Consider the following 72,089-nt stretch of genomic DNA (forward strand, 5'->3'; position numbering starts at 1 on the left):
GCGGGTGGCGGGGGTTGGTGGGCCAGTCCGACGGCCAAATGGCCTCACGGGCCACGGCCTGCATGCAGCTTCTCCCAGGATCATTTTCAACGCCAAGCTGATCACAAACATCTTCTGTTTGTAAGGTTGCAGCTCCACCACTCATCTGAACGGCCAGAATGGTCTGCCCCGTCCGAGCCATTCTTCTCTCTCATACCCATTCTTCATCTTCTCCCTTCCATGCTTGCTACTCTCCTCCTCCTCTCTCATAACTCATTCTTCATCTTCTCCCTTCCCTGCTGCCCTTACCAAGCCTTTCCTTCAAGAATAAACTAAGCTACCGAAAGCTACATGCAATTCAAAGCCCCCCTGCTTCCAGAAGTCCCGCTTAAAAATCCCACGGAGTGCATGCAAAATAGAGACTGATAAATTAGATTTTTTTTATTATTTTCTTTTTCTGAAGTCTGTTCCTAAGGTTGTACCATCTCGTCAATCTATCTCAAACCTAGATTTTCAACCCAAAATCATTTAATCTCTCGTACTCTATCTATCCTACCCTATCTCACACTCATTTCGAGTCCCACTCCTCCTAGTCTATTTTGCAGTCCACACCCCTCTTCCATTTCGGAGTAGTGGTTTTATTTTGATGCATGGTAAAGATAATTTTTGCTTTCACAGATGATTCCATTGTGTCCTGACATAGCAAAATAAAAATGGAGCTTCGCAAGCTCGATCGTCAAAATTGACAAAACGTGTATTGCTTCGGGCACTTCATTCACCTTGGTAATGGCTACCTCTCACATAACCGATACATTCCCCACACTCATCAATCTACCCATTCTTCTCCCAAACCACATGGAAGTAAGAATGAACGAATCAATGAGGTGTAGTAAAGTCACCACCTTACCTTCTCTTTAATGCCACAAAGCGAAGGCTCAATGGTGGCTCCACAATTCATACGGTGGTACTCGATCCACCTTTTCTACTCCACACCTTCCAAACCGATTTGCAAGCACCAAATCTATGAGAGGAAATATGAAGACGAAGAAGAAGAGAAGCAATCCAACCTCTCCTCTAATCCATCTGTCACTTAAGTTGAAGAAGAGAAAAACTTGTGTAAGGAAAAAGCCTCACCTCTCAAGTCCCCCACTTTCACACTCTCACTCTCGAGATGAAGCACAAGTAGATATAATAAAAGTAAGAAGAAGAAGCATACTCTCAAGTTTGTATACCACAATAATGAGCTTATCTAACACTTTCTAGCTTTTATACATGGGGTTTTGAGTTTGGGCTTCATCAACTCAAGTTGGGCGTCCATCTCTCTTATTTGTCTCTTGCGCTTTCCCAAATTATGCATACATATTTAGATTACTCGAACCATCACAAAAGTCGTCAAAAGCTAATGCATGCACCATTTTTGAGTTTTGAGTTTTTCTTCTCGACATATATTTTCTTACACGGTGCTACCCTCAACTCTCAAAATAATATTACAATTAGTTGTATGACTATAGATATGGACTAAAAATTATTGTATACCTTGCACATTTCACTTGATTTGCACTTCTCTTTGCTTTTGCTACCTTTATTTGCCTTTGCTAATTTACTTTGTTGTTCTGTTGACTTTCTATTTTACCATTAACAATAAAATATAATGAATGTTAAGGTATAAGTTGCCAATTTCTTGTCCCTATCTATAAGTATAAAATTTCCTCCATTTGCCATGTGTCTGTTGTGATAATCCTAGTAGTGGTGGTGATAGCTCCTCTATGGAGCCTTATAAAATGGATTTTTATTGTATTCCTACTTAAAGATGTAAAATGTAATGAATGTGAGTGTTTCTCCTCATCTAGAAGATATAAGTATTAAACTTCCTCGATTTGCTATCAAAATGTTGCAATAGTCCTAGTAATGGTAGTGGTAACTTATGTGGAGCCTCATGAAATGGAATTGTTACTACTAGGATACATGACTAAGAATATACAAAGCTAAAGCTAATAGAGAGATCCAACCAAGAAAATAGGCTTGTCTCTACTATGCTCTCGATTGTGCCAAGAGAAACTACATCTTATGAGGCAAACAATATACAAACCTACTATCTAAGTGACCGAGACCATATGTACAAAGAATGGCACTAGACAGCAAACATGTATCACAAATATTAGTGTAAACATAAGACTTCAATATATCTATGATTTGAGATTAAAATGGATAGTGCATGATAGAGCCTATTCCTTAGAGACTTGGCCCATCATATGAAGGGAAATGGAACATGGACTTTATATCAACCAAAATTGTACTGCAATTATGACAAATTTAAGCCTCAATGTCCTCATAATAGTGAGGTTGCAATGTTTGCAAAGCTATCCTCTTCATTTTTCATCTTTTGACTTCTCTTTATTTTTGTATTCCTTGGCATCCCTTATCTTCAATCTTTTTTGCATTTCGGTCCATGTTATCCCCAAGTTGTGCATACTAAACTCCACTTCCTTATCTTCACCATTGTCGCTCCATGTTATCCCCAAGTCTTGCATACTAAACTCCACTTTCCTTATCTTCATGTTCTATCAAAGAATAGGTTAATCGATAATCTAATTGGTAGCAGACTAATACTCTCTCTTTTAAAATCTTATTTTCCCAATGTTATCATCACTTGACTCAACTCAATGAGAATACTGCAAGGACGCTTTTCATCATTAGATTTGGTAACATTGAAAGCTTGTCAAGATATCTTTGATGGTTGCATTGTGTTTGTAAATAAGCATATGCTTAAACAACTTAACACCCATTTCATCCTTATTAGAAAATCATTATCATTACTATTGCTACTATTGTGGTGAATTTTGAGTTTTGTAACTCCTTAATATGTTCTTGTAAAAACATTTTTGTGATGTTGCACCATCATAAGGTCAAGGTGTGTATGTTGATATTATTTGAATTTAAGACCATAGTTGTCAATTATGAATATTTGCATTAATTAGAGGTAAGGCGTGAGACATGGTGTCAAGAAGGATTGGCAATATGCATGACCAAAATAGCAAATAAAAACATCAAAGATACAACTGAATTGATTAATGTTGATACAATAAAGTTTCTCATGATCAATTTCTTACTAGGTTAGTAAGAGATAATTGAATGCCAAGTGGGAATGGGAAATCTCTAGTACAAACCAATTATGTAGAGTTGAATGGCAATCGGGCAAAACATGGATCCACAATAATCGTTGATCAATTTCTTAAATTGACCCATCTTCAAGGTTTTTAGAAAAAAGCTCATAAATTCACATTGATACTTGTATGAAGGGAAATGGAACATGGACTCTATGTCAACAAAAAATATATTGCAATTATGATAAATCTAAACCTCAATGTCCTAATAATGAGGTTGTAATATTTGTAGAGCTATCCTCTTCATTGTTCATCCTTTGGATTCTCTTTATTTTTGTCTTCCTTGGAGGCCATTATCTTTAATCGTGTTTATGATTTTCTCCATGTTATCCCAAAGTCTCGCATACTACACTTCACTTTCCTTATCTTCACCACTGTCCTCTTCATGGCAAATGATAGGATCCCACTTGTTTTCCAAATTTCTCCCTCATAGCATGCGACACTTAAGAAGCTAATACTTAAATAAAAACGATGTATTATCTTCTTTGCCAAGACTGGTTTCTATGAGCTCTTATGTTTCAGGTTCTATCAAAGACTATAACAATTGATAATATAATTGGTAGCACACTAATCCTCTCTCTTTTAAAAACTTATTTTCCCAACGTTATCATCACTTGAACTCAACTCAGCGAAAATATTGCAATGATGTTTTTCATCATTAGATTTGGTAACATTAAAATCTTGTTAAGAGATGTTTGATGGTTGCATTGTGTTTATAAATAAGCATACACTTGAACAACTTAACACTCATTTTATCTTTATCAAAAAATCATTATTGTTACTATTGCTACTATAACAATGAAGCTTGAGTTTTGTAACTTAATATTTTCTTGTAAAAACACTTATATGATGCCCCACCATTATAAAATTAAGGTGTATCATAAGGCGTGAGACATGGTGTCAAGAAGGATTGTCGATATGCATGACCAAGAATGTGAATAAAAACATTAAACATACAACCAAATTGCTTGATATTGATATGCTAGAGTTTTTTAATGATCAATTTCTTACTAGGTTGGTAACAAATAATTGAATGCCAAGTGGCAAACAGGAAATCTCTAGTACCAACTAATTATGTAGGGTGGAATGGCAATTGGGCAAAACATAGATCCAGAATAATCATGGATGAATTTCCCTAGTTGACCCATCTTCAAGGTTTTTAGACAAAAGCTCATAAATTCACATTGATTCAACTTGTAATCCATTTTGGTTAATCAATCTAAATAACTCAACGAGTCTTCTTGTGACCATAACATCAAAAGTGGTTGGAGCTAATGCTATATTAAGCAACCATTGTTCCTCCTTTCGCAAATATTTGGGATTATAGAATTGCTAAGATTGTAAAGCAATTCCTCATTTTAGCATGTAAAATATACCCAATCCCCACATTACAAACACTTAATTAGTACATTGGAAGTATGGATTGATTGTGGCCTTAATACTCTACTATAATCCATCGATAGTATTAAAGTAAACTTTAGCAATTTTTCATCAATCAAATAAATACCCAACTCAATTAGAAACACAGATTAGCTTGTAATTAATAAGGAGCTTGCAAAATCCCCAAGTACATTGAAAGGAGCCATGCTTCAAATGCATTCTATCATATGCCCTTTTATAATGGTTGGATATTATGTGAAAATATATTCTAAAGGAGCTAACAAAGAGTTGATTGGATTCATTTGTATGAAAAAAAGTGATATTTAGTTAATTTTCAATTATGTATGCATTTGTAATATGATAAGATTTTATAGAGAAGTATACGTGTGAGGAAACTTTGGTGGCAAGCAACTCAAGTGTTAACCCTCACTCTAGGATGCACAAAATTTGCCAATGAATTTTGATTAATTATTTCATTCTTTGTAATACTTTTGTGGCTTAATTCCTATTTGATACGTTCAATCTAGCCTGCGGATCTTTTATGAAACTTCGATGGGGCTTTATCAATGTTGTTAGTCAGTAGATCAAAGGTTTGGAACAAGTTTCAAGCAAAAATTTCTTATCTACGAATACTACATTTCCAAAAGTGCATGAAAATCGATCAAAGAAACTATTAACAATGTTATATAGAGCTATTTCCAAAGTTGGTAACATTTTTAATGCAAATGCAAGATGTATATCTCAAAGAACTTTTCATGAAGGTTTCAACTTGATCAATAAAACCTTTCAGATGGTTTTGAATAGAATCATCAAGTTCTCATTCTTTGAAAAAAATGATCTCAAAGATAGCCATGAAACTCAATACATTCCAATTGATTTTGATCCCTTATAATTTTTCCAACTACTAGCTTCTGTTGTGGTGATCTTTTCTACAATGTCTCCTAAATCTTTATTGTTCAAGAGAAGATAAATTTGTTGTGGAGGGTCCAATTATCCACAAAAGTGGATTTTCTCCTACATGATTAATGTTTATCCACAAAGTACAATTATGTTAAATCCTACATGCAAAGAACAAGGCCAAAAGTCGAGTACTATACTCATAAAAAAGGGCCAAAAGGCTAAGTGCAAGGATGAAAACCTATTGAAACCACAAATAGTAAGTTTAGAACTTATTTGTGCTATCCTATGGAGCTCATTTTTGTATTTTCTCTCTTCTCTATCTTCTATAGCTCGTGCTTGGGTAACACTAAGGTTATATGCTTCTATGAGACCCTCCTTCAACTTGAGAGTGTGAGTGAAGTTCCTTATGTCTTTGTAAGAACTCTCTCCTCTTGATTACCTGTCAATTTCTACTTATTTGTGGACACAAGGCTACACCATTGCATGAAATGTTGTAAATTGGAAGTGCTAATGTGGTCATGATGTGCTATGATCATCAAACTCTTATCATTTTGCCAAGATGCTCTAAGGTTACTAACTAGTAGCAGGCTTCTCCAAGGTATATCCAATCATACCTTGATATTATAAACTTGATATTTTAGGTTTATTTTTTCCCACTTGAAATTATGATTTTTCTCAAAACAAATAAGTTTCTTCTGAAGTAACACCTTTTAAAAAAGCATTCATGAGGTAAGAATACGAGGACAAAGTAAAACGTGTATAGGACTCACAATGCATTAAAAAATGTAGTCTAATAGAAGGGCTAAGTAGGATAGCTTGTGAACTAAAGCACGTCCTTTTTCTTTAACTTGACACAATGTCAACAAGCCACTTGAGGGGTCAAGAAGGTGAGCAAGGTAGCTTGTGAACTATGAACTAGGAGCACACCCAATTGTGGCATGATTCCTTGATTCAAAGTTTTAGATCTTCATTTTATAATCGTGACTCCGCTAAGATGTCGCTCATATAATCTCATGTTTGTATGCCACCTATATCTATGTATACAAAATTCCCATTCACATACACACACACGTGCATGCGTCCACAAACATATACATATGTTGTGTGTGTGTGTGTGTGTGTGTGTGTGTGTGTGTGTGTGTGTGTGTGTGTGTGTGCGCGCGCGCGCACGCGTGTGCGTGTGCGTGTTATACATGTGGTCAATATTTCTTGTTACCATATTATATCTTCTAAATTTAGATTATCAACATTCATCATCTTTATTTACTTCAATTATGATATGAGCTTATCATGGTTAAATGCTCATGTGCTCTAGATATTATATGTAACTATATGAACATAGATATGTACAAGTCTAAGTTGTACGTCCAGAGATATCCTTACTTTCCTATGCAATATGAAATTTTGTAGTGTGTTACATTACAATTGTATTTATGCGTCCATCTAGAGTACATATCTCCCATTCATTCACTCACTTTGTGTGTGTGTGTACACGTGTGTGTGTGTGTGTGTGTGTGCGCGCGCGCGCGCGCACGCACACAAGCACACACACCCATGTACACATACAAGGACCCACACATCTTTGCATACACTAGTAAGGGAAACCCAAACTTTAGAGGGAGGACTCTCAATTTGATTATTGCTTGTAGGGAAAAAAAATTCTATGCAATTATTCACTACTTGAAATGACTTGCATGTTCAAAACTAACTTTCACGCCCATATACAAATTCAAACCTAATTTCCAAAACGATCTCTATTTACAAATTCAAAGACTAACTTTCGAGATGATGCCTACAATGGGTGCAAAGTTCAATCCATTTTCATAATGCTGCACAAAGCATGACTTAGACATGAAGCACCTACATAGGGTGCAAAGTTCACTCCATTTTCATAATCTTCCATGAAGCACAACCTAGACACGAAGCGCCTAATAATATCTTAAGCTAAGGCTTAGAAAAAGAGGAACTAAAGGTAGTTTCTTGGTAGCTTCTTTCAACATGTATTTGTACTAGTGCCACAATCTTGTTTCAATTTTTCTAGAACCATATCATTTGCGAGCACATTTGAAACATTTTCTTTATCACTTGGAATTTCTCTCAATTTCCCTTTTATTAAGAACCCTTGTTTGTGCTAAGTAAAAGTCTAGACATTTGGCAATTTTTCTAAGAAATCTATATTTCATAAGCCCCTTTATAATTAATGTTTAGTACCATTTCTTGAAAAAAGTATGACATAAGTCACCTTAGGAGTGGAATGTACAGATTTGGGTATTATCCCTACCGACTCAATTTTAGATTGTCATTAAAATAAGCATCTTGATGTTGTCCATAATGTTGAATATAGGAGAGAATTGACCAAATGCCACGTAGCAACAAGATCCCAACAAAAATAAAGCTACCCATGGTGCATGCAAGCTGTAGAGAAAATATTAGTCTCTCTCTCTCTCTCTCTCTCTCTCTCTCTCTCTCTCTCTCTCTCTCTCTCTCTCTCTCTCTCTCTCTCTATATATATATATATATATATATATATATATATATATATATATATATATATATATATATATATATACATATATATATAGCTTAATAAAATAAATAAAATTATTTACATCATGCCTTCTGTCAAGCCATAAAAATCCTAACAATCACAAGTCAATCCAAAAGGCTACCAAAACCTAGCGCACAAATATCATGCAAGTGTCACAATAGGAGTAGAGCGAACAATATCGAGCCCCTTAGTAAGGAAACCCCGACACCTTGGCACATCAATAAGCATAAGGTCATTAAATTTGGCAAGCAATAACCAAGTTTTCAAGGACAAGGAACTAAGCACAATTCACTCATAAGGACACCTTTAGTACTTTGAGAATGTGGGATAGAGGCAAAAGTAAATGAACCAACACTTCCGATAAGAGCTTGCATATAACCACGAACTACGGCTGCCACATGACTAGACTAAACCCTACTCGAGCCTACTTACACAACCTCCTTACATAGAGCATAGACAATCATATTGCCTTTTGAGTCAACCTACAATTACCTCGTCCCACAATAGTGTAAGAAGACTTATTGGCCAAACTAGGGTGAAGACTAGTGACCTAAATGATTGCTCGAAATAAGTTGTACCCTCAAGGATTGTGGCTACAAGGATCCTACTTGCCTTCAACCACTAACAATAACAAAAGTCTCCATCAATCGCAACAATCCTAGGGCTCCACATCAATGACTTTGCATCAAGGCAAGTTCAAAGTTTCCCTACTGCACTCACAAGACGCATAGAACACCAAAAGATCCCTAGTACTGCACACATTTTCAAGAGCTATAAAGATGCTTCTAGGCCTAGCAAGAGACATAGAAAGATCATGTTAGCAAACGAACTTCTGTTTGTACGAAGTACTTGAAACTCCTCATTGATCACTCAACTGCATAGTGCATTAGAAGCATGGAACTATGAAGATATGCTAGGGTTTGCGCTGAGAAAACACATGTACGACCAAGACTGAAACACAGACTCGAACAGAGACAAGTAAAACTCAAACCTTAAATGCAAAATGCAAAACAAAAACATAGAGAGAAGAAACTTTGAAGTGAATGAATGTTGTTAATGAATGTAAGAGCGTACAGAATGCCTGAGGGCAAAACAATGCAATGTTGAAGAGTGACATCCACCAAAGACGGATCCCAAGTGCACTACTCACAAGTCAAAGATAATACAGTGCTAAATAATGAGGGACAGTAGGCTGGTTGCCAAAACACAACAATTCAGATACTAAAATCTAGTAAACACAACAGCACCAAGGAAGGCTAAAAACTGATTACGGCAGAAGAAAAATGGTGGTGTAATTTGTCGATGGAAATAACTTAGGATTCGTTTAGTGTTGCTCTGCACAATGGTATGAATAGTATGCTATATGCTAAAGAATGCTCATGCAACAAATACCATTTGAGCAGTGTCCTTCATGGGAAAATTGTTTACTTGCCCAAGTGCTTTAGTACAAAGATGGTGAAATCATGCAACGCATAGGGAAAGGTACAATAAGGGGGAAAGGTTGATGTCAAAGAAAAGTGCTGAAACCTGTAGAATACCAAGAAGGGTAGGAACCCCCTCACAACCTGGATGTTGATATCAAAGAAGGAAGAGGAGCCTGAATATGTCGGTCTTCGTATGGTGTCGAGAATCATGTGAATGAACACGATGAAGCATCCATACTAGAAGAGCAAGGATAGAAGTCACCGCCATGATAGCATCAAGAGAGAGATTGCATGATCCGCCGTGGGAGGGAAAGCCTCCATGTTGGTAAAAGAGAAAAACTCCAAGCAAATGGAACCATGAAAGAAACGACACGCATCTCTTATCACCAGCTTAGGAAGGGCTAGTCCAAGCCTGTATGTTAGCCCCACACGAAAATACAAAGCCCTGCAAAAGACATCAATAACTGCAAGCACAGAGGTGAGTAGTGAGATGCTTCAAAAACAAAAGCTAAGGGCAATGCAATCAGTATGTAACTATACAGCAAAATTCTAAAAAAGGAAAGGCTAAGTGCGTGGCCACCATCACATACGGCAAGGTGGGGAAGTGGTCCTAGAAGTTGCAATGGATGCCCTAGGAATGGATGCATAAAGTGCAATAGATGAGTCACTAGTAGACCAATCAATCAATCCTTCAAGAGTAGTGAAGGATACAGGCTAATGAAGCAGTCCACAAGCCACATGTCCAATAGCCATTGGAACAGATGAAGCATATAGTGTAGCAACAGGAGACGTAGCCTCACTGGACTGTCAAGTCGAAATGGAGGCAATTGTAACAATATGTTGTGGTTTTCTAGGAGGTAAGACCCTAGGCCTTGGTACGACACTCCTTGTCCACATAGCCCCCGACCTCAAACATTGTGTGCAAACCCTATTTTTCTTAGGAATTTGTTGCCAAAGGGATTGTGTTTCTTTGGTTCCATTGGAGGAAGCGATGTTACGCTTGGTTTGGCTTGCCTTCATATCTTGCATGTTCTTGCCACTAGTAGTTATCCCTTCATTTGGCTTGCCTTCGCATCTTGCGAGTTCTTGCCACTGGTGGTTTTCCCTTCCAAAGAAGAGGCAACACACCCTCACCCATCTCAATTGATGGGTGTGGAGGACTTCTTGTGGACTTAATTGTGTAGCCTCGCATAACACAAGAACTAGCACTCTAACTCGTAGAAGGTTGGCAATCTAGGGAGTGAGATAATGTGCTAGATAAAATGAAAGTATTAGGCAACTAATTCAAGAAGAATGTGAAATGATTGTCATCTAACTTCGAGGAGCCAGTAGTGGCAAACTCAGTGAGTAACCGCCAATATTTAGCCAACTTGACTTTCAAATCATATCCCCTTCCTTAATAGAAAACTCTTGAAGCTCAAAATCAAGATTGATACGTTGAGTGCGATCTCGAGCTGCATAGCAGTCAATGAGATGACTCCAACACTCAAACGTGAGGGAAAAATGTTGTAATTGAGAGTGGAACTCAAGAAGCAACCCCTGCATGAACTCAACATTGGCTATAGCACTGCGAACTCTCCATTGACCGATGTGGTTAGATTGAGCTAATCGAGGGTCCCCGGCATAGACACAATACCAACGATGATGAAGTTTGATCAAGTGGTGAAATTTGACCCGTTCAAACGAGTATTATCTGTAAAAGCATTTTTGGCCATTGCAATAGGAGTGGTAGTACTAGAAGATGGAAAGGGGAAATAGGGGGAATAGAAAGGTAGAGTGGAGTACACTTGGGAAGGAATCCTAGAGTGCCCACCAAGTATACGGAAAGTGTACACAATGGATTCAAATGTGGGCATACACGAACTGGGGATCCAAATGTGGACATGGTAGCCACCTGAGGAGCCCATGGTCAAGGGATAGGGACATGGGGAGCAAAGGATGGAAATTTCTTCGTAGGAGTGATCCAAGGCATGTGTGACAAGAGTCCATAAGCAAAGGATGAATATCCTTGCGTCTAAAAGGTCGTGTAGAGGGTTTGTGAGTGTCTAGGGGTAATGAGGGGAACGCCCATCACAACCATCCCAGAGTGAAAGGATGTGGTAAAGTGGGGGTAGGTGGAAGGTACAGTGTTAAAAGGGTGGCATTTCCTCTAAAGATGCACCAGGAGGTGTAGTAAATGGAGAATAGAAGGTGGTGGGATGGAGAAAGAGAAAGTGCTAGGTTAGGAGATGGAAGATCCAACCCCTAGTGTGCTTTGAGCGGAAGTGGAATATAATCCAAGATTTTGGAATGAGAATGTGAGTAGATCAAAATGTGAAGAAGATAGTGGTGGGATGGGAGGGAGTTGAGAAGTGTGGTTTACTCGCTTGAATAAAACAGATGGTAGAGATATGCCTGATGAAGGGTATCTGCTTCGAGAACCTCCTCTATTAAAGTTAGCATACTGAAAAATCATCCGGTCTTATACAACAAAAGAAGAAACACGAGAGGGTTTTGGCTCATACGAGTCAAAAGGGTTATACGAACTTAACATAAGGCCTAGCTATGATGAAGGAGATGGATTGCCAAACGCACCAAATGTCGTGGTCCATCCAAGACCCGAGAGGTGGCCAATCTTGCCAATCGGTCCAAACGAAGGCCTAGCTGTGATGAAGAAGATGGATTGCTAGATACGCCGAATGTCATGGTCCATCTAAGATCGAGGAGGTGACCAATCTCACCAGTCGGTCCAAACAGAGTAGTAGCACTCGTTGGAGAAATGTAAACTAAATTGTAAGTAATGTGCAAGTACTCCTCAAATCCTTCATTTGTAAGATGGATGGTAAAGGTAAAGGTGTATCTAGCTCCTCCTCAAGACCATAATTCCTTCTCCAAGCCTCCAATGATAGAGAAGCTTGATAGGGCGTCATAGGATTAGAAGAAGGTACCTAAGACATTATGAGTCAAAAAAGAGTCATGTGTGAGTCTCGCACAAAGACTAGCCTCCACAATCACTATAGGATACTCTTTAGAAGAGCACCAGCTCTGATACCATGTGAAGATATGATAGGGTTTACACTGAGGAAACATAGCATGTACGACCAAGACTAAAACACAAAGACTCTAACAAAGACAAAAGCAAAACTCAAACCCTACACGCAAAATGAAAAAACTCAAACACAGACACAAATCCAGAGGGAAGAAACTCTGAAGTGAATGAATGTTGTAAATGAATGTAAGAGTATACAAAATGCCCAAGGGTAGAGCAATGCAATGTCGAAGAGTGACATCCACCAAAGACGGATCCCAAGTGTACTACCCACAAGTCAGAGATAAGAGAGTGCTAAATAATGAAGGGCAATAGGTTGGTCACTAAAACACAAAATCTAGTAAATGCAGCAGTGTACCACTAGAGGAAGGCTGAAAACCGATCACCCGAGGCAGAGAATTGCCAAGCAACAATAGGAGAGATGTTTGCTGATGTAGACGGAGATGTTCGAAGATCAAGATTGAGCTCATCCTCCCTCTTTTCAAACTCTATTTTTTCTAAAATCGGTTCTTCTTCTAGTTAGGTTAGTAATATTTTTCAACAGAAATATTACATTCTCTCCCCCTTGGAGGAATTGAGATGTCCTCATCTCGAGATAATCTGGGAATATTGATGGTTGAGAGTGCAAGGGTGATGGCTGAAAACAGGCCACCTACGACTGGATAGTGATGGGCTGTGGTTGATGATGGCTACACAGTAGATGGTAGGTGGCTCATGGCTGAAATCTACATGGTAGAGTGAGAAACCTACACAAAAGGATAAGACTGAATGGTGGGCAGCCCCTCTATTTATAGATGCTGAAGGGTGCTCCAAAAAATTAGGGTTTTAGGGAACGACTGAAACCCTCTCAAACCATGCACCAAATTTGTGTTTTTCATTAATTGAGTGTCTATTGGGGCTATTTAAAAATGCTAATCAGCTGTAAATCATGTTTTAGCTTAACACGGATCCATCAACCTTACCCAAGATTGTGAGAATCCCAATCGAAGGCAACTTGCACAATCGCCTTGCATTCGTCTCTAGTATTGCCAAATTAGCTCAAGATACGATTAGCTTGTCATGCAAACTAATACTCCAGCTAACCAGCACTTAGGACCCTCCTCGTTAACTTGCTACACCTCTAAGCTATGTAAAGTCCAAATCTTGCCACAACCCATAAGGAAGCAACCGCTTGGCTTATTAGAATTAGGATATCACTTGTCTCAAGTCACAACAAAGTGATATCTAAGATTGACAAAATATGCATGACCCCCTCAACTATCCAGGATCGACAAAATTCCTAAGAGAATCATAGCTTTGGGTGAAATTTGCCTCAAGCTTCTTAGATGAGTAATTAGAAAAAGAACACATGACTCCCTCTTGATGCACAAGACTTGAACTCCACAAGAAACTCACCCACAACTTCCGATACTCTCATTAGAGAGAAATCCTAGCTAAGTGAAAGAGAAACACATCAATATATCAAGCAATTGCATGCTCTAACTTAGAGCCCTGGGATTCTGTGTCACATGCCAACGAGACCATAAGTTGCAACTCCTACCTTCTAGGAACAACTACAAAGGCAACCATAACAAGTCCGTAAGTTGCAAGTCCTACCTTCTAGGAAGGCCAACTGCAAAGGCAACCACAACAAGAAGCTCACTCATATTGAACCCCTTTTGAAGCAAGCTAATTGCAAGTTCTTTCCACATCCGAGGAGGTTGATATTTGTGAATTCTGTTAGCAAGAAACTAACCCCTTGGCTCTAGGTCCATAGATAGAATTGCTTGGCTACTATTAAGGGCAACCCAACACATATTCTAAGGAGCAAAATTGTGATGATAACTTGAAGCCATTCTTGTGGTCAACCTCAAGACATTCCTTGTGAATGCCTTGAGTTGTCATACTAGCTCACACTAACTGCTATACTCTTGGGGTTCCATAGTACGACTAGATTGTCAAGGAAACAAGTAATTACTCTAATTGCACACATAATCACATTGAAGAATCCACTAGCTCTAGAAGCTGGCAACCTTGACCCAATTGACCCAAGTTAACTCCTAAGGAGTGGCCAAACCATAAGAGAAGAGTGTCTGGACTATCATCAGAAGCAAAAGTTCAATGAATGAGTATGAAAATTGTGATCAAATAAGATAACTTGATTGCACACCTCACAAAAATTTTGGAAAGAAAACAGCTTGTTTGAGCATCAGGAGCACAAAGAAAATTGCAAAGCATTGAGACGCATTGATTGTGGAAAAGGAAAGCCTGAGTGTGCATGTCTCACTTGCATCAGTTGCACAATTTGATTAATAAGAAGACTAGTTGCACCCATAAAAAAGAAAACACACACACATACATAAAGGGATAAATAATAAGAAAGAATGAAAGAGATCTCAAATTTCAACACATGCTGTTCAGTCACACTAAACTGAATTGAGCAATTAGGATAGACATCACCATGATAGATATTGAGAAGACATGGTTCTCACTAGCACCACTGTCTCACTTGCATCAGTTGCACAATTTGATTAATAAGAAGACTAGTTGCACCCATAAAAAAGAAAACACACACACACACACACAAAGGGATAAATAATAAGAATGAATGAAAGAAATCTCAAATATCAACACATGCTGTTCAGTCACACTAAACTGAATTGAGCAATTAGGATAGACATCACCATGATAGATATTGAGAAGACATAGTTCTCACTAGCACCACTTGGCACAAAGATTGCCATTTCCAAGGACACTCTTCTCGAACTCTCTGAGGACAGATTTGTTACAAGATCAGAGTACACAGACATCCAAATATCATCAGTTGGGATTAGATGTGCCATTTTGCCAAACAGATTTTGCCAAACAGATACCTCTCGCATTAGCTCTGTGTTGAGACAAGGAGAGATTCAGAAAAGCATAGCAAGACCATAAGTTAGAGGTGCTAAATGTAGGAGATGGACATGAGAAGCAGTACATATGCAGATGCCCTACCTGCTACTTATACAAGGCTGCTATTACTGATATTCAAAGATGTTCGGTCTCATATAACAAAAATAATGGCATTCTATGGATAAAGATCTGTTAAGCTCCACATTTTGGAGACTAGTAGATACTGAGACTCACTAATGCAACCTCAAGAAGGGGGCAGCCATGGGATTGGGTGTGCAAGACATAAGACAAATAGACACTCATAGACATCTTAGGGTCATAAAATCAATATCAAAGGGCCGACCAATACAACACTGGCTCCACCCAAAAGAGGATTTGAGAAAATCTCTATGCAAATCATACATAAGACACAATGATTGGGGCTAATCTTCCTTTTGCTTAGTTGATGGTAGTCCTCTCACAAAAAGTATCCACACAAACCTTTACATCAAAAAGGGATCTTTGAGGTCCAAGAATCCAACAACATGGTCTTCCACTAGCATGCACAATGTTTCAGCTTCCAAATCTTATTTGCTTTCTCAATAACAATGCTCTCTTTCTCTCTCAGCATATAGGGACTAGACATGTGATGCATTTGACTGGAATGGCTAAATACCTCCAAAACTGCTTTCAAAGTCCACAATATGCCCAGTATAACAACCCCATCAACAGCAAAAGTCACCTACATTATAAAGATAAGAAAAGATTAAAGGGCTACATCTTTCAATCATCTATGTAGCATATAATTTAAGCAAACCATTTGATAGAACACTCATATTCATATGGCTAAGATGAAAAAATAATCACAAAAAAGTAAAATCGTACCTCAATTCCTCTTAAATCCAACACTCTAGAGACTTACAGACAAATTAAACTGTTGCAAAGATATACATTGAGCAATGTAACCACAAAGTCCTAGAGGGTGAAAATATTCCCAAAGTTTTTGTCATATTCCACTTATTAAGATGGGCTTTCCTCCTACATTTTTATTCTCCTTTTCATGGATGGCATAGGCTATGAGAAGTTTCTTAGAAGTTGACCTATCAGCACATTTGGATCACCTCTCGCAGTGTTGTTGCTTTGGCTGCTCATTATGATTGGCATGTGCATCAATTGGATGTGAAGGCTGCTTTTCTAAATGATGATCTTCATGAGGAAGTTTATGTCACTCAACCTCCTAGCTGTTGTGCTAAGAAATGCACTTAGCCACTTAAACAGCCCCAAAACATGCTTATTTTAGCCAAAACCCTAAAACGGGGAGCGGATCGAGAAAGTTAAGTGGGAGAGGATCTAGAACCCTAATTTTCTATAGATTGGCAGCCAGCCCTCCACTATTTTACAATCTCGTTTTTGCAAGTTTCAAGTGTTACCAGCTTGCTGCCCACACCCCGGTCACAGAGGACATCTCAGCCCTTGCTGTCCATCACTGTTCCCTACAGTCTGGCGCATGTTTCCAGCCCTCCACACACTAATTGTTGTTGTTTCTGCCTGACAACTGACTATTGTTCATCTGCACTGCTGTCGTACAGCCTGCCAAACCAGCAAATTGCTGCGTTTGCAGGCTCCAGCTGCCGCCCTGACAGTTTTCTCTCTCCTTACTGCAGTCGCTGCAGTCTTTCTCTCTCCTGCAGGCTGTCCTGCCTGCATTTTCAGTCTTTTTCTCTCCTGCAAGCTCCGTTTTTAGTCTTTCTCTCTCCTGTAGGCTGTCTTGCCTGCATTTTTAGTCTTTCTCTCTCCTGCAGGCTCCGTTTTTAGTCATTCTCTCTCCTCATTGCTGTCTGCATCAGATCTAGCTTCTCACTGTTGCGTTTGCTGGTGTTCAACATTCAGAGGCTGCCTTACTGCGATTCGGGATCTGTTTGGAATACGACACTCTCCAGCTCATTACCCCTACCCTGATCCTAGAGATACAGGAGTTCGAGGTTCAGTATTCATTCACTGCATAGTGTATTTGTTGCATGAGCATTGTATTATTAGTAGTCATATAATTTCATTTATTCACTATGTTCATTGTCTCTGAGTTACTCTAACCTTAACCCTAACTGTGTTCTTTTTATCAGTCTGTGCTTTGTCGTGCGATTTCTGTTTATGTTTCTCTGCAAGGGTATTTTTCTTTACAGTAGCTCTATTCAGAAAGGATCAAATAGCAAAGCCATTTGTATAAGGCCCTCTATGGTTTAAAGCAAGTACCTAGGGTATGGTATGAAAAGATACATACATACTTGATTGCTCTTGGCTTTAGTAATTCACACACTGAAAGCACACTTTATATCTACAAAGATGGGGATAACCTCTTGATTCTGATTCTTTATGTGGATGACATGTTGTTGACTGGACCTCATGAGATACACATATTTCAGCCTTAAAAGCTGAATTGTAGCATGTGTTTAATGTGATAGATCTTGGCCATGTGCACTACTATCTTAGAATACAAATTTTTTTTTTGGGGGGATCTAGTTGTGAAGCTAAATACAGGGCAGTATTTGCTACTACATTGAAATGTGTATGGCTCAGACGTCCTTTGGTCGATCTTAGTGTGAAACAGCAAATACCCACTTCTATCTATACTGACAATGGTAGTGCCATGGCAATTTGCAAGGAATCTAATTTTTCATGCTCACAATAAGCACATTGAGGTGCATTGTCGTTATGTTAGAAAGAGGCTCCATGCAAGGGAGATTGACTTGGTTTATGTCCTTACATAGGACAAACTTGGTAAATGTGTTTACCAAAGCTCTCTCTAGAGAGAAGTTTGAAGCCTTTCACAAGGCTCTAGGCTTGATACCATTTGGGGATTGATCTACCTATTCCCTGTATACATTCACGTTATTCACCCAAGGGGGATTCGTTACACTTATCGTGTTTCTCTCAAGTTCCGGTGTGAATGCTCCCTTATCCACGGGTACTTTTTAGCTTCTAGCTGAAGAAGTGTTTTTTCCTTGTGTATAACATCCATTACTAAGTGTGGTACTTAGTCCCTTAGAGATTGTACTTTCATATTCTCACATAGTAGATGTGACCTTCCAACATTCTCTTCCCTCTTATTGTTTGCTTGTTCACTATGGATGGGTGTCAATGTGCACATGATGTTGAACCCTAACCTAACAATCAAATGCTCTAGAGGATGTGATCTATGAGCTTTTAAATTCCCTAGCTCTCTTAAAGGGGGATTCAAAGGGGGATCATCTTTCCTCACCTTCCAAGGGGGATTCCATTCCTTCCACTTCAGAGTGGGTCCCTACTCATCGTACGGATCTTCACACATCTTTTACCTTCTTGGGATAGTGGACATATAGATGCCATCTCACCCATTGATACACAGGATCTATAAGTTCTTCCTAGTTCGGGGCCTTAGATATTTCAGCCATGACTTGGTGGCTAGGCCTTCATATTCCTTCCAACATGGAGTCATAGAGCTTCTAGTTCTCTCCCAAGGTTGAATTTCGGGTACTATCAGCTCATCATGTCTACTATTTTTCACTACAAGTTACCTTACAAGTGCAACACGAGGATTACACATGATTAGGAGTAAGCCCTTGACCTAAACCCTTATCACCAAAGCAAAGTTAAATGCAGCATCTACAATTGTGGAGGCGCCCTTTAGAGCAATGACTTTCTTGTGCAGGATATGGAAGCTCCTATGCCACAGATACCCCAAATTAGCATTGACTTCCTCTATATAGCTAGCAGAGATGGGTAAGAAGGAATGTTGGTATTCACATATGGCAACTTGGATGGGCTTACATGGATTGCGGCTCCCGCCCTTTGATAATAGCTTAGATTGTCCTACTATCACGAGGACGTAAAATTTTATTACTTTGCTTAGCATTTAATTAAAAGTTATTCAAAATTGCTAATGTGACTTACATATGTGAGAATACAAGTTCATTATTTCACAATGTGGAACCCGGGACCCCAAGATATAAATTGCTACCAAAGGTAAAAGTTGTAATAAGTTATGCCTAAGAAGTACTAGGTGGTACCCACTGTCAGATTTGAACCTAGACCAATTTATTAGCCACTAATGTCAACAGTGACATTAGAGACTAGGCATTAATTAATTAGTTAATGCTAGTCTAGGAATCAATAACTACTCAAGGAAATTTGGGAGACAAATTCGCATAGTCAATTTAATTATTGGTTGGTGGAATTATTTTTCTAGGTAGCAGCATTATCCAGCTTATTAAATTGATTTTCAAAATATTAATTCTGAAAATTAATTTAATAATTATTATACTGCCTAGAAAAATAATTCCACCATTGTTTAGCTTATTAAATTAATTTTCAGAATATTATTTGAAAGTTAATTTAATAATAAAATGAGATTAGAAGGCTATCACTTGGCAAAACTTGCCCATACAAGTGAGAAAGATGTTTTCCAGGCTGGGGGAGAGAGAACAAGGGTCATTCAAGCCTTGTGCAAGATGAGAGAGACAAACACAAGGCTGCCATAGCTACTACAGTAGTTGACAAGACCTTGCCAACCAGCAAGAGACCTTCCAAGAGCTGGTGACATGCCCTGAAAAGACTATAACAGTCGGTGTAGCAGTTTGAGGGCTGTTTCAGCCAAACAACATTGTGTTCAGTGCATTCCATCAATGGAGATAGCTTTCATGGCTGTCTAGACAAAGCAGCGACTAATTTCTTTCATTTCCTCACGATGGAAGTCTAAAATTTCTCTCTTTGACATTCTCTCTCATCTTATAGCCATTTCTTAACTGCTCTCGGCATTTTCCAACAACTTGATTCAATCAGAGATTGAGATATTGGAAAATCTCTACTGTAGATCCTAATTTACAGCAAAAATTAGAAATTGACAGCCACCTTGGGATGCATGCTCAAAATTGAAGGCCTAGAACTTGAATTTTAGAAGCTGAAAATACAGAATTTCAAGGAGATTCAAGAGGTTGGCCATGCAATGTCAATTTGGGGCTAAATTTATCTCGCAAGGAGTAGGTTGAAGGCTTATTCCCCAAGCAAACCAAGGGGAAAATTGGTTTTAAGGCTTGCTGGTCAATTTTGACAATAAGAGGCACTTGGATTAGCAGAGGGGATCAGAAAATCTCAATTGTACTCCATCCATTTGCAATAAAAGTTAAAGAAATACCGCAAGAGATGTGAGTTTTAGGGCCAACAGGCTGTCCATTGTCCAAGATTAAAGTAGTAGAGTGTACATTTCAATTTATGTGAATTAATTACTTTTTGTAATTAGTGTTAAATCAAGTTAATACCACCCAATCCAAGGAGGAAGACTAGTTTTATGGCTCCATTGCTGAGATATCATCAAATTCCTTGACTTGGTGGGCCCGAGGCACCTAATTGAAGGCCAAAAGTTTTGCTCAAGTGCTGAAATTGTGTTCATCTGAGCATTTACAGCAAGTATGTCATCTTACAACAATGAGATGGGATCAATGATACATCTCATTTTGAAAATGCACATAATGAAGGAAAAAATGCAATGCCTAATCTTGAAACCTTACGTTATCAACAGCAAGGAGAAAATGTGGTTATTGACCAAGAAGCGGGTCCTTCAAGGCCATAGGATGTTAATGACCAGCAAGGAGATGAAGAATATGATGACTAGATCAAGGCTCGATCGAAGGCAGCAGTTGATATATCCGTGTAATTGGCCAAAGATCCATAGTTTCAAAGATTTTGGACTTCTCCCAAAAAAGAAAGCAAGGGCAATAAGAAGATGTCATCTTCAAAGGCTTTTGAGCAGCAAGAAGCTTCCAAAGGAAAGCTTCTTCACCGCAATCTAAAGATGCACCCAAGGCTGGCGAGGATGAGCAAAAGCAAAAGATACTAGTCGGATTGGACACCCAAATGCAAGGCTATCTTGGTAGTGCCAATCCAATGGGTTTTGGACAGCCTTGACTTTTATTCAATAGTTTGATGCACAAGATAGACTAAAAGCCTTGACTTTAATTCAGCAATTTGATGTAGTCACTTCAAGGGGAAACTTCACCGAATCTTCTAAGATTCATAAGGCAACCACTTTCTTGAAGGGGAATACATTGCAGCAGTGGTCCACACTCTTAATGCAAGGTAGAGCATCGTCAACATGGACACAATTCAAACAAGTGTTTGCATTGAATTGATTGACCAGTACATTTGAGGTGGATATCATGACAGCTTGGAACAAACTTCATGGAACGCAATGCAAGAACTTGGAACATTATAATAAGAAGTTTTGGGATGCCCTACTACCAGTAACTTCTTATCATCCAATTCCTCTTTCTGATCAAGTGAAAAAGTATGTATGTGGGCTACCCAAGGGAAGGAAGGATTTTTGCATCTAATCCACTGTCTAGCGTGTCTCAACTCATAGACTGCTGCTATAGCCGATGCATTGTTGTATGGAAAAGATTCGGGCTTCCAAGAAAGTGGGGAGAAGTCGAATAAGAAGTTGTCAAACAATAAGAAAAGGGACAAATCTGAAAATCAACTTGAAAAGAGGTCAAAACAGCACGGAAAGGGCTCAAAATCAGTTGCACAACATAGGGAATTAAGAGCTGCATATAAATGCTTTGTTTGTGAACAAGAGAGTCACATGGCTAAGGACTATCCCAATAGGCAGCAAGCTGAAAAATTAGAAAATCAAAGAGATCCCAAGGGTAAGAAGCCCAAAACATCAATTAGATTGATACCTGATGTTATCAATGATCAGCCCAATGATGACGCTATTGAGTTACGCAAAGCACAGAGCAAAATCAAAGATCAATATGCTTTGATTTTCTTCCATAATGGATCACGAGCCAATTTTATCTCTACAGACATAGCAGCCCATCTAGGCATCAAAGAGAATGAGATGGGACCCATGGGAGAAGTTGGTGTGACATGCGAGGGGCATGTGGAGCCTGTCACACCACTCATTGGAAAGCTTTGTCTACACATTTAGGGATATGTAAACAACAATAAGTTCTTTATTACTCCGCTTGAGGGTTGTGATATCTTGCCTAGTTGCCTTGATGCCATCGTGTGCATGCAGTGTGATTGATCCACATGGTAAAGTGATCACTATTCAGCATAAGTCCAAGACCCATACTTTGGATATAAAGTTGAAAGGGGGATCTATCCCTGTTGTATCAATTGCTACCATTTCCAAAGTAATGAAAAATCACCTTTCAACATTCTTTGGTTTTACTAAGAATAAGGTTGATAATGAAAATGTTGGAAGCATGTCAAAGTTAGAGAAGGATTACATTTCATTTCTGAAAATGTATGCAACTTGCTTCTCTCAACCACTTCCAAGATAGCTACTGCCTGAAAGGCCAGAAGATCGTGACATAGATCTTATTCCTAGAAGTAGCCTAACTAATAAGCCACCCTACAACGTAAGTGCAACCGAGCAAGAGGAGATAATAAGGCAAGTGAATGAGTTGTTGGAAAAAGGGTTTATTCAGCCCAGCTCATTTCCCTTTTGTTCTCCAATGCCTTTGGTGCAAAAAAAGGATGGTTTATGGTGTATATGCACTAACCATCATGCTTTGAATAAAATCACAATAAATTAATTCCCGATTCATTGGATCGATGATGCTATGGATAGATTGCAAGGGACAACCATATTCAACCATATAGATTTGAAAAGTGGATATCATCAGCTATACACTAGACCAGAGAATGTGCCTAAGACAGCTTTCAAGACATCTTTTGGGTTGTATGAGTCTCTTATCATATCTTTTGGACTTACAAATGCTCCTACCACTTTTAATCAAATGATAGATCATATCTTCACACCACATAGGGGATTTGTAGGCACCTTCTTTGATGATATGACTGTCTACTCAAAGAATGAGGCAAAGCATAGAAAGCATTCGGACATTGTGTTCAATGAGCTGAGTAGGCATAAGCTAGTCATTAATGACAAGAAGAGTGAATTTTTCTTGCACGAGATCCACTTTCTAGGGCATATAGTGTTGGCTGATGGAATTCATATGGACCCTGCAAAAGGCAATAAGTTTATGGGCACCTTTGAGGAACATACATGAGATCCGCAACTTTTTGGGTCTATGCTCCTATTACAAAAAGTATGTGTGCAGTTTTGCTGAAATTACATATCCACTACATATTTTTTGCAGAAGAAGGGTGTGCCTTTTAAGTGGACAGTAGTGGAAATTTCCGTGTTTGAAAAGTTGATGGAAAGATCCAGATATTGTGCTTGTCTTGCCAGATCTAAGGAAGTCATTCGTTGTTCAGTGTAATGCATGTGGGAACAGCATAGGGGTTGTTTTAATGCAAGATGGCCGAGTTGTAGCATATAAGAGTTGTGTTCTCCATGGTGCAGAGAGGAATTTGCAAGTTTATGAGAAAGAATTACTTATTATAATTCATGCATTCTCAACATGCAAACACTATCTTTTAGGGGTTGATTTCATAGTGCAGACTAACCATCAAACATTGTGCTATTTCTTGACTTGGACTAAGTTGTCTAAGAAGCACTGTGCACATGAGAAGAGCCAACTTCTTATCTATATTTCACTTTCAAATTGTGCATGTAAATGGGGAGGAAAGGAAAATCTGGTGGTTGATGCATTATCACATAAGCCTCGGATTTGCTACCACCAGGGTATATCTCACTGAGTTGGATACCATTAAAGATCGATATATTACGTCCCTCAACATCCAAATGGGCAGTAGTAGCATTGGTCGAGGGGGTTACAAAGTAACTTAGTGCGAACGCACTAAGGATACTTCAAGGTTAGGTCTGCCGAGTCCTATAAATAGGACTCAATGCCCTATTATGCACACTCATTGTTGTGTAACCACCACTCTTGGACTCTTGGCCCGTTGGCCAACACTTCCCTACACCGAGATGGTGTGGGCAGGTGATATGAAACGCCAAACCTCGGGATGTGTATCAAAAAATAACAAGTATGCTCTAATACCATGTCAAAATAAGCAACAATGCAGAGAGACAGTAGGGTTTGCAGGGAGTAACACAAAGTGTATACGACAAATACTGAGAGAGAAGAGAAACTCAGAAACACAAGAACAACCTGATGATGATGCATTGAATCATACTATGAAAAGAAAAACTAATACATCGGAGTCGAAGCTCAAAAGATAATTGCACTGTCCTATCTGAATTAGGGGGGAGCACCTGTGGAAATCTGTACAATGAAGAGAGCGAAACACGGTCCTCCAAGCAGTGGACTATCGAAGTAATCACTGGAAGGTGAAAGACGGATGTTGAGGAAACAGATCGCAACCCTCTAATGTCGTTGAAGATGTGGAAGATTATCACTAGCTATCAAGGGAGCGAACCCAATCCTCTGATGCCGGGGAGTGACCTAGGTAGCAAAACGAAAATTCCAAAGTGTCGAAGCTGTCAAACACAATGAGAGCAGGTCAGATACTAATACCAAGTGGATAATAATGATGCCTGATGATGGAAAATGAGGCAGGCTACAAAAACGCAAGTCCTAGTAGCCTTTGTAACAGACAAGTAACGCCACGTGATAGAGAAGAAGCCAAGCTGCAAAAACCTAGGTCCCAGCAGCCCCTTCGATAGACGAGCAATACCAAGTGATGGAGAAGCAGCCCAGCTGCAAAAGCACAGGTCCCAAATAGCCCCTGTGATAAACAAATAACCCCATGTGATGGAGAAGCCAAGTTGCCAAAACGCAGGTGAAGGTGAAGCCCATAAAAAAAGGACGTTGACGCCAAGCAGATGATAGTGACGCCAAGTAGAAGATGCTCCAAACGTAAGGCCTAATGTTGGAACAGTGCGCCTGAAGTAGAAGGATGAAAGCAGCCACGAGCCATGAACCACAATGTCCTCCAAAAGGAATATGGGAGTAGTGGAAGGGGCTAGTGAGAGAAAGAAAGCGGTGGTGGTGATTGAAGAAGGTCGTCAAGAATGATTGAAGAGAGAGAGATAGGAGTCAAGAAAGAATGAAGTGACTACCTATTTATAGGCATAACTTGACTAGGGTGGCACACTATTGTGTGGACACCCACTAAAAAAGTGGCCAAAATGTAGACACTAGCCCTTTTTGTTGGGACTGTCAGTGTGAAACCCTAAATGAAGTGTGTGAGCTGAAGAAGTGGTTTCTCAACAATGTGGTTCTATCCCGAAGTGCTACTAGCTCCCAAGCTCGAGGGTAAGCTCGTTTGGCTCTACGGTGTTTGAGAAGCACATGAGATGAGTCAACTTCTTATCTATGTTTCACTTTCAAATTGTGCATATAAATGGGAAAAAGAATGTGGTGACTAATTCGTTATCACATAAGCCTCAGATTTGCTATCACCATGGTATATCACATTGAGTTGGATGCCATAAAAGATCAATATTGTTACCTCCCTAAATATCCGGATGGGTGCTAGTAGCATTGGTCACAGCGGTTACAAAGTAAATTAGTGCGAATGCGCTAAGGATACTTCGAGCCAAGTCCTATAAATAGGACTCAATGCTCTATTGCCCACATTCATTGTTGTGTGACCACCACTCTTGGACTCTTGGCCCGTTGGCCAACACTTCCATTGTGGGCAAGTGATATAGAACGCCAAACCATGGGATAAGGTTGTGGCCCAAAGTGCTACTAGCTCCCAAGCTCGAGGGTGAGCTCATTTGGCTCTTGTATAGACAGAGAACCACTCATGATGAGGGGTGGCATGAAAGGAAGCACCTAAATCGAGAATCCAGGTATGCATGTCATTATCTGTATCTACAAGTAAAGCATGTGCACCAAAGTGTGAAGAGACTAAAAGGACGTCATTCCCACTGTCACTGTCATGAGTGACTACATTCATCTCTTCAATTTTGACACTGCTCTTCTTGGGTTGACCCTCTTTCTTCTCTTCCTTGCTATCATCTGTCTTCTTGCCCTTTCCTTTCTCTTTCTTCCATTTGTAGCAGTCACGTTTAAAGTGACCCTTCTTGCCACAATGATGACATTCAACATCTTTGCCACATGATTTACTGCGTCCCTTGCTATTAGATTTGCCTTTCTGCTGTGATCTACCCCTAGTATGCAAAGCACTAGAAGACTTACTAGATGCATTGTTCTGCCAATTCATTTCTTTCATGAGTAGAGCACTCTCTACATCAGCATACAAAAGAATCGCATTGGAATTGCTCATAGTAGCCCTGAATGTATCCCAACTCTCTAGAAGAGTACAAAGCAAGAACGTAGCCTTAAATTCTTCATCAATCAAGAACTTCAAGGCAACCAACTCGCTGAAAATGGAGTTAAACTCACTCAACTGAGTAGACATTGCTATACACTCTTTCATACGCATTTCCATAAGCTTTTTCAGCCAATACACTTTGCTTGCAGCACTCTTCTGTGCATACAGTTCTTCCAGTCGAGTCCATATAGCATATGCAGAATCCAAACCTTCAATGTTAAACAGCAAGGCATCAGAAATTGATAGCTCAATGGTTGAGCATGCAAGGTCATTTAACTCATCCCAATCGTCATGTTCCATGTCTACGAGCTTTGCCCTTTGGTTTTGATCGGCTTTGCCTGCTTCTTTTGCAACAAGATATTGTAGCACTGTTTTTGCCAAACTGCAAAGTTATGTGCTCCTTCAAGCTTCTTTATGTGCATGAGATTACTGATGTCACTGCTGCCAGCCATGATAATCAGCCCTAATGTGACCAAAAATTTCAGCAAATGCACGCCTAACTATCACACAAGTGACCAAGGTACTAGATGTCCAAATTGCATGGAATTAAACCCGCATGTACATAAAATGACCAAATGGTGCACAAATTTTGCCCAAACTGCAAAAGCCCCAAATTGCACGGAGTCCAATGTGCATCAATGTCAAGAAATTGGGTAAATTTCAGCCCAATTTTTGCATGTACATGAAAAGCCCCAAATGTCAGAGGCAAAATGTTACAAATTTCTACAATTTCTGAGACAAATTTGCTTATCCTACATCACAATCCCCAAATCAAGGAAAAGCCCCAAATTTTCGGGCCAAGATTGCACAAATTTCAATGAAATTGACTCATCCGAGCAAAAAATTTAACTTGCATTTGAGAACCCCCACAAATTTCTGAGGCCTGTGTATTCAATGTCTGCAATTTTTGGTCCAAAGATCACTGCAATGTGTGTCAGGCACCAAATTTGGAAAAACCCCTAAATTTCAAGACACAGATTTGCACTCTATGTTTATAGATGTGAACACCCGGTAAAGGGGAAGAAAATAAGATTTAAAAGAACAAGAAAATGGGCCGTTGACTTGCTGCCCATCGTTGATGCAGCCCGGCACCCTGTGCCCGTTGCGCGTGAGCCTACTGTCGTGTCGCGCAGCAGTTGCCTCTAGTCGTCTATGCATCAAACGTCCATTACGCCTGCACCTAACCAATTGCCTGGCCCGTTAGCTGCACCCGACTGCTTCACGCCTGCTGTCCTGTCACGTGGTCACCCATCAGCGCATCCGTGCAGCCCGCTAGTCATTCGTTAGCTACAATCGTCGTCCATGAGCCTGGTCCGTCGTGCCTACTACTACCTGTCATGCTTCTGTACCAGTCAAGTGCCTCTTCTGCACTTGTCGACTATTTCCTCTGCTCACGAGCCTGCCTACAACTCCCCTGCACCTATCGACTGTCGATTGCTGCTTGTCGAGTCCACCCGGAACTCCTGCAACACCTAAGCTATCTCTTACCTACTCTGATACCAATTTGTAGTGACTGGGAGGCACGAAGATCGAGGCAATCAATGTTCGTTATATGCAGTGAGACAAAGAGTGAGAGAGTTGAGTAGAGAGTGTGCATGATTTTTTGGTACAATAACGAGTGTACCACTTTAGGTTTTTTAGATAGATATATATATGTGTAAGTACAAGTGCTAAGGGTGTGTTCACACCCAAGCACATTAAAAGGCACAAGGGCCTTTATTCCCAACAGATCGATGATGTTATGGATAGACTGCAAGGGACAGCCGTATTTAGCCGTATAGATTTGAAAAGTGGGTATCATCAGATACGCATTAGTCTGGAAGATGTGCTCAAGACAGCTTTTAGGACATCTTTTGGATTGTATGAGTTTCTTGTTATGCCTTTTGGACTTACGAATGCTCCTGTCACTTTTAATCGGATGATGGATCGTATCTTCAGGCCACATAGAGGATTTGTGGGCGCTTTCTTTGATGACATCGTTGTCTATTCAAAAAACGAGGCGGAGTATAGAAAACACTTTGATATTGTGTTGAATGAACTGTGTGACCATAGGCTGGTTATCAATGACAAGAAAAGTGAATTCTTCCTACATGAAATCCACTTTTTCGAGCATATTGTATCGGCTGATGGTATTCCCATGGACCCTGCAAAGGTTGAAGCAATACAATCGTAGCCACCTTTGAGGAATGTGCATGAGATCCACAGCTTCTTGGGTTTATGTTCTTACTACAGGAAGTATGTACACGAGTTTGTTGAAATTGCATCTCCATTGCATGCCTTGCAGAAGAAGGATGTGCCATTTAGATGGACAGCTAAGGAAATTTCAGCATTTGAAAAGTTGAAGGAAAAGATGACTTCAATTCATGTGCTTGTGTTGCCAGATCTAAGGAAGTCATTCATAGTTCAATGTGATGCATGTGGTAACAGCATTGGGACTGTTCTTATGCAGGACGGCCGAGTTGTGGCTTATGAGAGCCGAATTCTCCACGCTGGGCAGAAAAGAATTTGTAGGTCTATGAGAAAGAGCTCTTGGCTATAATTCATGCACTCTCTACGTGGAAACATTATTTGTTGGGGGCTAATTTTACAGTGCAAACAAACCATCAAACTTTGAGGTACTTTCTGACGCAAACAAAGTTGTCATGGAAGCATATGAGATGGGCAAATTTTCTCTCTATGTTTCATTTTCAGATTGTACATATTGATGGTAAAAAGAATATTGTGGCTAATGCACTGTCACGTAAGCCACAAATTTCAGCCATCAACATGGTTTATCACACTGAGTTGGATGCCATGACAGAGCAATATGTTGTTGATTCGAACTTTCCTAATGTTTATGATCAGCTTTGCAATGGCCAAAGGCATAAACACTTTGAGCTAAGAGATGGATTTCTGATGATGCATGGACGACTATGTGTCACAAAGCAATTAAGGCCTAGAGTTATCACTGAAAGTCATGTTCCTCCGGATGCAGGACACAGAGGTATTGATGCCACGGTCAAGGCAGTGGAGCATTTCTTTTATTGGCTTTGAGGCATGATTTAGAACAGTTTATTAAGACATGCATCGTATGCCAAAAGGAAAAGCACGATAGGCAAAAGATGCCGGGTTTATTGCAGCCCTTGCCTGTTCCAGATAGGCCTTGGCAGAGCATTGCAATGGACTTTATTTTTAAGCTTCCTAAGACACCTACAAGGAATGATGGGATATGAACTATCATTTGCAAGTTTAGCAAACAAGCCTATTTCATTCCGGTCAGAAAGAAAATAAAGGCTGATCATATGGCACGATTGTTTTTGCAGCACATCTTTAAGTATCATGGTATGCTAGAGTCGATCATTAGTGATTAAAACCCCCGGATGACCTGTTTATTTTAAAAGGGCTTGTTTGAGATTATGGGTACCACACTGAAATTCTCATCATCCTTCCATTCGCAGGCAGATGGTCAGTCTGAGGAAGCAAATTCCAGTGTTAGATCTTTTGAGGTGCTATGTTTCAAACCACAAGACACAGTGGGAGCAGTATTTTCCCTTGGTTGAGTTTGCTTACAACAACACAATGCAGAGTTCTACGAGCAAAGCTCCATTTGAGGTGGTTGAGGGTAGCAAGAAGGTACCACCTATTCTACAAACTAAGGATAAGATCTTTGAGGCTGATCATTAGGTAGAAAACTTGGATGTAGCCTATGCAAAGATAAAATATGCACTTCAGAGATCGCAAGAAAAGCAACAGAAGGCAGCTGATCGACACAGATGTGCTTTGCAACTTCCAGAGGGTGATTATGTATTGCTGCATTTTGAAAAGGCAAGGCTGAAAAAGATGAAAGAAAGAGAAAGATTGTATCCGAAGTTGAGTATGAGATACTATGGGCCCTTCCAGGTGTTGGAGAAGATCAGCGATGTGGAATATCGACTGAAATTACCTCCACATTGGTGGATACACAAGGCCTTTCATGTCAGTTTATTGAGGTCTTTTCATGGTGATGTGCCAGAGGATATGCCTGCTAAAATTCAGCTGAGGTTGAGGAGCTAGACGAGGTTTTGGTACCTGAGCAGATTTTGGCACATAAGGAAAGAAATGTCAAAGGTAAAGTTTCCAGGTGAATAATCCATTGGTCAAAGGTCAAAGGTAAAGTTTCCAAGTAAATTTCACCAATGGATGCCAAATGGATGGAAGAGGATGACTTGGTAGACCATCCTCAGTTGTTGCAGCTTTACCTGGATGCCTTTCAATTAGAGCTGACTTTAGTTCGGGCTTCGTCAGGTTCAGCAGAGCAAGGGTCCGAAGTATTGCCTGGTGCCCAAGGGGGAGGAAGCACTTCCACTCCTCCAGTTATGGACAACTCTCGTATATAGTGGATCTTGGATGTATTCAGCATGCATCCAAGGTACTGCACTGACAGTATGTTTGCCATGAGATCACTACTTAGTGTACTAGTCACTGTGAGATGTATGCAAATGAGTATGAGTTTCACCCGGGCACTGGAACAATACTTTTGCATCAACTTATGATCAATTTAGCATGAATTTTGCCTCAATTTTGAGACAAAAATTTTTATCAGTTTCAGCTTAATTTTTTATCAGTTTGAGAACCGTTTATGGTCACTTTTTGGATTAGTTGTACATCAATTTTTGCATTGATTGCTAGTCAGTTTTTGCAATGAGTTTGTGATCAGTTTAGGGTCACATTTGCAGCAGTTTGTGATCAGTTCTCAGATCAGCAAGTGATCAGTTTATGATCAGATTATGCTCAGTTTTCAATGGTTTACATCTAGTTCCATGGACAACAACATATGTTATGATGCCATTGATGTTTTAGCCATGGTTTATGCTTGGTTATGCTACGCTATGGGTCAGTTTTGCCAAATGAGTTGACCTCATGAGAAATAGACATGTCACATGATAGTCTGGCAATGTTTTTGAGATTCTTTGTGAGTCTTATGTTATGTTATGTTGGCTGGTAATTTTCAGCATATGTTGGGCATATGGAATGGTTGAACAGCAGTGGGCAATGTTATGTTGATTATGATGCCCTATGGAAATTCCAATGTAGTACTTTACTTTTGATGCATTTGGTAGTGCAATCGAGGACAATTGCAAGGATTTCAAGGGGGAGGGCTATCATGAGGACATGTACTTTTGAAACCTCACTTAACATGTGGATTAATTTTTAATCACATGATTAAGTAAATGATGCACATGTGAGGTGCAAGTGGAGTTAAAGTAAATTTATGAGCCCAAGACCCAAAGAAATCATAGGATGTCAAAGGCAAAAGTTGCTATAAGTTATGCCACACAAGTACTTGGTGATATCCGATGCCAGTTGTTGGCCTAGGTCATCCATTTGGCCATAAATATCACTTGATGACACTAGAGAAGCGGCATTTAATAGTACCTAACGCCAATCTGATAGTCAAAGATAGCACAGAGACACTCGGGAATGGAAGTTGCCTAGCCAATTTAATTATTGGTCAGTCAAATTATTTTTCAGGGCATCGAAATAATTATTAGATTAATTTTCAGTATTTAAAGGCTGAAAATTAATATTTCATTATAAAATATGCTCGAAAAACCATTTGGAAAGGCTACCACTTGTCAAAAATGCCCGTGCAAGACTGAAAAACGTCTTTAGAGGCTGGGGAGAGGCATTTTTATAAATTCAGTCTGCAAGAGAGAGGGGGGGGAGGCTGCTGGTCCGATTTGCAGCTATTAGAGGACCTTCTAAGGCAGTCAAGGGTTGAAGAAGACCAGTAGGAGACAATATCTACAGGCTGTTGAGACAGGGCAGCAGCAGCAGATGACTGATTTTCTTCAGTTCTTTGTATCTACATGCTGTTGTGGCAAGGCAACAGCTGCACTTGACTGATTTTCAGTCATTCTTCACGACAAAACTCCGAATTTTCTCTCTCTACAGCTTTCCCTCTCATCTCTCAGCCATTTCACAGCCTTGCTCCGAAGATCTCAACATTTGGACCCTTGGAGGCTGAGAAATTTCAAATTTCTCTGTTGTAAACCCTAATCTGTAGCAGAAATTAGGGTTTAGCAGCAGCCTCAGAAAGCGTGCCAAAAATTGGAAGCTCAAGACTTGGATTCAACAAGGTTAAAGGTGAATTTCAGCTGAATTCAGGTGAAGGACTAGCCAGCCTTTGAATTTGGGGCATTTCCATTGTCTATGAAGTGAGTGAAGGCTAATTAACTGCCCAAATCAAGGGGCAAAATAGATTGAAGACTTGCTGGTCACTTTGGACAGCAAGAGGAGTTCAAATACCGAAAGGGATTGGGAGAATCCCATTGTAAATCAACTTTTTTTTCAATAAAGCTAAAGAAATACTGAAAGGGGCACCAATTTTTGGGCCAATCAGGTGTGCATTGTCCAAGATCGGTAGGTAAATTTGTATTTTCAAATTTACATTACTTGTTTGCTGCTGTAATTAGGTTGTAATTAGGAATTTACCACCCATTCATGGAAGGAAGGCTGGTTTCATGGTTCCATTGCCGGGATACCACTCAATCCCTTGATTTGGTGGGCCCGAGGCACCTGATTGCAAGCCAAAGCTTTGTGCTAGTGCTGATTTTTACTCTTAGCTGAGAAATTACAACAATATGTCTTTATACAGTGAGATGGGGTAAAAAATACAATTTTAAAATTTTATATTTTAAAAAAATACATACACTCAAAACTCGGGTTGAGCTTTCTTTCTTCCTTAGTTTTTGGGATTGAGGGGGGAGTTGAGCTAACATGCTAAATTACCCAATTAAACAGCCCCAAAAATACTTAATTAATTAAATCCCTAAAATGGTACCCAATTTGAGAGAGTTTTAAACAGTGCCCACACTACAAGGTCCCGAAACTTCCTATAAATAGACTCTTGCCCTCCATTTAGTCTCAACCTCGTTTTCGCATGTTTCAGTCCCTCTATCTTTGTTGCCCACATCCAATTTGTAAAGGACATCTCAACTGAAGCTACCCTTCGCTGTCCCAAGCTTTAGGCTTTCCCATCTTCAGTTTCGCCCATCAAAAGAGTCTATAAGCCTTAGGAAGTAGACCTCTTTGGTTAAGAACTCTCTAAGTACTATAGAGAATTCTCTTGTATGCTTCAAACTTGAAACTCTCAATGGAAAAAGAATCTATTCTCCTCAACTCGTTGTGGGCATGTTTGGCATCCTGGTGTCCATACTTGTACTCTTTGTGAAGAGTCTGAAATGCCCAAACTAAGGTCACTTTTGACATTTCCTAAAATTGACATCTCAGATTGGTTGTAAATATTGGAGAAGCAACCAAAGAGAGAGCAGTTGGCAAGTTTGCAGGAGATGGTCAGCAACCCCACAGTTGAGAACACTCAAACTGTGTTCACAGTTCCGCATTCCACTTTGATACCAATGCACAAACATACAGCAAGTCGCAAGCCTTCAAAAGCAATGGCACTACCAAGGATCTTTCTATACAAATTGGAAAAGCTCCATCAAAACTTTGTCAAGCAAGCTCCAGCAATGAAGTCTTGACCAAAATGCATACAAGTTTGCATAGATGGATTTGCTTAGTAAGCACACTTGATTGTCCAGAATCGACGAGCAAACTCTTGCATCATGAAGATATGATCAACAGCTTAGTCAATTGAGAATGTCTACAACCTGATTCAAGGAAAGGCATCCTCATGTTTATATTAAATGAGGCATGAAAATAAGACTACAATAAAAAACAACAAACACACTCAGAGATATTTTTGACAAGCACATATGGATTTTATGGAATATCCCTTGCTTATGCATCTGCTTGATCACACAGGGATCTGGGAATCAAAGTACCAGATAAGTACAGCTGATGGTAACTCACCAGTTCTGAGGAGATTATAGGTGGCACCAGATTCCTTGCAACCTTTGCTGTTCGCTTAGATATGCCTCTTATACAACTGGTTACAACTTGCCAAACAAAATCAAGCTTATACTCTTCCTCATCTTCTTCATTTGTCTCTTCATAAAAAGTGCATTTAACTCTCTGTTGGCCAGACCTTGTCCCTGAAAGCTTTTTCGAGGAAATCGAATGTAAGTAAATCTCAGCCCACTGTTCTAAGCCTTAAGGACTCTGAATATGACTTTTAACCCAACTAAATATTAACAATCAAAATAATCCAAGAGGTCAAGTGAAATTAAAACAGCGGTATGCCATTCTACAGACTCTCACCACATCAATTTAGGAAATCATTCAACATACGAATTCATGTCAGTTCTAGCCTGTTTGGTGCTTTGGTATTGTCCAAGCAAGAGGACAGGAGGTCAAGCCTATGTATGGACTTACACAACCATCAACAAGCACACATGAAGGATAGTCTCCCTTGCCACAGATCACTGAGTTATTGTATAGTTTGCTGGGGTCATCGGATTTGAAATCTCTTAGTCACAACTCGCAAGTCGCAAGGTATGGATTGCTCCAAAGGATATCCATCATAGTTGTCAGGTACAAAAGGTACGATATGGTATGGTACGATAAAATACAGTATTAAATGGTACCTTATGATTTTATAAGGTATGGTACGATAATAGTACGAAAAAAATTAACATGATTTTTTTAAAAACCATAAATCATTAAATTATAGAATACATGTTTAAAGTGGATATAGCCATTTCATTACAAAATAAGATGAATACATGAGAATGACCATCGCAGTCGCATGGGCTACGCAAAACATACGATATAACTACAATCTAGTGTATCATAGTGGCATCATGCATGTGGATACAATGATAGTAGACACAAAAAATAGACCTATGAATCTATGATGAGGCATCACTATCATCATCATCATCAGAACCATCTGAGTGCTCATCAAGAGAGTCTGAAGACGACTCTTGGCATCAGATGATGAGACACACTCATACTCATCCTCACTGATGAGGTTACCATCATCATCAAATGATGGCTCCCTAGGTGGCGGCTATATAGGCAAGCAGGGGATGTCATCATGAGGCACAGGATGCGAACTACTAGAGCCTCGCCTTACATATGTCTACAAGCCACTCAAACCACACCTCCTCGATGTTGGAGGGCATCGAATGGCCATGCCCCTACTACCACCTACTTGAACTCCTTGCCCACGAGCACACTGATTGCGAGTATCACGAATATTATCTACTATAAGCTCTCTATAGAGCTCTACAAAAATCATCTCCTCCCTGTCGTCCACCTCTTGATGTACACTCGGAAGAGTGTGGCCCGTCAACTTGAATGTATCAACATTCACCTACACAATGCAAGTAAGATTGTAAATGCTAAAGTAATTATAAAGTACACTTCAAAGTTCAAAGTTTAAAACAACAAATTTTAAATTTTATGATTAAGTGTTTAAACTTTGCTTGCTTCAAACTACCCATGCTCATCATAACCCTCATCATGCGTAAGTTAGTGCGGCAATAGACCAACCGCTCTAACTGTCGTGTGCTAAGCCAATTGCAAATCTTTGTATAAATGAGAGAATAGGCACTCCACTTTCTCTCACATGCACCTGAAGAGCAATCTGTTAGCAGAGTATTTGTCAGCTCATGTGTGAGTCTGAGCTTGATCTGGGCTGGGCATTTTATTAGGTATTTGAGGTATTTTCCTAGTGTGGCATTTTATGCACCAGTCGGCCAGCATTAATGCTGTCCGACCAGCATTATTGCTCCCCAACTTTTCAGCCTATTTATACTCAGTGGCTCCTTCTCAGTCAATCACTTCACCATCTGCAGACTCTGTGGAGAGCGGAGCCAGAGCCAGTGCCAGTGCCCACACAGCCACAGTGACTCACTGTTGTATGCGACTGTCTCGTGTTCAGATATATGGATTCCATTTCCCGTGCATACATCTGAGTTCTCATCTGTATCGTGTTCTTTTCTTTTCTCTTTTTGTCTTGTGTTTCAGCAATTTATTTCAGCACATGTTTATGCTTCCACCGCTGCTCCACTTCTGACACAATCATGGGCAAAGACCCTCATGGCTAAGGGCTGAAGGGTCTCCCGTATCCAAAGTTTTGCCACCAAAATAAAGGCTTCACATGACTCTCTCCTTCAACAAGTGGAAGAAGCAAAAGCCATATGCCCTCTCTAATCTGCATAGCATCCTACCTCCTCCAACACTGCATTGTAGTCATCCACAAGGACCACACGAGTCAAATAAGCAAGCAGGTCCGAACGGAACACTATTATTCATAACCGCTGGCGACTTATAGGCCAGATGTACCAATGTGGCAAAACCATGGATGAACTTATGCATCCATGCCCATCTCCTCTCTGCTATCTCTGAAATATATGCACGTTGTGTCTCTATGATCATTGTACAAGCACGTACCTCTACCAATGCCACTCTAAAGAAGTGAACGAGAAGACCCACGGTAGACCCCTCGCAATCACTCATACGTAATACCCTATAAAGTGGAGTCACAACAATGACAACGGCACGGACTTTTTGCCAAAACTGCTCATTGAGGCACAAGCGCTGCATGGCTTTGGCCTCCTCTGTCTCATGCTTATCCCACTCATTCCATAAAGTAGACACCACTGTCTGGCGCAAGGTGGACTGCACCTCATAAAGGCGCTCCAGCAATAACCACATGTAAGTAAAGCGAGTTGAAGAAGGCTTCTTCAACTCCAATGTGCTATGCTCACATCGCAAGCACCTTTACCTTTACTGTGAAGAAGGTGACAACTGATGTAGCTTTGTGAACCACCCTCTTCACACCCACTTGAGCTTTCCAATGTCCTCCATGAGCAAGTCCAAAAAATGACTTGCACATGGAGTCCACACAATCGTGGGAAACTCGGCCTCAAGCAAACGATCCATACGCCGACAATTCAATGCATTGTCGGTAACAACTTGCACCACATTTAAGGGACCCACCTACAACCACAATTTACAAATTACAAGTATACTAACGATACTTGGAGGTTAGAGAGAGAAAGAGATAATTGAGCCTTTCAAGTTTCAAAGATTCAAGAATAAAGAGAGATGGGGTTTGGGGCCGGGGAAAAAAGAGAGAATCAAGATAGATATTAGAGAGAAATTAGAATACGGAGATAGATAGTTATGCATAAATCAATTATAATAATGAAAGAAAGTAAAACAAATTTTAAAGGCAATGACAAATGTATACCTCAATGATAGCTTGGCAAATGTGGCGGTAGATGATGTTAAGAAGACTGCTAGGGTTTGCATTGAGGACACACAGAGTGTACGACCTCGACAAAAACACAAAGACACAGACACAGACATAGACACAGAGGGCAAAACTCAAACCCTAAATGCAAAACTCAAAACTCAAACACAAAAACTCAAACACAAACAGAAAAAGGGAGAGAGAGAACACAACTCTAAAGTGAATGAATGTTGTAAATAAATGTAAGAGTGTACAGTGTGCTCAAGGGCAGAGCAATGTCGGAGTGTGACATCCACCGAAGACGGATCCCAAGTCTGACCACCAGTCGGAGTGTAGGAGTGCTGAATAGTGAATGGCAGCAGGCTGGAGACTGGAAACTGGTAAACGCAGCAGTGTAGCACCGATCGGGGGCTGGAAACTGTGCACAGTCTGCTGTAAACATCAGGCTGAAACACTATCTCAGAGTGTCAGGGCTTGCAATGCTGAAAACACAGGCTGGCTGACCCTGGAGATGATGGACAGCAGGCTGAACAACAGTCTGGGACAATTTGGAGCAGTCGCCTACAGCTGAGAGCTGTCACCTACACCAATGGACAGGCTGAAGATGATGTGGCTGCAGTCGATAATGGCTGGACAGCAGATGGAGGCAAGCTAGGCTGAAAACCGGGCACCAACAGCAACAGAGGGTGTGTGGGCTGGTGTAACCTGCAAACAAGAATGATGGCTGGATGGGGGCAGCCTATCTATTTATAGATATGGAAGGGCGCCCCAAAAATTAGGGTTTCCACTAAACTTTCTCGAACTGCTCCCCGTTTCAGGGTTTCCACTGAACTCTCTCGAACCACTCCCTGTTTTAGGGTTTTACTCTAAAATAGCATTTTTAGTGTGTTTTGGGGCTGTTTAAGAGGCTAATCAGCAAGTAATGCATATTTTAGCTCAACACCCCCTCTCAGGCCCAAAACTAAGCTGAAAGGTTAGGCCAACCATGGTGATGTTTATGTACCCCAAGGCGTCCCACCCCAAAGCAGCCAAGACATCGGACAAAAGGTACACGTTGGCTGCCCAATGGCCTACCAAGACTATAGAGGCGATGGTTATCTTACCAAGGGAATCCAAGTAGTCACCCTAGAGAGGACAGGGCATCGGACAAAGGGTGCACGTCGACTGCCCAATGGCCTACCAAGTCCTACAAAGGCGGATGAAACCACATTGAACTTTGTGTGTTTTTTTTTTTTTTTGAATAAGTGTGGTAAATTTTATGGGATGCAGCCGATTGAGTAATAGTGACCCAGAAGACGAGAGTAGGGAGGGTACACCCAACACATCACAAAACAGTACAAGCTAACCCATCCACTCAGGGTATCGATGACGAGGAAAAATAGCTAATGAGGTATCCATGTGATGAAGAAGGATGGTGGTGTGGTAACAACAGCCGCCGATAGAAACAGCTTAGGATCCGCTTAAGTGGTGCTCTACACAATGAGATGCAAAGTATGCTACATACTGAAGAATGCTCATGCAGCAGGTGCCACTTGGATAGTGTCCCTCATGGGAAAATTGTTCACTTGCCCAAGCGCCCTAGTACAAAGATGATGAAATCATACAATGCAAAGGGTAAGGTACAACAGGTGGAGAAGCCGATGTCGAAGACAAATTGCTGAAGCCTGTAGAATACCAAGAAGGATAGGAACCCCCTCTCAACCTGGATGTAGATGCCGAAGAAGGAAGAGGAGCCTGATATTGGTCTTCGTGTGGTGCCGAGAACCATAAGGAATGAAGAGGAGAAGGAAGCATCTCAACTGGACGAGCTAGATAGAAATCACCGCCATGATAGCATCAAGAGAGATGCTACACGATCCGCCTCGGGAGGGGAAGTCTCCATACTGGTAGAAGAGCAAAACTCCAAGGATGATGAAACCATGAAGGAACGGCGCACATCCCAAGTCTCCAGCCCAGGTAAGACTGGGCAAACTTGCATGTTAGCCCTATACTAAAAACAAAACATGCAAAGGAGATCAAAGTTTGCAATCACAGAGGTCAATAGTGAGATGCTCCAAAAACAAAACTAAACTAAAATGAAAAGCTAACTAAAGGAACAAGTGCAACGATGCAAATGTGTATGTGTGTGTGAGTAAATGCAGCGGAAGACTTAAAATGTAGAAACAAAAGCCTATGGGCCCAACTCTAAGAGTGCGAAAAATGAATGCTAGACTGACCTAGGGTATCCGAAAGGGCCTAGAGACATGCTAGTCTAAGAAGGTGGCCACCACCGCATACGTCTAGTAGCAGGGATCTGCCAAGGGAACGCCTGACCAGGTGGGGAGAAAGGTGAGATAGATACATGAAGTGCAATGGGATCGGAACCTGCAAACCAATCAACCAATAGCTCAGGGGTAGTGAAAGAGATGCGCTGCTAAGACTATACTTGAGCCACATGTCCAACAACAGCAACAAGTGCTGAAGAAGCAAATGAAGCAAGAGCAAAAGACGTAGCCCCACTGGACTGTGGAGTCGCAGCGGTCTGCTAAGGCTTTTTAGGTGGAAGACCTTGGGCCTTGGAGTGACACTCCTCGTCCACATGGCCTCCTCTCTGACAGTGTGTGTAAAACCAGTTTTTCTTAGGGAGTTGCTGCCAGAGAGATCTTGATTCTTTGGTTCCATCTGAGGAAGAGGAGTCACCCTTTGATTGGCTTGCCTTCGCATCTAGCGAGTTTTTTCCACTGGTGGTTTTCCCTCCCGAAGAAGAGGCAACCAACCCCTCTGCTCTAAATAAGGCTGTGATGAGGATTTCTTGTGGACTTGATCATGCAACCTTATGTAACGCAAAAACAAGCACTCAAACTCGTAGAAGGTTAGCAATCAAGAATGGGAGATAATGTGTTGAATAAAATCGAAGTATTTTGCAAGCAACTTATTCAAGAAGAATGTAACCTGATCATCATCCGACTTTGGAGAGCCCGTAGTAGCGAACTCGGTAAGTAACTACCTATAGTCAGCCAGCTTGACTTTCAGATCATCCCCTTCCTTAAGAGAGATCTCTTGAAGCTCAAAGTCGAGACTGATGTGCCGAGTACGATCACGAGCCGCATAGAGGTCGAGAAGGTGACTCCAACGCTCTGACGCGAGCGGAAAGTGCTGCAACTGAGAGTGAAACTCAGGAAGCAATCCCTACATCAACTCAACATTGGATGTAGCATTACGGACTCTCCATTGACGAATGTAGTCAAGGTGAGCTAGTCGAGGGTCCAGCATAGGCTCTAGACCAATGACGAGGTTCCAAAGACCCTGAGACTCAAGCACTTGGTGCATGAAATTCGACCAAGTAGTAAAATTTGATCCATTAAAACGTGTCTTATCCGTGAAGACATTCTTGGCTATTGCAACACGAGTGGTAGTGCTCGGAGATGGATAGTGTGAAAAAGTGTAGTGGGGGTAGGATGGGGGAGTGGACACTTGGGAATGGACCCTAGAGTGCCCACCAGGCATGCGGGTAGTGTGCAAGGTGGATCCATAGGTAGGGATGGGCTGACTAGGCATGGGCATGGTAGCCACATGAGAAACCCAAGGAGGTGGAATGGGAACACTGGGAGCAGAAGATGGGAATCCCTGCGTAGGTGTAACCCAAGGAGAGGGTGAAGACGCGCCATAAGCTGAGGATGGAAACCCCTGCGTATGAGTGGTCATGGGAGATGTGAAGCTGGGGATAGTGAGGGGGATGCCCGTCACAGTCAACCCAGGAGTTATGGGTGTGCTCATTTGCTGAAAGGTGAGAGACACTATGTTAAAGGATGGCATTCCCTCTAACGAAGTACCATGGTGCAAAGAGGTAGAGAATGAGGTGAAGAAGGAAAATGTGCTAGGAGCGGAGATGGAAGATCCAACCCCTAGGGTGTGTGAAGTAGATGTGAAGTGTAATCCAAGATTTTGAAAAGATGATGAGAGATGATCAAGGTGTGATATAGAAGAGGGTGGGATGGGAGGGAAGTGAAAAGTGTGTGTGATATGCTCAAATGAAACAAAAGCTGTAGATGTACCTGAATTCCGTCTGCTTCGTGAGCCCCCTCTATTGAAATTCACATATGCAAAGCCATCTGGATCCTATACCTCAAATGAAGAAACAAGCGAGGGTTTTGATTCATGCAATACAAAAGAATTGTACAAACCTGACATTGGACTTGGCTGAGATGATGAAGATGGATCGCCAAACGTTCCGAATGCCGTATGTCCTCCATGATCGAAGAGGTAACCAGCCTCACCAACCAGTCCGGATGTGGTAGCAACACTAGTAGGAGGGGTGTAAATATCACCGTACTTGTTGCGATAGTCCTCCTCTGTCATGTTAGTGAAATCTGGTGAAGATGGAGTGTCGTCCTCCTCACCAAGTCCATAATGCTGTCTCAGGGCCTCCAATGATGGAGAAGCCTGATAAGACATCATAGGAACTGGAGAAGAAGGTGTCTGGGACATTGTGATTCGGTTACGAGTCATATTGTGTGCCTCGCACAAAAACTAGCTCTCAATAATATCCGCAAGATACTCTTTACAAGAGCAGCGGCTCTGATACCATGTTAAGAAGACTGCTAGGGTTTGCACTGAGGACACAGAGTGTACGACCACGACAAAAACGCAAAGACACAGACACGAACACAGAGCGCAAAACTCAAAACTCAATCCCTAAATGCAAAACTCAAAACTCAAAAACAAAAACTCAACACAAACAGAAAAAGGGAGAGAGAGAACACAACTCTGAAGTGAATGAATGCTGTAAATGAATGTAAGAGTATACAATGTGCTCAAGGGCAGAGCAATGTCAGAGTGTGACGTCCACTGAAGACGGATCCCAAGTCTGCAACCACCAGTTGGAGTGTAGGAGTGCTGAATAGTGAATGGCAGCAGGCTGGTCACCAAAACGCAGCAGTCTGGAGGCTGGAAACGCAGCAATGTACCACCGATCGGGGGCTGGAAACTGTGCACAGTCTGCGGTAAACAGCAGGCTGAAACAGTGTCTGAGAGTGTCAGGGCTTGCAATGCTGAAAACGCAGGCTAGCTGACCCTAAAGATGATGGACAGCAAGTTGAACAACAGTCTGGGACAGTTTGGAGCAGTCGCTAGCAGCTGAGAGCTGTCACCTACAGCAATGGACAGGCTAAAGATGATGTGGCTGCAGTCGATGATCGCTGGACAACAAATGGAGGTGGGCTGCAGGCTAGAAACTGGGCGCCAACAGCAGCAGAGGGTGTGGGGGCTGATGTAACCTGCAAACAAGGATGATGGCTGAATGGGGGCAGCCTGTCTATTTATAGATGTGAAAGGGCGCCCCAAAAAGTAGTGTTTCCACTAAACTTTCTCGAAATTAGGGTTTCCACTGAACTCTCTCGAACCGCTCCCCGTTTTAGGGTTTTACTCTAAAAGAACATTTTTAGTGTGTTTTGGGGCTATTTAAGAGGCTAGTAATGCATATTTTAGCTCAACAGATGAATGCACCTGTCGTTTTCCTCCCTCTCTTACCAGTATCTACTACCTGCAAAAAGTAAGTGTCGAGTGGACATGAGACAAGTCTATTGATGATGCCCCGCTTCTTACGATCACTCCATCCGTCGATGAGAATGGAGCAACTATATTTTATCCATGTGGCCTGAATAGAATCAAGGGCTCTATCAATCCTCTCCTTCTCTTCATCAATCTTTTTCATCCTCGTGTCGTCGTATCGTGACACCGATCCATCCTTCACATGGACCCACATTGGCAATGGCTTTTACCATCTTCTTCCATTGCTCTTGCTTTAGGACATGTGAATGCAAGATTGCACTCAATCACCGTGCGTGCAATTTCAATGTCCACAAGTCATTGCCTTTCTCTAAGAAAGGTGACTGATCCACGCACATAACCGGGAGCTTGAGAGAGAGAGGATTCTCTCTCCGGTGCCACATGAGCCTCCACTCTTTGTCTTTTACTAGAGCCGGATGCGAACGTGGAGTCCCCCACCACCAATGGTATAGGCCTCTCCCGCATCGGTTAAAGATACGCCCACATTCGATGCTTCCTTATTAGTAGGCATAGGAGTTGGTGCCGATAAGCCACTTCCTCCACCTCTTGTGGATTCGCCTTTCATCTTGGAGAAAATCTCCTCCGTGATGTTTTGAGGGATCTCCTTACATGGAGCAACTTGTCCCTTCGTCTTGGAAAGATATTGGAGAAGCCAAGTTGCACCACTTGTATAGCGCTTCCCACAATACGTGCATGTCCCATGGTGGGACTTGGACTTCTTTGTGTCTCTCTCCACATGGATCGTGTGCAAATTGAAGGCCTTGTGCTTCTCACAAGTCATGGTTTCGATGATGGATGAAGAGGCCCGAGAGAGAGAGAGAGAGAGAGAGAGAGAGAGATGCTTGAGTCTTGAGTCTTGAAACTTGAAAGTTGAAAGAGGGGGAAGGGAGCTGGAAAAGGGGGTGAGATGAGGTATCCAAGGCTTCCCACCTCCCCAAAAATGCCATGCAAGCAAAACACACTGATTAAAGCGCAAGCAGAATGCAAGAGGATACGCAGATGCGGCAGCAAAAGTGGCCTTGTTTTTTCGCATGGATACGTACAGTACTATCCAGTACGGATCATATGGTATAATCAGTACCATGCGACATACAAAGATATCTATGATATCCATAAGAAGATATCCTAGATGTTGAGCTAAAAAATACATTATAAACTGATTGGCTCTTTATTACAGCCCCAAAACTCAAATTACTAAACTTTCATTAAAAAAGAAATACGTTCTTAGAGAGTGTCTATGTCCCATGAGCCAAATCCTAATTTGAGAGGATCCACTCATCTATAGATAGGCATGCTGTCCACCACTCAGCCCTATCCTTGTTTTGCAAATTGTTGGCACCTTGTCTCTACTGTCCAGTCCCCCGTCTTACAAAGGATATCTCAATTCAAGTTGCAATCTTTAGCCAAATGCATGTATCCAACCCTCTATCTGCTGCAAAATGCACCGGATTAAAGTGCAGGCCGAATGCAGGAGGATACGTAGACGCGGTAGCAAAAGTGGCCTTGTTTTTTCATATGGATACTTACGGTACCATATGGTACAATCAGTACCATACGACGTACAGAGACAACTATGATATCCATAAGAAGATATCCTAGATGTTGAGCTAAAAAATGCATTATAAACTCATTGGCTCTTTATTACAGCCCCAAAACTCAAATTACCAAACTTTCATTAAAAAAGAAATGTGTTCCTAGAGAGTGCCTATGTCCCATGAGCCTGTCCCATGAGCCAAATCCTAATTTGGGAGGATCCACTCATCTATAGATAGACATGCTGTCCACCACTCAGCCCTATCCTTGTTTTGCAAATTGTTGGCACCCCGTCTCTACTGTCTAATCCCCCGTCTTACAAAGGATATCTCAATTCAAGCTGCAGTCTTCAGCCAAATGCATGCATCCAACCCTCTATCTGCTGCATATAGCTGCTGGCAGCAGTTTTCAGCATGCTAAAGTGCTTCCAGCCATCACCATCAGTTGAGCAACCTTCTATTACTGCATTTGCTGCTGTACGGCCAGTCTTTTGCCTGTGTTCGCTGCTGTACAGCCCGTACCGGCTTGTGTTTGCAGCTCCCAGCCTGTCGCCAACCTGCCACATCATCATCAACAGCTGCATTTCAGTCTACTATAGCCACCTACCTCATTCAGCCTCTTTTCATCTTGCTTCCTACTGGTCGGAGCTGTCCCAATCACATCCACCCCACTAATCCAGACACTTCAGATCTGTGTTTGCTGCTGTTGTATGCATTAAGAGGCTGTTTGCTGTGTTTTGGGATCCATCAAAGTACGATACACTCTACAACTCATACTCTCTACCTTAGTCCTAGAGACCAGGAGTTCGAGGTTCAATATTCACCTTGCATAGTGTGTTTGCTGCATTAAGGATTGTATTTATTCATTATCATTTATTCATCTTTAGTATTCATTGTCTTTGAGTTACCTAACCCTACCAAGTTATTTTAGCAGTTTGTGCTTTGTTGTACAATTATGTTTGTTATCTATAGGTGAGTATTTCTTTCCATGGTATCAAAGCTAGGCACTCTATAAAGAAACCTATGCCCTTAATTGAAAGACTTTTCATTAGAAAGGGAAGATGACTACGAACACTTCCACACCACATCAATCTCTCCAATATGTCCTATGCTGAGAACCAAGCAAGAGTGGGCTTCACAGCTTGCCAAACACATTGCACACTCATGAAGAGACTTCTAACTATCATGGAGTCTAGAGGCCCTTTGAGATTTCACTGGCTGAGTGCGACTTGATTCTCGTGCATCGAGCCCAGCAAGCCATTGAAGGTAAATATGTCATTTGCCCTTTAGACAATACTCATAAATCTAAAGATGTTGCACGATCATCGGAGCCTCCATTAGGGATGTGCCCCCCCTATCGGAGAAAGAGATACCATGTATGTTCCATTCTTCCAACCCAATACATCCACTCCAATACAAGGTACACAAGTTCCTACTTCTGACCCTTTTTTCTTTTGCTTATACATCCATGCAAGATTCTAGAACAGGTTATGAAAAAGATAGATTTTAGTTTGTTGACTATGGAATAAGTCTTGAAGAAGACCAATTTCAGTACGTAAACACAAGAAGAGGTGCCTATAAGAAAAGATCAATGAACCCTTTTGTAAGTTTTTCTTCTTCATTTTTTCCTTCCAATTTTGCATCTCGTGGTCAACTAAAGCTGATCACAATTTCAAATCCACCCACCCCACCCTTTTCTTCTAGTACACCCACATCTGCATTTACACCATTTTCCACATCATTCACCATTCCACTTGTACAACTACACACCACACTAGCAGAACCTTCAAACATAAGTACATTCTATCACTTTAGATCCTCTACTTTTGCACATCCAAGTGGTGGAGATGAACCAAGGGGGAGAGGGTTAATCTCCAACCCAACCATCCATGCAGACCTATTTGCACAGGTATCCACCCCACTTGTCTCAAGCCCAATCCTATTCTCCCATCATACACATGCCCACACAATTGTCTCAAGCCCAACCCTATTCTCCCATCATACAGATGGCCACACAGTTTGCCAACATGACAATACCTAGTGGGCTTTCCTATACCTTTTTGGCATGTGGACCATCCACAAGTCAATCACAGGCTTTAGGGCATGCCTCTAGAGTCACCATGCCAAGCACTTCAATGCCTCATGTAGCACCTAGTTACCATTCTTTCTATCCTATGCCACTCACCTATCCCCCTCCTCATCAAACCATCCATCCATCTACATTAGACAAGAATGTGTTTATGGATAATACTCGTGTTAACAGGTTGAACTTTACCACTTGGTCTAATTTGATGCGGCATGTCTTGGATTCCCAAGGCTTGTGGGAACTTGTTTGGGGGTAGGAACCTCAGTCTGACCGCCGTCGCGATTCTCATATATGGTAGTTTGTCTCAAAAGAGCAGAAATGCCATAGCCATAGCCCAATTGCTATAGGGTGTTATGCCTAAATCTCACTCTCAACTCCAATACTTTCACCTTGCCTCCGAGTGCTGGGTATATCTAGCCCATTGCCATGCAACTCGCAATCATACTCCAAGAATCAACCTTGACAATGAGCTCCAAGAGTTCAAAACCACTAAGAGGCATGATTTGATTGTCAAGTTTGTTGATGAATATCATTGATTGCTCATTAAATTCGCCACCACTATCTTCACACTTCTCAACATCACACGAAGACCGAATTAGTCTCCTCTTCCTCCCTTGGCCTTGACATCCAAGGTTGTGAGGGATTTCCTACCCTCTTTTGGTATTCTACAAGATGCGGCACTTGTCTTTGACATCGGCCTCCCTACCCTATTGTACCTCCCCTTTCCATTGCATGATCATCATCATCTTTGTATTAGGGCGCTTCGGCAAGTGAATAATTTCCCTAGGAGGAGCACTGCCCAAGTGGCACTTTTGCATGCACATTCTCATCATGTAGCATACTACTTTGCACCTTATTGTGCAAGAGCACCCATGAACAGAACTTGAGCTATCTCCACTAGCGCTTCTTCCCACCACACTACCATTCTTCATCACCACATTAGTACTTTCTCACCTTTTCCCTCATCATCAACAACTTCGAGTAGTTGGGACAGCTTGTTCATTTTGCAATGTGTTGGATCTAACCATCCCTCTCATTCTTCCCTCAAGACACAATTACTTGATAGACCATAAACCATATCTTTCCTACCCAAAAAAAAGGGGGGTTCATTGTAGTTCCATCCACCTTTGCACGACTTAGTAGGCCACTAGGTAGTCGACATACACTCCTTTGTCCAATGTCCTAGCCACTTTGGGGTGATCACTTGGACTCCCTTGGTAAGATAAATATCGCCTCTATAATCTCATTAGGCCATTGGGCAGCCACCAATGAGCAAAGGTCTCTCTGAAACGAGATAACCAATAAAACAGGCTTCTCCATCACATGGAGGACGTAGTAGAGGACTCTAATGTTTTAACTCCATTCTTCGCTCCCAGACGAATGTGAGGGCATTTCTTCCAACATTTCTTCTAGAGATGAGTCTTCTTCGCACAGTGGAGGCTACTTAGGCTATTAGCAATCATGTATAACGTATGTGGTCATCTCTTGCTTGTGAGCCTCTATCTGAGTCAGACAAGGACATTAGGATCTCTAACATTGTATTTGTTTATCATTTTATGTGTTTTAGACACTTTAGATGGAAGGCAGATTAGTACAATTAGTTTTGGGCACTTTTGGCCATTTTCAAGAGTTTGACCATATTTAGGATTTTCCCACATTTTTGCCTATACATAGGCAGCCTACCCTCCTACTCTCATTATCCATCATTGATCCTTCATGACTATCCAGTTCCCACACTAAGGCATAGAGCTGCATGTTGGGGCTAACTGTTGCAGCCTTGTACATTCAGCCATTGCAGTCGCATTGTTACTTCTCTCTCCTGCGTCCTCTTTTTATTTCCTCCTAAAACTAGCCTTCCTTCTCGGATAGGGTGGTAAATAACCTGACTTAACACTAATTACAGCAAGCATAAAATTCACATAAACTGAAATACACATTTTGTTGGCCCCAAAACTTGCGCCTCTTGTGGTATTTCTTTAACTTTTATTGCAAATGGATGGAGTACAACTGAGATCCTCTGGCTTTCCCTACAAATCCAAGTGTCTCTTGCTGCCAAAATTGACTGGCAAGCCTCCAAACCAATTTGCCCCTCGGTTTGTTTGGAGATTAGCCTTTATCCTGCTAATTGAGAGACAATTTCAGCACCAAATCCGATATCGGTTGGCTGGCCTCTTGAATCTCCCTAAAATTCCTCAATTTCAGCTGCAAGAATTCAAGCCCTAGGTCCTCAATTCAAAACACACATCCCGAGGCGGTTGTCAAAACCCTAATTTCTACCGTAAATTAGGGTTTACAACAAAGATTGACTGAAATCTCTTTCTCTTATGACTCAAACTACTGGAAAATACTTTGAGAGACGGTTAGGGGATGAGAGAGAAGGTTGTAGAGAGAAATTTTAGAGATTCATCGCAAGAAACACTAAGAAATTGTTGTTGCCCTACTCAAATAGCCATGGAAGCTATCATCTATAACTTAGGACCACCAAACAGATTGTTGCCCCATCCTATATGCTATCATCTACACTAGAAGGACCTTAGGCTGCAGTCACCAGCTCCTTGAGGACTCCAAATTGCTCCCACTTGCTATAGGATTGATCCTTGGTGGCTGTAAATCACATCAACAACCTCTCCTTGCTCTCTCACAAACTCCACCAACCCTTAAAAACGTTTTTTCCACTTGCATTGGCAAGCTTTACTAAGTAGTAACCTTCTAATCCCATTTTTCAACATTGTTTAGGTTATTAAATTAATTTTCAGAATATTAATTCTGAAATTCTAATGCTCAAAAAATCAATTTCGCTAGCCAATAATTTAATTGGCTAGGCCAATTTGTATTCTAAGTATCCCTCAGTAGTTATTAACCCTTAGACCGGTATTAATTAATTGATTAATGCCTAGTCTCTAATGTCACCATTGATATTAGTGCCCAATAAATTGGTCTAGACCCAAATTTGACGGCAGATGCCACCTGATGCTTGTCGAACATAACTTATTACAACTTTTGTCTTTGGCATCCATTGCATCCTCGAGGTCCTTCACCCACTGCATCCTCAAGGTCCTTGGCCTGTTACCATAAAATAACTGCCATGTACATCACATATACTAACAACCTTGCACATTTGATTAATAGCTTAATCAAATGTTATCAGCAAGATTAGAGCATCTCAAAATTTCACATCCCCGTGACAAACCTCCCCCTTGAAATCCCTGCAATCATCCTCAATTGCACTCCATTGTGCCAAAGGAAAAGCATATTGTACTCAAATTTGCATAAGGCATCACAATCACAACATTCGCCACTATTGTCCAACCATGCCATATGCCCCAAACTTGCGAAAATTTCCAACCAACATAAACATTATATAATCTAAAATACAGTTCAGAACTGTTACTAGAAACCCATTAGATACATCCATAACTCATCTTTCTCAATTGTTCTAACTTCAGAACCATAGTAAATTAATTTTCAAAATATTATTCTAGTGCTCAAATAAATCAATTTCACCAGCCAATAATTAAATTGGCTAGACCAATTTATCTTCCAAGTATCCCTCAACAGTTATTGACCCTTAAACCAATATTAATTAATTGATTAATGCCTAGTCTCTAATGATTGGCATTAGTGGCCAATAAATTGGTCTAGGCCCAAATCTAATGTCAGGTGCCACCTAGTACTTATCAGACATAACTTATTATAACTTTTGCCTTTAGCACTCATTGCATCCTTGGGATCCTTAGCCTGTTACCATGAAATAATTGCCATGTGCATCACATGTGCTAACAACCTTGCACATTTAATTAATAACTTAATCAAATGTTATCGACAAGATTTTATGTCCCCGTAACACCTCCTTGTCAGAAGTGGAGCAGCGATGGAAGCATAAACATGTGCTGAAATAAACTCCTGAAACACAAGACAAAAAGAAAAAAGAAAAGAACACGATACAAATGAGAACTCAGATGTATGCACGGGAAATGGAATCCATATATCTGAACACGAGACAGTCGCATACAACAGTGAGTCACTAGCTGCGTGGGCACTGGCACTGGCACTGGCTCTGGCTCCTCTCTCCACAGAGTCTGCAGATAGTGAAGTGACTGACTGAGGAGGAGCCACTGAGTATAAATAGGCTGAGAAAGTGGGGAGCAATAATGCTGGTCGGGGACAGCATTTAATGCTGGCCGACTGGTGCATAAAAATGCTCCACTGGCATAAAATGCCACACTAGAAAAAAACCTAAAATACCTAATAAAAATGCCCAGCCCAGATCAAGCTCAAACTCACACATGAGCTGACAAATACTCTGCTAACACCCTCTCTCAAATCATGGGTGATCTGATACAATACAATGAAAAGGAATCAAAAACTATACAACATAGAACCACCAAGTAGAACCATGGATACCCAAGCAGTGGGTGATCAAGCCACCACCAAGGTGCCTCGGAGAGAACCTAATGTCAATGTCGATCGTACCAAACACCTGAAAATAGAGAAGATTATAGAATGTCTCTGTGTCCTGCACCAATGTCTCGTAGTAGCATACAAGACCATCCTATCAAAAATGCCCCTGAACATAGGTGACCATGGATTTCCCGCCTTTGGCCAGACCACCAAAGTGTCCCCTCATGTGAGCTCCAGACGAAAGCCACCCGCTCTCGGTCAGATAACCAGCTCATCATGAACCTGGATGTCAATTCCAGCTCTAGGATTTTATACCACCAGACTGAAATCGATGCGTCAGGAACGTCCCTCTCTGGAACCTATGCACCTGTATAAAAGTATAGATGAGGCGCGGCTGCCCCATCTGAACACCCGCTCACACTCCCTCTCTGGCACAAGAGAGTCGTGAGGGATGACCTCATCACCACCACTAGAAAGCAGCCGAGGAAGGGGCCACCAAGCCCTTCCTGCGATCCGAAGAAGAGGATCCCTTCCGCGCCTTGGACTTCACCTTGGTCGAAGGATCTGAGTCGGAGTCTGATGAAGAAGAGGACTCATCGGCAGAGTCAACATCCCGCTTCTTCTGCTGCCCCTTCTTCCTGGAAGCCGCTAACGTCTTGCAGTCCTTCCGCAAATGTCCCTTCTTGCCACAGTGGTAACACTGGGCCTTCGACTTCTTCTTCCTGTCACCCCTCTCTGAAGCTACATAAGCCTCGCCTCCATAATGTGCCGGAAGCCGCCCCTGTAATCTCAAGGATGTCTCATGCTCAAGAAGCATCGAGGTCATATGTGTAAAACTGACAGGAGTCGATGATGTCTGCTCCCGCAAAGCATTGGCCACTCCATCAAACTCCGAGGGAAGCTTGTAGAGGACTGTCCCGACGAGATGCGCCTCGGGAAGAGCAGATTACATGTGCCGAAGCTGGTCCTGTACCTGCGTAACACGAAGAAGAAAAGACTGAATAGTATCTTTCGGCTCAAACTTCATCTGCTGGAGCTGGCCATAAAGTGTGACTGCCCGCATGGTGGAAGGTGCCTCGTACATCTGCTACAACTTCTGTCATACTTCAGGAGATGTCCTACAGGAGGTAACTGCCGGTAAGACCGCTTTAGAAATACACCGAAGCAACGCCGAGTAAGCACGGGCATCATCCGAGTCCCATGTGAGCACCGCTTCCTCATGGTTGTCCTCATCAAAGGCTTCAGGAAGGGGAAAAGGACGGAGAGGTCGAGAAATAGCTCCACAGACAATGTGCCATAACCGCTTCTGCACAAACCAAGCTTTCAAGACAACACTCCATGTGAGATAATCAGGTCCATGTAACTTATCATCAGTGGAAGTGCACGGAGGAGCCATATGGAGAGGATAAGAAGAGAAGTAGAGAAGAGATGGAATTTAGAGAGGAAACACAACCAAAACACAAGCACAGATTGCAGAAAATGAGAGTTCACATGCAATAAAACCCAAAATCTGATCAATAGAAGACAAAATCTGCGGCAAAAAGTCAAAAAATCAATCAAAAACTGCCAAAAACAACAAAAACGGCCTGAAGTAACAGTCACCCAGCTACGAGAGACGCTGAATCAGCAAAACGCAGGCTGTAAACTGGAGAAAAACAGGTAAAAAACTGTCGCCAGCAGCTGCAGATGAAAAACGCAGGCAGCAGAGGGTGCGTAGGAAGCAGGCGATGGCAAAACTGCAAAAAACGCAGCCTGAAAACAGCCCCAAAAGAGCTCGCCTGGCTGCGACATTAGTCGTCTGATCAGCAGGGGTACAAAACAGTCCTGAAATCAGCAAGAAAACACAGCAGAAACAGAAATCCTGAAAACTGATACCATGTCAGAAGTGGAGCAGCGGTGGAAGCATAAACAAGTGCTGAAATAAACTGCTGAAACACAAGACAAAAAGAGAAAAGAAAAGAACACGATACAAATGAGAACTCAGATGTATGCACGGGAAATGGAATCCATATATCTGAACACGAGACAGTCGCATACAACAGTGAGTCACTGGCTGCGTGGGCACTGGCACTGACTCTGGCTCCTCTCTCCACAGAGTCTGCAAATGGTGAAGTGACTGACTGAGGAGGAGCCACTGAGTATAAATAGGCTGAAAAAGTGGGGAGCAATAATGCTGGTCAGACAGCATTTAATGCTGGCCGACTGTTGCATAAAAATGCTCCACTGGCATAAAATGCCACACCAGAAAAAAACCTAAAATACCTAATAAAAATGCCCAGTTCAGATCAAGCTCAGACTCACACATGAGCTGACAAATACTCTGCTAACACTCCTCCTTTCCATATTCACTTGCCTCTTTCTATTGCGCACTCTCATATGATATCAAACCCACACGTAGGAGCTAAAGATCTTGAAGAGGAGCGCGTTGTCCATGACAAAACTTGCCGAGCAGTATCCATATGTGCTGCAAACCTTGCATTTGTAGTTGAACCTTGCAAGGTGGCCTATTCCCAGCCCATTTCAGTCTACTTCTACCGAGGCAGATTTGCATTTTGTACCTGGGTGGCACATTTGTAGAGTGGGCAGCATGATTACAAGCAGACATAGCTCTTTCTTTGTTGCATTTAAATTTTACCTATTGGCTAGTCTTTTTAGACCACGGTGACCTTTTTTTTGGTGGTGTGATGCCTCTTTGTCAGGCTTGATGCAGGTCAGATCTGCATTTACTATAGGCATTATGCTTCTGAGCACTCCTAGTACAATATGAGCCCTTGGATTGGTTGTATTTATAGGCTAAAGACCTGTATTCATATGTGTTTACTACTCCCTCCTCCTACTCCACATCGAGTCATCTCTCTCACCTCCAGTACTCCCCATCTACACTGTTGTACATCAGTCCTCTTTAATCAGCACACCCATGGACCCGACACAGGTGGAGGAATCCCAGTTGGAGCATTTTCTTTGTTTTCTTGCAAGTATTTCTTGAAGGACATCTATGGCCAATGTGTATGCTATGTGGGATTGTGTGATTCAAGACTATTTGACCGACCACCATCCTATCACTCTTTCCTGTAATATTCTTTCGAGGCCTCTAGTCCCCAATTGGCATAGATGGCATCTCTTGAGCAAGTGCCAATTGTTAGCCTGCTCTTTATCATTCTCAGTCTGTCATCTCCTGGTTGTGAGCTCCTGTCAGAGTTTGACAGGAGACAGAGGAGCTCTGTCAGTCCTTTAGTGGCTATTTTCATCAGTCCAAAGCCTGCGGGAGACACACAGCCCATACTGGGCTGTTTTTGTGCAGTCGGCCCAGTTTTCTGGGCAGGTCGGCCAGATCTCGCCAAAGTCGGCCAGATCTGGCTGGTCGGCCAAATCTGGCTGGTTGGCCAAATCTGGCCAGGTCGGCCAGATTTGGCAGGTCGGCCAGTTCACTGGCCTGGGGGCTATATACAGCAGCCCCCCCAGTCATTCCAGCATTGTATTCTGCAGGTACAGCACTGTCTCCGTCGTCTCCCGCTCCGGCATTGGTGCTGCCATTGCTTCCAGTCTGTTCTGGTGCCCTCACTGACGCTCCGGGCTGCGTGCAGGGACTGCTCTGTCCATTTCAGTGTATTCAGCATTCATCTCAGTCAGTGCAGACTTTCTTCCTTCATTCCCTGCTTTCTCTCTCCTCTCCTCTGCGTTCGTGTTCTTCTTCCGTTGCGCACTCTCACACCAATCCTACCCTCTCTAACTACATCTGACAAGCCAGACGGGATGAACTACCCTCTATGGTCGTGCCGTATAGTGTCTTCTCAACAACTATGACCTTTGGGGTTTTGTTATTGTTCCTATAACCCACCCTACCATGGAACCTCATAATGATGTGACTGCGGAGTCAGCAGCTTTATGGGATCAATTGAATGCTAGAGCCCACTCTTTTCTCCCTTTGAGTTGTAAAGATTATATGCTCATGTATGTTAGACGTATCCACACCGCTACCAAGATTTGGAGGAGACTGGCATCTCTCTTTCAGATCCAAACATTTACGCAACGATTATCTCGAGTTGAAGCTACGACAACTTTTTGTCACGCTGATTATTCTGTGATGAGGGATCACATCCACACGATAGAGGAGATTCACAATGAGCTTTCATCCCTTGGTACGAAAATTTCTTCAAAGGACCTAACTGTGACACTTCTCTCACATCTTCTGTCGCCGAAATATGATGTATTCTATACTCGTCTTCTCACTTCTTGTAGCCAGCACACTCACTTGGAAGGTGCTAGTCCCATTGATGCTTGAGCAAGATGCGTGTCATAGTGAGACAGATTCTTGCAAAGCGTGTGCACATGGCTATTCTTATGCAGATCATCGAAGGACACTAGGAGCTCTGACATTGTATTTGTCAGTCATTTTATGTGTTTTAGACACTTTAGATGGAGGGTAGATTAGTGCATTTCTTTTTGGGCACTTTTCGCCAATTTTAGGGGTTTGACCACATAGGCTTCTCTAAATCTATGTTAGAGCCTGAGAAAGACTCCAAATGAGTAATCTATTTCTTCTTCTTGTTCTTGGCCTGTTTGCTGCCCCCTCCCGAACCTACAATAAAGCCCTAGTAAGGCTGGATCCAGTGGTACCAATCTCCTTGAATCGCTCTTTGTGCTCCAAAAGAAGCAGAGCTAGCTCTTCCATAGAAGAGTCTCCCAAAACCTAGAGGCAAGCAACTTGGTGTGGAAGATACCATACTTGGGAGATGGCAGCTAAGTAATAAGAATCATTGCCGTGTCCTTTGATGAGATAGTCATACTGAGGGATGCAAGCTCATCTCGCATATCCTCCATCTTGTTTAGATAATCCTGTATAAAAGGGGAATCATCAACAGAAAGGATTCGGAGTCTCTTCTCTATGGTGATATAGTAGGCAAAGGTCTTCCGGTGGTACACAAAAGAAAGCTTCATCCACACCGTTGCGGTCTGAAGTTTGCACACATACACAAGGACAAAATCCTACAAACTCATAAAGAGAAAAGATCACAATCTAGAATTGAGCCGATCCCAAAGGGCTGCATAGTCCATGATAAAACCAATGCGGGGATCCTCCATTGGAAGGAGGATTGGGGAAGCAACAAACTCCCATAAGTCGAAGGTGTCAAGGATACACTCCATGTTGCAGGACCAAAGGGAGGAGTTTACACCATCAAGTTGTCGATCTTCTTTGGGGAGAGAAGAAAGCATCAGCACCTGAACAAAAGAGGCCATTAAGGCCGAACAAGATCTATAGTACAAGCCCTATGAGAAAGATGTAGAGAAGTGGTGGGGGGCACTCCAATCTTCTCGATCTATCAAAGCGAAAATGATGCTTTGAATGTCGATCTTTGTGTCGCTTTTCACAACAGTTTGATAAATGTGACCACCCAACCATCGACGGAAGACTAAATAGCCTCCACATTTGAATCATCAAACCTGTCAAACTAGTAATCCATAACTCTTCAAAAGAACATGCAAGCACACTAGGATGGTAATAATAATGTAGTGTTGATACACTATCAAGAAAAAAAAAAGAGAAGAGATCAAGAGTCAACTAATTCGAGTCGCGCTTCAACTTGCACAAATAAAAAAGGCAAAGATAACTCTCCATGAGAAATAGAAACATGGTCGTCAATAGGTGTGAGGACAATTGAGAGCTGCATACACAAGCTTATAGCAAACAATTGCATCAAGCCTAACATGAGCCATTAACTTGGTAGAGAATAAGACCCAAAGACTCCATGAAGGAATACAAATGAGTTGTGTGACCTTATATAATGAAAGCTAGCTCAAAGTCCAAGTTGACAATTACAAATATGTGATGGCCAAGCGATAGTAACTTTTCAAACTGGTAGAACAACTAGCTCATAGATTGAGTGTATCACCTATGTACAAAGTTGATTCAGTCACATGACAAGGGAGAGAACTGAAGTTACTTTCAACTTTCAGGTATCTAACAACCATGACTAGATAGGCTTGACACCTTGATTTGTAGGAGCCATAACTTTTGGTGTAGAACTCCAATTTGAGTTATTAAGTTCTCTAAATCTATCTATGAGAGCTGAATTTTCCAAATAATTAATAATAATAAGATTAGGAAGTCTTCAAAAAAAGTTATTGTAGTTAGGTAAAATTGAACTATCTATTACAACATGTAAAGACTATTCACATGCTTGTTGAAGTTGACTTTTGATACTTCAACAGTCCCCCCCTAAAAGTTTTTTGATGTCTGGATGCGGAATGGAGAGTAAATCAGCTACACCCTGCAAAAGAAAGTTGTAGTTGCCCCACAAACTTCATAGAAGGCCTGATCAATGCAGAAAATCTGCATTCTTCACAAAAGATCTGCTCCAAACAGCAAGCTAAGTGGGGTTGCCTCTTCATAGAACCTCCATAGTCCTCACTTTGGGTCCAATACCATGTGAGGGTTTGCAATGAAACATGGAGAGAGAAGGGAAGAGCAAGACTGCAATGAAAGCAAATAATGGAAGGAGAAAATCTGCACTGGACTGAATTAAAGTTGAATACAAAAGAGGACTGATCAGTCCCTACAAGTAGCTCAAGACGTCAGTGAGGGCAACAAATCAAACTGATGACAGAAGGCAGCACCTACATCAAAGTGACCTGAAACCTGCAAAGGAAAAGCTGACTGACCAGCCAAGTGTGAGAGAGGGCTATAAATAGCCATAAATAGCCAAATCTGGCCGACTTGCTCCAAGAGGCCTAAAATATGCTGGCCAACCAGCACAAAAACAATAAAATAATGCTGGTAAAAATAAACAACATGCCACCCATAATAAATGCACGCTGCCCACCCCACTGGCCACTGAAAAAGAAATGCAGGACTGGAAATAAACCTCAACCAGTGTGAACACACCTAAGACCGACTGAAAACGAAATGCAGGGGATAGAAAGAGCCGCCTCCTTGTAAACACATGACAGACTGAGTGTCACACCTCCTATTGTTCTCATCTGAATCATACCGAGGCTCACATGCAGGAGATGACTTTGCCCAACACACATGAATGCTAACAAAAGTATGCCTGTTCATCTTAAGCGTGCCAAGTTGTTCGAAGAAAGGCAAAGTTGTTCGCACACAATCATTAGTAGTGAGTTACCAACTTGGCGGTCAAGTGAAATCCAATAAAGTTGCATGTATCGGACCTGTTTATCACACCTTTAGAAATAAGCTCCTGCTGCTATTTTCTTTTTGAGGACATTTTGCTTGCACATATGCAAAGCATAGAGAGCAGATAACACGTGCTTCCGACTCTCGGCCAGCCAGCTCTAGATCAAACGAAACAAGTTCCTCCATGGCCAACATTTACTATCTCGAATTATGCCCTCCGATTGGTGCCATATGAAGGGATGCCCCCAAGCTCAAGAATGGCGCCAGCGTCAGGGTGTCAGAAAATTGTGTGTTCTATCCCATTTTCACTCACAGACCGGGTGCTGTGCTTCTCAAATTTCACTCAGCGCGTATCTGATCTCTGTGAAGCATTTTGATTCCACACAAGAAAAGGTCCATATGTAATTTATCGATGCATTTTGGTAGTACAACCATGATTCCAAGCAGGGGATTGAATGTCAGTGAGGTAGTAACCGCTATGGAATGGCCCCAGCAACAGGGCCGAGACAACCACGGTCTTTTCTTGGGTTTGACGGTGCATGTAGCTCACTAAAGGGCGGAGAGGCGGAGCTTACCTGCATCTTGAGGTTAGTCGGAGAAGAACATGCCAACTTAACGGCGTGGCCAAAGCCCAATTGATGGTATGCATGAGAAGCGCCTGCCAAGCTTGCAGCTGCCCATGGCTGCTGGGGATGGTGCACCCTCCATGTCATCTTCTCTAACAGCCAGCCAGGACTTACCGAACATGCAACATTCCAAACTATGGCCCCGATTACTTGTCATGCTTACACATAAAACTATAGCAATTTTCGAAGGCCCGATTCACACGAGTCCAAAGGGAGGCGGTGCAATCCAGATTTGTGGGTACGGACCAAACTTAATGAACAACTTTTATCCAAAACAAGAGTGCCTTCCATTTGGCACTCATCTAGTGGTGATGATAGCTATTCGTTCATTTGACCATGCCATGGGGAACTAAATTATGCCCGTTGGCTTTTAGTTGTTGTTGTGGATACTTTTTGAACCACTTAAGAGTTGGGCATGTTAGCAGCATGCCCTTGGATGCTTCCTTTGTTAGAAAGTTAAATATGAATTGCATGAGAACGTTAAAGAGATTAATGGCTCCCATGTGATGAATGATGGCATGCAAAATGAATGGAAGATAATGAAGATCGAGATGGAGGAGGAAGAGGAGAAGCCCAACAATCTAATACAATAACTACTAGTGATTGAGGGTGAGGCTATGACGGTGCCTTCCTTAAAGGCATGGGATGTCTTTAGTGAAGATGATGAAGTAGATAAAGAAATAAAGTAAAAAATATGAGAATGGAAGGGTGTTAGCACCTTAGATAAGGAATCCTCTACATGGAGCAACCCACTCATTGTGTAGGAAAAAGTCCCCAACACTAGAAGAGACAAAGAAGGGAAAGGTTGCACTCAATAAAATGTTGGAACTATCACATCTCCAATGTAAAAATTACACAGCACATCGTACAAAATGTAAGCAAGCAATACATAGTACATAGCAAATAAAGAGAAGAACAAAAACTTATTTAATTCCAAACAAGTCGATACAAAGATGGCTCTATCCACATGTGTACCTCCACTGTGAAGCTTAAATAGAAATCTAGACAAAAAGCTTAAGGATAGCCTAAAAGAACTCTAAGTAAGTGAAAGATTAATTGATGATGGTTTTGGAGGGGACTTTCTTTTATAGCCCCGGAAGGTGGTCATGTCATCTTGTTCGACCTACCATATTGTGAACCTACCCTAGTCCACCAAGGGTCATTTACCGTTAGGCCATGCATGTTGCCTTTGAAGAATCCTTGCCAAGGGGGGTGCTAGCCTCCCGAAGACCTCCCAACTAGGAGCCACTTTTGCAGCTTCCAAACCCCAAAATAGAGGGTCCTTGATACCTCCCATACCCCACAACTTGATGCAATGTGTCTCAAGTTTCTATCAACCTAACTACTCTATCTAACTTAAGGCTTGATCCACAAATGTTATCTTTTTGCCATCTGGCCACATAGGCCTCATTTGATATATAAGTCAAGACCCAACTGAGCTCACACGCAGTTTCTTCTCATAATGGGGGACTACAACTTTTAGCACCATGGATCATTGGTGGCACCTTATAAGGATGGCCATTGAGCATATCTAACACCCCCCCCCCCCCCCCCTTCAATATCCACATGTTGTGATGCAACTCTAATTGTCTTATCTTGAGACTCTTGGATCTTCATCCTATACTCCCATATGCCATAAGATCCTCCTTAACCATACTGCTATGTAGCAAAACAAGCTACCTTGTACTCTACTTCAGTACAAGACAAATGCCACTATTGATCGCTTCTTATTGATCTAAGAGAAGATTCTTGAATCCAAAAACTAACTTCCTAGAATCATTGTCCCCTGCCTAGTCTGAGTCATAGTTTCTCTCCACCAGAGAACTTCTGGAATTGTATGTGATACCATAAAGTTCCCTTCAAGTATCTAAGCACCCCCTTCCCAACTTTCCAATGACTTTGGCATGGTCTATTTGAGAGTCTGCTTAAAATACGAGCAACAAAACTTATATTTGGCCTAATATTACCAAAGTATATGAGATTGTCGACCAACCTCATATATCTCCTAAAGTCTACTAATGTTGCTCATTGACCTCTTGTACCTCCCAATGTTTGCTAGTGCTACTCATGGACCTCCATAGGTATAGTTGTCTCCTTGTACTCGGTCATGCCAAATGCTTTCAACATTTGCAATGCATGCTTCTTCTAAGAGATAAAAATTTTACTAACTAGACTTCAAACCTAAACAATAGTATAGCATTCCCAAGTCTGTCATTTCAAACTTGGAGCTTAAAGCTTTTCGAGTATGATGGATTTGCATCTTTATAATTACCTATAATAAGAAGGTCATGCATATATAAGATAATCACGATAAACTTTTCACCATCCTTATAAAGATACAAGTTTTGAGGTACACTTATTGAAGTTTAAGCTTTTAAAAAACTTATCCATCCATTGTCACAAATCACGTGGTAGGGGGACTTGCTCAAGATGCTGCACCGAATACACACAGAATGCACAAGGAGAAGCTCACTCAAGAGACAAGAAGAGAGATGGAGGCCAAAACGTTTTCTTGCTAGTTTCTTCTTCTTCTTCCATACACTTTACAATGTACACAAAGTATAGATAAGATACAACATAAAGGAAAGTGGCCTACTAAATCAAACAATGCATAACCGACTACACTAGTCGACTGGCGTTATAACTATGCCAGCTGTAAATAGGTGTAACAACCTGAATATAATAAGTAATGAGTCAGTGGCCATGTGAGAGTCATAATGACCACCAACGTGCTAAGTGTAGACATGTGGACCCATCTAACCAGGCGGTCCATCATTAACGTCCACATGTGTTGAGCTTGTCATCTCAACACTCCCCCTCAAGCTCAACTACATCTCTTGAACTCCAAGTAAGCTTCAAAACTTTTTAAGCTTCTCTATACCCAATGCCTTTGTGAAGATATCAGCTATCTGATCCTATGTGCTGACATACACCGAATCAATCTCACCTGCTAGTACATTCTCTCTCACAAAGTGGTAGTGTACCTCAATATGTTTTGTCCTGGCATGGAATACAAGATTCCTAGCCAAGTGTATACTGCTCATGTTGTCACAATAAATGACAACTGGACCTTCCACCTGCACATCTAAATCAGCCAATAACTTTTGCAGCCACACTACCTCACATGCTGCAACAGCAGCACCTCTATACCTAGCCTCTGTACTCGACAAAGCAACTGTAGATTGCTTTTTGTTGCTCCAAGTAACTGCTGCACTACCAAGAGAGAACATGTATCCGTTGGTAGATCTTCTATCAGACATACTACCAGCGCAATCTGCATCTTTGTATCCAAACACGTGTACATCTGTACCTGCCTCATAGAAAAGTCCATAATGTAATAGGGACTTCACATATCTCAATATGCGTCTAACTACATCCAAATGTGGCTTTTTAGGTACTTGCATAAACTAACTCACAAGACCAACATCGTAGCTCAAGTCTGGCCTTATAATGGTCATGTAGATCAAACTCCCCATTATCCTCCTGAACATAGTAGGGTCTTCTATCTCATCCCCAACATCACCACTCAACTTTACATTCTGCTCCAACGGGATTGAAAGTGGTTTGCATGCTCCAAGGTTAAAATTGATCTCTGTTGTAAGAAGGTCTAAGGCCTACAGCAGGTGGTTGGGGTTTGATGAAACTAGATAATTCAAAAGCAACTATAGGTTGCAACTTTGGTTGTTCTTGATGGCGTGGTTGAGTCATTGGTGCACTTAGTTTGGCTTATGATGTGGATATCATGCTGCTAGATGCTAGTGAAGTTTTAGGAACACTAGTAGGACTAGGTTGAGGCAGTGTGCGAGTAGCAGGCTGCGCCTTTGGTCAATAGACTTGCTTAGTCTCTGCCGGCTTATGCGTTTATTGAGGCTTTATGGGCTTTGTAGCCTAAGTCCTTTGTGGCATTTCTGTCATGTAGCTTGGCGTGGTCAAGGTTGTAGGTGGCATTTGAGAAGTGCCCTTGGCCATCTTGGCTTTAGGTACCCATATCTAGGCATTACCCTCGTAATAGCCTTGTGCTTGCAATAAGTTCTTGGGGACCCATCGTTGCTTAACCATTTGTCAATGCCTATAGTTTCTTCTCTGCCTCTCCTAGGTTTCGAATACGAGTTCCTAGCTTTGCAAGGTCATGATTGTGCACTTTTAGGTGGTGGGCCTTGATGTTTAGGCACCCATTTGAACTGTGAATTTGAATTGTGGTGTATGGGCCTTAGCTTTGATTTCAGCGGTTTGCTAGCTTTGAGGTTTGGTGGGTTGTGACGAGTTTGGTGGTGGGTCGCTCTAGTGATGGCTTTGTAAGCTTTGATGGAGCCACTCTACCCTTGTTGAAAGCCATGATTATACGTACATTCCCAATGGCTAGATGAATGCGCTATGACTAGTAGTTGACGTTACAAAGTGTCTGCTTTTTAAATGTATGTCCTAACATTGATTCTGTACGTACATCCTTCGCATTTGACAACACATAAAAGATCATTGGTATGCTTTCAGACTCGATAGAGACTAAAACCTTGCACTTTCCTAGAACTTCATATGATCGGCCCCCAAATGGGCTAAGTTTGGCATTAGTGGGCTACAACTGTGGTCTGTCAATTTGAATCCAATGATCGTGAGTCAAGATATTAAAGTCAACTCCCTCATCAATCAATGCATCAAATGTATGTGTTTTTAGGGCAGTGACAGTCATGCCCAAGTAAGCTAGAGCCACGGCTTCCTCATCTTCATCTTCAATTTTTGTGATAATGGCTACTCATACATTGACAAGGGAGTCTAGCATTGGAGGCTCATGTGGTGGGCGTGTGGGTGGGTAGTACTTCTTTATATGAGTGCCATTGAAAAAGCCTTTGCCCTCACCCTCTAGGGTTTCAAGTTCTACATTACCGTGTTTGGCTGATGATACAAATACTGAAAGGTCCTAGCCCTCTAAACTTCATCTTCTATTTATGACCTTTTACTGAGTACAACAGTACTAAGTCCCCTTATTTGAAATCTCGCTACTTGACATGCTTGTCAAACCAGCTCTTTCATTGTGCCTTTTTGTAAATCAATGCATCAGTGGCTAGAAGTCAAGTCTCCGATAAGCATTCTAGCTCAATTAGGCGCTCCGCCCATGCCTCCTTTCTGTCCTATCTCTCTTGAAGAGCTATTCTCAAGCTCGAAACATAGAACTCTACGTGTAGAATTGCTTCAATTCCATAGGTCAACGTGAAGGGAGTCTGTCTTACAGTCATTTTATAGGCTGTCCACCAATAGGCCCATAAGGCTACTATTAGTTTGTTATCCCAGTCTCACTACGCAAGGCGGAGACTACTTTGGTCAAGACATTCACTGAGATTTTATTAGTAGACTTAGCCTAGCCATTTTCCTGAGGGTAGTAAGGTGAGGATTTTTTATGGATGATCAAGAAGGTAGATAGGAGATGAGCGATCACTTCATTGATGAAGTGTGTGCCTTGATCACTAACTAGTTCAATGGGACAGCCGAATCGTAAGATCACTTGCCCTCATAATATAAGAACTTAGCTGTGGTCCTAGTATCATTTTTTCTCATGGCTCATGTTTCTGCCCATTTTGTGAGATAATCGGTGGCAATAGTGATGTACTCGGCTTGCGAGTATTATGTTGCAGGATTAATAGGCCCAATGAAGTCGATCCCCTACTTCTCGAATGGTTGTCTTGCAATGATTGGACTTAACTCCATTTTGTCCTTGCAAATAGGTACCTTGGTCTGTTGGCACTCATCACAGTACTTGGCAAATCGTGTTACATCCTTGAAAAAGAGTAGGGCACCAACAGTTAAGACTGAAGCACCTTGCGAGTTGTCATGTCTCTACTGAAGTGTCCTCTTGCAATCCCGCTGTGTGCCTCTACAAGTGCATCATGCATTTCATTCTCGCACACACATCTTCGCAGCAACCCGTCTTGCCCTAGCTTGTAGAGTTGGCATGCTATCAACTGATAGGTTGGATTTTAAGAATGAGTCACCTAAGTTAGGCCTTTTCGATGGGTTGTTCAGGTAGTTCGTGTTCAAGCACTTGGAATATGTCGTCTACCCAATATGGCGTCAAGTCAGCTCTAAACAAATCTCATTCGCTAGATAGGTTAAACAGATGTGCATCCAGCAATTCGTGTATGATGCCTTGTCTCCAGTGGCTTCTTCAGTGGATATGCGAGACATATGATCAGCCATGTAATGTTGCTTTCCTTTTTATACAATCAAGAGAGGTCAAATTCTAAAAGCAAAAGTAGCCATCGAGCAATGCATCCTATAGCACAAGGTTTATTAACGAGATAAAGCAAGGCTTGACGGTCAACAAGAAGGTAAATGGCGTAGCCAAAAGATAATGCTAAAATTTCTTTACAACAAACACCATGGCTAAACCCTCTCTCTCTGTCATTTGAGTAGTTCATCTCTATATCCATGAGTTGTCTGCTAGCAAAGCTCACTGGATAGTCTAGATTGTTTTCAGCAGGCTAGCACAACACAACTTCTACCACAACAAAATTTGACGCATCAATGTGAACGTGGAAGGTCATGGTCCAGTCATGGGCTTATAGGATTAGTACTGTGGTTAGAGCCTTCTTCAATTCCTCGTATGCACACTGACATTCCTCAATCCATTCGAATATTATCAGCAACTTATATAGAGATCTAGCAATCAATGCATAGTTCAATACAAATCTCTGATAATATTCCATATGGCCTAGGAAGCACTAAACTTCCTTGTAATCAGATGGTGGTGGTAGATCGACAATAACCCTGACTTTCGAAAAGTCTGTGAATATGCCATTCTTTGACACCATGTGCCCTAGGATACATCCATGTTTTACCTAGAATTGGCACTTCAAGGGGTTTAATGAGAGACGATATAGTCAACATCATTCACTCAGAGTTTGTCTACGTGTTCCTTTCGATCAGAGTGAACACACAAATCATCAATGAATACTTCTAACTCTTTCCTAAGCATGTCTTTGAATATGACACACATGAACCTTTGGAATGTGGTTGGTGCATTCGTCAAGACAAAGGGCATGACTATGTAGGCAAAGATACCCCACTCGGTAGCGAATGTGGTCTTGTGCCTATCGTCAAGATGCACTTGCACCTGATTGTATCCTAAGAAGCCGTCTAGGAAACTATAGGCCTCTTTACTAGCAACTCTCTCAAGCATATGCTCTGTGTATATGCCAATGGGTAATTGTCTCTCTTGGTAGCAGTGCTTTCTTATAGTTGATACACACTTTGATTTTTCCATTCTTTTTCAATACGATCACTATGGGTGAGACCCAGTCCATGTGCTCAATCTCGTAAATGAATCATGCTCTCAACAATTTATCGATTTCTTCTTTGATAGCATGAGCGTGCTTGGGTTTGATACGATATGGTAACTGCTTTATTGGCATTGCATCAGGTGTCATGGGTATATTGTGAGTCATTTACTCGGATCTACCCTTTTTAGCTCATTGAGGGACCGAGCAAAGACATTTATATACTCCCATGAGAGGGCAATGAGACTGGCTACCTCCTCCTTGGTCAAGTCATCGGCTATCCATAGCTAGATTAACCTCCTTGACTTTGATTGACCCTTTTATCGATTCACTCACTTGCCCTTATTGTTTAGCTCCTAGCAAAATCACTACCCTATCGCCTTTCTTAAACTTTGTGAATCGTTTCGGCAGGTCACGTGGCTTTCTTTGATCCTCAGCTTGTGGGTCCTTAGGCTATTTCTTTCGTTCTTCCTTCAACCTCCTTCGGTGCCTTAGGTGGATTGGTAAGTCTCCTTTGGTATGTCTGGTCTCAGGCGGTTGAGGTATTTCAAGATTATTGTATGAGCTTGCTTTCAACTCAGAATCAAACTCTCTGTCTTTGCTACAAAAGGGAGTCTCTCCTAGTGGTCGTAGCTCAAAGGGTGAATCTTTCCTAAATAATGGTGCAGCACTCAGTTGGGAGACTAGGTTGGAGTCTGCCAGTATTCGCTCAATCACATGTCCTTTCGTGTCGTACTATCAACCTCTTCTTCACTCTCGCCATACTTTTCCTTGTTTGACTGCTCATCATCAGCTAGGTCTTTACATTGCGTTTTCTTTTCATTGACAACTAAGGACCAATTGTACATCAAGCTCAGATCATGAACCTTGGTCCACCGCCACTTGGGTTCATCCAAGTTATCCGTGAGTGGGTTGAGATTAGCAGCTAGGTTAATGGCTAGCTTTTTCATCAAATGCTCTAAGATCTCAAGGAGTTCTCACTTGTTGTTTGGTACATGGAATACAACAAGGTTGGATTGTCTATGCAAGCTCCTAGCCATCGTGTAGACTGGTACTGAGGGCATGTCACTAGGCTTACCAATTGCCTTAGCGGCTTGCTCGTACTCCTCATTATCTGAGAATGGTAGATCAATCATGGCTAGCATGTGCATCTAATATTTCTCATCCTCAGGACAAGGGACATACTTGGTGAGTAGCCCATACGATTTTCTAACTTGCACATCACCCTTCAGCATGGTTGAGATGGCATCTAAGTCGATTGGCATAGTGTTCCAAGTATCCATCTATACCCTTACCGCTTCCATTCGATTGCCTAGGAAGATCAAACCGTTGCCCCAATTTTCTATTACTTGTGCACTGTGCATCCAAGGTCAGCGCCAGGATGTCGTAGTCCATTCCTTTCATGACTATGAAGTCTATGGAAAACTGGACTCCCGCAATCTTCAATGGCCAATTCTTTAGTACTCCAAATGGCTTTACTTTCATTTTTTTAGCCAGTGAGACATTAAATCTAGCATTCTTGACAAGTGGGTTACCCCAAGCCTGGAGCACTGTGTGGCTAACCACACTGATCTCCTGCCCATGTGTCTATGAGTCCCTTTCTCATGGTATCACCTAGAGCTAAGACTAGTAAGACTACAAGCATTTTTGTACCTTCCTAGAAAGCATTAATGTACAAGGACTATGTTACTGCATCATGCTCATGTAAGTCAGCTTACAACTTGCTCTATCAATCCCTCTACCCACTGCTTCAGTTCTTACCATAGCATTGAATACTACCTAAGTAGGTCTCCTAAGTTTAGAGTCACCGGAGTGGTTACTAGAGTTGTAAGAAGATTACTAGCTACTTGTTTTTCTCCTAGTCCTGCGCTCCTTGGCCAATGGCCTTGGTTGCTTTATTGGCCCATAGTGTTTAAGCTCTGTCTAGGTGGCAACTACTTATGGTGCAAGTGTGTCTCTTGATTTTGGTCATGGAGTTGAAACCGGTGTGCTTATGCTTGATAGATCATCGATCTCGTCCTCCAAGATGGGCTCAACATCCTTTAGATGTTCATGGGCTTATTTCACCCACTCCTTCACTTTTTCTATGGATTTTAGTTGGTGCTTTGAGTTGGGGTACCCCCCTACCTTAGTACTCCCTTTCTTAGTAGTCTTTGGAGTGGATGTCTTTGCCTCTGCGTCAATGACCTTCTTTCCAACATGCAGTGTTGTGGCACTCTTAGTTTTAAGTGTGACCTCTACATCATTTTTCTTTTTCCTTTCCCTATGACTTTTCTTTCTGATTGAGGATGCATCTAAGTTGCTAAGCCCTAGTAGTGATATGCTGGCGTGCTTTGTCTGCGCTTAGGTCATGACATGCAACAAGATGGGTGTGGCCTCAGTATCGAGTGTTTCGACACCGAAAAACCCCAATGGGACTGATGGTACGATTGTCGAGCTAGTAGATGGCTTTCGTCTAGGGAAATGGACAAATAGATATGTGATTCCACACTCAGCGCATCTAAGATTAGCCTTGTCTCGATTGGCTTGTTCCCTTTCAGGATAGCGTGCGAAGATGTGTCTTGGGTGATTGCAAGTCCATCAGCTCTAGGGTCTGCCCTCCTAAGCCTCTACCTCTACCTCTTCCTAGCACCATCACTGATAGTACTGGTTGATAATCTATGAGCATTGGATTGCCCTCTTCGTCGTATGAGATGTAAGGGTTCACTTAGGGCTCGTTGTCAGTCGGCTTCTCCACATAGTGGATTGGAGTATCACTCGATGGATGGGTCACGAAAGGTCTAAGTGGCTGGGGTATGCCTGTGGGATTTATCTCCATCCTAGGAATAGTTGGTTTAGCATCATTAGGTATCGGGAGAGCCAATGGGGCTCCCCTCCTAAAGAAATTCGGTGACCTATTCCTTAGGTAAGGCTGGTTGTAGGGTTGTGAGTATGGGAGTCGTCTTGATAGTTTGCAATGCATGGCATTGTGACCAAACCTACCGCAATTGGCGCAAGGTTGGGACCTAGGGTCCTGACACTCATCTAGCAAGTGGTTTCCGCCATAATATACACACTAGATGTGTGGGCACATAGGTCTCCTCATCATCTCTTGTAGTCTTGCCAGCTCCCTCTTCTTCTCCTCTAGCTCCTAGTTCTGGTTAGTACTATTTCCCTTATCCTGGCCACTTGTTGGGACCGCCGACCGTTCTCTAGATGGGGTTGCCCTTTTTGAGTTTCTAGAGCTAGCCTCATCTCGATTTGAGCTTCTAGAGCTCCTTTCCTTGAGCTGGTCATCCACTCGAATGGCCTCTTCAAAGACCTTACTCTCGCTCGTCTTGCTACAAGGTTGAATTGCCTGTTGAGGCCTTGTAGAGCTCTTCATTGTGTATTCCATTGATAAAGATGGTGGACACTGCTCTCTTAGTTGGTAGTTTGTTTGTCGAGATTCTCTTAAAGAGACTCTACACGTGAGTAACGTAGTTCTGTATATCCTCCTTATCTTTTTGCTTTATGTTCATCAACCACACTATCAGATTGTCGGAGTACCCAGCCTCCGAGAATCTCTTAATGAAGAGATTCTTGAGGTTATTGAAATTATTGCACTTTGTGGCATCTAAGCTCGTGTACCACGTCTTATCCTTATCACCTAGGCACAAATTGAAAGCTTATGGGCGTTGAGCGAGATCAGTGAGGCCGTTAGCCTCGCAGACCTGCTCAAATTGCTCTACAAAGTTGTATGGATTGTCGTTCGGCTAGTACTTGTTTAGTTGCTTTGCAACTACTAGGATTTTTTATTGGCTCTTGGAGGCTTGGTTGACTCCTAGCCTTGTGAACAATGAGGTCACAAGTGTTGCTGCGCTCTGCTCTATGGATGTGTTATCTAATAGTCACTTCATAAGAAGCTCACTGAACGCAAGGTCTCCTTCTAGCTCTCTCTCTCTCTCTCTCTCTCTCTCTCTCTCTCTCTCTCTCTCTCTCTCTCTCTCTCTCTCAGGTCCTGTTAGATTTTTGTTTGCTAAGGCTAATCTCTCGCATTTCTACGTGATGTCGCAAGCTTCTAGCTTGTTGTTCCTAATTGTATACCACTATGCCTTGCAAAGCTTTCCGAGATAGTTTCCTCTCCTCTTCGAGATCCACTCTGATGTCCTCAGATAGCCTACTCTGGTGGTCCATCTGGGTTTGCAGGTCATACTTGCTCACCATTTGTTGGATTTCATTGCATCTTTGGTTCGTGCTAGTCTCTGCCATATCTGCAGTCTCTTGTTCCACTAGGGTGTCAATGAGGAACAAGACTGCCATATATGGAGTCTCTTGTTCCACTAGGGTGTCAATGAGTTTGATTAAATCAGATAGATTCACACCTGTCGATGATGTCAAACCTTCAATTGATCTAGCTCTTGTGGTGTCACATCTTCCTCTTGGTTCTACCACTTGGGGTTCTCAATTACTCGTCTAAATGTCAGGGTCTTCTCCTACTGGTGGTTTCATTCAGTTTATTAAGTCTGAGTGAGTTATTGCTTACTTACAACAATTCTCAACTTAAGTTCACTCAGTGTGTGTGGTACTCTTTTCCGTACACTGTGCGAAATCGGGCTTTCAACTTTTCTTTAGGTGCACCTTAAGTGCCAAAAACTATGTGGGGTGCAATGCAAAATGATCGATGTAGATCTTGCACTCCCGTATATGTCTTGATCGGATAGGACTTTAGGCTTAGTCGTTGGCCACTCTCGCTAGTCTCTAGGGTTTGCAACGTTGCATCTTTCCGCTCTTAGTCAAGACTCGGGATCTATGGTTCAATTTGGCACTCTTAGCAGGGTGGACAGGTAGTAGGTTGGCCTAGCGTTGCTTCTAGGTCTGTGATTCGCTAGTTCTCTTGTTTCTTGCACCAAAAAGGTGTTCTATTTATCTATAAGTATCACTCTCGGGGGTTCCTACATCTATGGTCCAAGTCATTCAAGGTCTGCAAATGTCAAATTTGACAAATTCTAGATTCGACCAGCTAATCTGAATTGTAGGGTCCGAATGTCTGATTCGGCTTGTCCAAGTGGCCTAGGGCCGAATGATATCGGGGCCGATGAAGGGGAGCTACGGAGCTCTACCCCGAGACCTACGGACCGCTTATTGATCAAGTGTTTCAAGCCGAGCGGCCATGGCTACCTCTCACATAGCCGACGTGCAATGCCTACCTTACAGGTGTAGTGAGATTACCTTGATGCTCGATCGAGTTCCCTCCTCTCTCTTGCACTCTGATAGCTCCATGCAAGCTCAAGCAAGCTCAAGCCCTCTCCGTCAAGCTCCATCCTCCATAGCTGCGCAATAAAAGAGAAGAGAAGAGAAGAAGAGAAGATGAAGAGAGAAAAATTCCTGAAAATTTCATCAACTTCTTTGCTTATTGTTGGAATATTTCCTAAGTTGAAAATGCTGTGCTACTTTATTCCATTATTATTTTATGGTAAAAATGCTTCATTAAATGCCTAAATTCGTGAAAAATCCTCTTTAATTCCAAACACAAGCTGAAAAATCTAGATACCTTGGTTCTTTTTGGATTGCTAACCTACATTTTGGGGATTGAGACGTGCGCATTCATTGCATACACATACACCCACTTCCAGGTATTTTTCCCTTTATTTATTTTTCTGCTACCCCAATCCACGCTTAATTTTTTAACATGAATCCTAAACACCACCATGGCACGTGCGCTCGCGCCAAACACACCTTTTTCTAATTAAAATCAACCCGTCGTTCACTTAGCACGCGCTAAGTGCGCTTCAGAGGCACTTTAATATTTTTAATAACAATGAACCAGCCGTCACAAAAATACGCGCTGGCAAAAAAGCGCTCCACATCACCTTAATTTTTAATAAATGAATTTGCATTTAGAGACCCAGTCTGGGTATCGAAGTCCGGGATTCGGATTAATG

At 41.8% G+C, this 72,089-nt stretch overlaps 1 protein-coding gene across 3 annotated transcripts; it reads right to left on the reverse strand.

The window, feature by feature from the left end:
• Positions 1 to 7,613: 7,613 nt before the first annotated feature.
• Positions 7,614 to 59,075, reverse strand: LOC148039172 (protein SHORT HYPOCOTYL IN WHITE LIGHT 1-like). Of its 3 annotated transcripts, XM_087675063.1 has the most exons (4): positions 58,868 to 59,075; positions 34,300 to 34,488; positions 15,950 to 16,015; positions 7,614 to 7,838 (listed from the first exon to the last, which is right to left on the reverse strand). In XM_087675063.1, the coding sequence occupies exons 1-4, from the start codon at positions 59,003 to 59,005 to the stop codon at positions 7,701 to 7,703; spliced, it is 531 nt and encodes a 176-aa protein (XP_087531189.1). In that variant the 5' UTR covers positions 59,006 to 59,075; the 3' UTR covers positions 7,614 to 7,700. The 3 variants fall into 3 exon arrangements, with proteins under 3 accessions (XP_087531189.1, XP_087531190.1, XP_087531191.1); XM_087675064.1 differs by lacking the exon at positions 7,614 to 7,838 and having other exon boundaries at positions 14,954 to 16,015; XM_087675065.1 differs by lacking the exons at positions 7,614 to 7,838; positions 15,950 to 16,015 and adding an exon at positions 33,967 to 34,097.
• Between the last annotated feature and the right edge of the window lie 13,014 nt (positions 59,076 to 72,089).

This window comes from Lygodium microphyllum, chromosome 3 (genome assembly GCF_053477565.2).
Source record: "Lygodium microphyllum isolate KBCC chromosome 3, Lygodium_microphyllum_v1.1.10, whole genome shotgun sequence".
Lineage (NCBI taxonomy): Eukaryota > Viridiplantae > Streptophyta > Polypodiopsida > Schizaeales > Lygodiaceae > Lygodium > Lygodium microphyllum.

Bases quoted from the DNA above. Each gene is read 5' to 3' on its own strand.
- LOC148039172 (XM_087675063.1), bottom strand. From the start codon at position 59,005: ATGACATGGAGGGTGCACCATCCCCAGCAGCCATGGGCAGCTGCAAGC. The intron at 34,489-58,867 runs GTAAGCTCCGCC...TCCTCGAAAAAG, and splicing joins CGACTAACCTCAAGATGCAG to CTTTCAGGGACAAGGTCTGG. The intron at 16,016-34,299 runs GTGAGTTACCAT...TTTATAATGTAG, and splicing joins CTATAATCTCCTCAGAACTG to GTGACTTTTGCTGTTGATGG.